Below are 72,089 nucleotides of genomic sequence, written 5' to 3' on the forward strand. Positions count from 1 at the left end.
GATTGCTGCTGTGTTTTTGGGATCCCGAGGATGAGATCACATAACAACTCACCGACTCTCCCAATCGAGGTGGTGCCACGTATCCCACTCCTCTAGACTTTGAGCAACCATAATGAGTATGCTAGCACTAGGCGAAAGGACTACGACCTAGGCCACTCAATCATAGTTCCCAAACGTCTAAAACAAAAAAGGCGGTTCTGCCCGCTGTAAACAAAGTAGGCTCAAGATAAATGCATAGCATAAATATAAGCAAAAGTCATATAACGAAACTCAATCAACCAACAAATACAAGTTCCACATGCTAGAACAAGTATTGATGCAATATGTGATTTTTAAAAGGAAAAACTCGAGAACCAACAGTCCCGAGTATGCTATCCCACGACGATGACTGATTTTACCTTTCAAGGCAAGTAGTTCCAATCTCCGGAAAGCTACAAAAAAAGATTGTATCAAAGTCTAACCAATCTAAACAATAACAAGGCTCAAGGTAAAACTCTTTACCGATCTTCGTCCAACTCTTGACGATCAAAACGCTATTAACTCTGGCTTGACAAACTCCAAACGAATCTATCCAGATGAAATACAAGATCAATAACCAAGATCAACTTACAAGCCAAGTTCAACAACTTCAAAAACGGTTCAAATCTCCAAAACTCAAACCGACGGCATAACGGCTATAAACTTAACAAACCGACAACACAGACAGCAGTTCAATAGCGATAAAAACTCATAACAATGCTAATACAACCTTAACAAGGCAATCCCAACAAATCTCAAAATCATTATTTTTGAAAATGGCTTCCAAAAATCACAACAAATTCGAACGTCGCTCTAATTCAAAACCGACAGATAATAAACGATTAGAATTTGCCAAGAACAACATACTAGAATCTAGATCGATTCTAACAACCTTCGAAAAACAAAACATATCCGATCGGAGAAATACTTACGGTATAACGGAGCTCTCACTGCAGTGATCACTAATCTGCCTTCAGAAATAATTTCCAACGGCTGGATCGAGCTCGGACTAAAATCCCAAAGCTTGGAAGCAAAAGGAATCGGCTACAATGGAGGAGGAAGGAATGGGGAAGGAGATGAAGACTTTTCTCAATCCAATCAAGCTGTAAATAATATATAAAAATCAATATTTGCGTTTTAGTCCCAGAAATTTCCAAAATTTACAAAAAGGACCCTGATCAAAATCAAGTCGGCTCGTGAACTCTGCAATCTCCGATTAACTCAAATAAACTCATTTAAGATAAAAACAGGGCATTACAATTCTCCCCCACTAAGAAAAGATTTCGTCCTCAAAATCAACAAGAACCACAACTCATAAGATAGAATAAAGAACTAAAGACAGTAAGAAGAACTCACGTCATCCGAATAACTCCGAAAATCGCTGTCTCATGTCAGATTCTGTCTCCCAAGTCGCTTCCTCGACTCCGTGATGGCTCCACTGCACTTTCACCAACGAAATCAACTTGGTTCTGAGTTGCTTTTCTTTCTGATCAAGGATCTGAATCGGTCGTTCAAAATAGCTCAGAGTCTCGTCTAACTCGGCTTCATCAGGCTGAAGGATATGAGAAGGATCTGGATGATACTTTCGCAGCATCGAGACGTGAAAAACGTCGTGAATACCAGATAAAGACGGAGGAAGTGCAAGTCTGTAGGCAAGATCGCCTATCTTCTCGAGAATCTTGTACGGACCGATGAATCTCGGAGATAACTTTCCTCTCTTCCCAAATCTAACAGTGCCTCTGAAAAGTGAAATCTTCAGAAAGACTCGGTCTCCCTGATTAAAACTCAGAGGTCTATGCCTGAAATTCGCATACTTTGCCTGTCTATCCTGAGCTGACTTCATTCTAGACTGAATGACCTTAACTTGCTCTGCCATATCTCTAAGCAAATCCGGTCCCAAATTTGGTGACTCGGACAAGTCGTCCCAAAAAAACGGAGATCGGCATTTCTTACCGTACAATGCCTAAAAAGGCGCCATACCGATACTCGCTTGAAAGCTGTTGTTGTAAGAAAACTCGACAAGAGGCAAAGAATTCTGCTAACTAGTGCCAAAGTCTAGCACTACCGCTCGTAGCATATCCTATAACGTCTGAATAGTCCGCTCTAACTGTCCATCCGTCTGAGGATGATAAGCTGTACTCAGATGCAATCGAGTACCAAGTGCCCCCTGAAGACTATGCCAGAAATGCGAAGTGAATCTAGGATCTCTGTCTGAAACGATCGACTTCGGCACACCATGCAATCTCACAACATTGCTAACATACAACTCAGCCATCTGATCATGACGATACGTCATCCTGTATGGAATAAAACAAGCAGACTTCGTCAATCGGTTGATCACTACCCAAATAGCATCGCATCCTCGAACGGATCGTGGTAGCTTCGTGACAAAATCCATAGAAATGTGATCCCATTTCCATTCAGGAACAGATAGACTGTGCAACAGACCTCCTGGTCGCTTTCGCTCTGCTTTCACCTGCTGACAATTCAAACACCGAGATACAAACCTCGCTACGTCGCTCTTCATTCTCTTCCACCAAAACTGAATCTTCAGGTCGTTGTACATCTTACGACCTCCGGGATGAATACTAAACCGACTGCAATGAGCCTCTCGGAGAATACGCTGTCTCAAATCCAAAATATCAGGCACAACAACACGGTTATTCACAAACAAAACATCATCTCTAACCTAGAATTCAGACTGATGTCCCGATCTGACTTTCTCTACTGAAACCTGAATGCTCGGCTCAGACTTCTGTGCTTCTCTGATTGCAACAAACAACTCCGGCTCGGCTTGAATAGCAAACACTCTGATAGTCTCCCTATCTGTTTCAAACTCTAAACCAGAAGTGCAACAATCATCGATCAACTGAGAAACACCAATAGTAGAAAGAGATAAAGAACATAGCTTTCGGCTCAAAGCATCTGCAACTGCATTTGACTTTCCCGGATAATACTTGATTTCACAGTCGAAATCCTTCAACAGATCTAACCATCTTCTCTGCCTCATATTCAGTTCTGCCTGTGAAAACAAGTACTTAAGGCTCTTATGGTCAGAGAAGATCTCGAAAGACTCACCATAAAGATAGTGACGCCAGATCTTCAGAGCAAAGACGATCGCAGCTAGTTCGAGATCATGAATCGGATAACGAGTCTCGTGCGGTTTCAGCTGCCTTGATGCATACGCTATCACATGCTTATGCTGCATAAGAACACAACCCAAGCCTCGGTTAGAAGCATCACAATAGACTGTGAAACCTCCAGTACCCTTCAGAATAGAAAGAATCGGAGCACTGGTCAGTCTCCTCTTCAGATCAACAAAGCTAGCCTCACAATCTGCAGTCCAGACAAAAGGCGCATTCTTCTGAGTCAGCTGGATAATTGGCTTGGAAATAGACGAGAAACCCTCGATGAAACGACGGTAATAACCAGCTAAACCCATGAAGCTTCGGATCTCCGGCACTGAAGTAGGTCTAGGCCAATTCATAACTGCTTCAATCTTGCTGGGATCGACAGAAATCCCATATTCAGAAATAATGTGACCAAGAAAGACAACTCGATCTAACCAGAATTCACACTTAGACAGCTTGGCAAACAACTGCTCAACTCGCAAAATCTGCAATACGGTCCTCAAGTGCTCTGCATGGTCAGTACGGTTCTTTGAATAAATAAGAATATCATCGATGAAGATAATGACGAACTCATCTAGATAACGCTGAAAGATACGGTTCATCAAACCCATAAAAACCGCTGGAGCGTTAGTCAAACCGAACGGCATGACTATAAACTCAAAATGACCATACCTCATCCTGAATGTGGTCTTAGGAACGTCTTCCTCTCACACTCTCAACTGGTGATAACCTGACCTCAGATCAATCTTAGAGTAGACAGAAGAACCCTGCAGTTGATCAAAAAGGTCATCTATTCGGGGTAAAGGATACCTGTTCTTAACTGTAGCCTGATTCAATTGGCGGTAGTCGATACAGAGCCGCATAGAACCATCCTTCTTCCGAACAAAAAGCACAGGAGCACCCCAAGGCGATACACTAGGTCTGATGTATCCCTTGGCAATCAAATCCTCAAGCTGCTCCTTCAACTCTCTTAATTCAATAAGTTTCATACGATAAGGAGCTTTTGAAATAGGTTGAGTACCTGGCACCAAATCGATGCTGAATTCGATCTCTCGAATAGGTGACAATCCAGGAACATCTTCCGAAAACACATCAGCAAAATCTCTAACCACTGGTAAGTCAACCAAAGCTGGGCTAGATTTCAGTACATCAACCGCATAAACCAAAAATCCTTCTGTACCTCTCTGTAACAAACGAGTCATAGATAACACTGAAATCAAAGAAATTATAGATCGAGAACCCTTACCAAAGAATTTCCACTCGTCTGCCATTTCAGGTCTGAACCTGACAACCTTCAGAAAACAATCAACTGTTGCCCTGTACTTGGTCAAAGCATCTATACCGACAATACAATCAAAATCTGACAACCCAAGCACAATACAGTCGAATTCTAACAAATTCCCCTCAAAACAAAGTTCACAGTTCCTGACTAGTCTGACAGAAACAATTCCTCCACCCAAAGGTGAAGTAACAGCTACTACTGTAGGCAACAATTCGGTTGGCAAAGCATGCAATAACACAAATTTCTCAGAGATAAAGGAATGGGAAGCACCTGTATCTATCAAAACATGAGCAGAATAACCGAAAATTGAACAGTTACCTGCTATAACATCATCAGGTGCTGCCTGAGCCTGATCCTATGTCAAAGCAAAGACTCGTGCCTGCTGTCTCGGAGGCTGGTTCGCACTAGAGTTACCTCCCTGTCTGTTCTGCTGCTGAGGCTGGAAAGAGTGCACTGCAGAAGACTGCCTCTCGGGTTGAGCTGCAGGTCGATATAAACTTCCACTCTGAGCTCTATCTCTGTTACGCTGAGGGCACACCTTAGAGAAGTGTCTCGGTTGCTGACAGGTGTTACAATTACCGAAGACTCCCACACACTGATCCGGTGAGTGTCTTCCTCCACACTTGCTGCAGTACATGGCTGAAGATCCAGAACTCTGTCCTGAACCGAATTGCTTCGAACCACTGAAACTAGAAGAACTGTTCCCCTACCTCTTGAACTGTTTACCTCTTGCTTTGTACTGATCCTTTTTGTTTCCCCCACTGCTACCACCTTCATACCTCTGCTGCTGGTACTGATGCTGAGATGGTTGATTCTGATACTGAGACGGTTGGTTCTGATACTGCCTCTGCTGCTGAGGTGCCACCTGATTACCTCTTTGCCTCCACAAGCCTACTTCTGCTCCCTTTGCGTGATTCATGGCATCCGCAAAGTTGTTAGGCCTGTTGGCGTTAACCAACGTGAAGACGTTGGGGTTCAACCCATTTATGAACTGATCTGCCTTAGCTTATTCATCTCCAGCAATTAGCGGCGCAAAATGCAACAGACTATCAAACTTAGCCACGTACTCTTCAATGTTCAGATTCCCTTGCCTCAGGTTGGAAAACTCTGCTCCCTTATCTTTGCGATACGAGATAGGGAAAAACCGCTTATAAAATTCAGATTTAAAAAGAGTCCAAGTAACTTCCGTACCTCTACTCTCAAATGCTTTTTTTGTCATGATCCACCAGCTCTTAGCACCACCACGCAGCTGATGAATTACTAACCTGATTCGGCGGTCATCAGTGTAGTCAATGGAATCAAACAACTGATCCATATCATCCAACCAACTTTCGCAGTCAACTGGATTTTCTGAACCCATCAACAACGGCGGATTGAACGACTGAAACCTCTTCGGCAAGGTTTCCATAGGAGTCGCTGAAGCATCCAACTGATCAACTTCAGTGCTAGCTTGCTCAGTCGTAGGAATAACTGGCGGTGTGTTTCTGTTTATCACTCGACGAGGACCCATCTGATAATCAAAGGTTAGGACACAAGATATCTCAATCGCTACTGTCAGTGCCCTTACAACTGCTTGGAATACCGGATACCAGTCGATAACAGAAACAGTTATATCTCAAGTAGATCATGCTTTATAAATTAAATCACATAACCATGTAATTCAATAATTCTCAATAATAAAGCATGCTCGCATGGAATTAAGTACACGGTTAAAATAATTCAAACACATGCGAGGAGCCAATACACGTAGACTCGATCTACCCCGCTCACTCTAGTTCAACCAAGAATCTTAACTCTCTGATACCACTTAATGTGAGACCTCGGTTCTAAACATCAATCTTGGGATTAAACAACACTAAGACAAACAATAACCAAAGTTTAAAGCAATTAAAAGAAATTTTTTTTTTTTAAAAATAGTGCCTCGCTCGATCCGCATGATCTTGCGGATCGAGCGAGCAACTTTTGCCAAAGCTACTGCCCGGAAAACCCAGCCCTCGCTCGATCCGCAAGATCTTGCAGATCGAGCGAGCCACAAAAATTTGAAACAGAGGACTGCACAGCTTGCCCTCGCTTGATCCGCAAGATCTTGCGGATCGAGCGGTGACAGAAACAGAGCAAAACAGCAGAAATCATGCTAGAGCTTGAGTCCAAAACCAACAACATTTTATCATGCATTCCAATCACAAGTTCTCCAACTAATACATGAAGTACTGGAGTCATACAACCGCTCCAAATATAGAATATGTGATGATAACATGTCGACAAAGCTCGCAAAATCAATACAACAACAAAACGAAGTTCGATATCTAAACATGTCCCAATACAACTAGGTAGACATGCTGACACGACTTCTAAACCGAGTCTCACTACTAGCTCTCCCTCTTGTTGCTAACCAGGCCTTCGCTGACTTGGTGCTGCCCCACCTGTTTCCAAGTACACATACAAAACAAAGCAACAGCCGGATAAACCGGTGAGAAAGATAATCCCAGTAAAAGCAACATAGCAAGTAATAAATTCAATAAACATGCTTTCAAGGTAACAAGTAATCAATGTTAACGTAATGAATGCATGTCTTAAAAACGGGTTATCAAATCTGATAAACGAGGGATTGCTGCTATGCTTTTGGGATCCCGAGGATGAGATCACGTAACAACTCACCGACTCTCCCAATCGAGGTGGTGCCACGTATCCCACTCCTCTAGACTTTGAGCAACCATAATGAGTATGCTAGCACTAGGCGAAAGGACTACGACCTAGGCCACTCAATCATAGTTCCCAAACGTCTAAAACAAAAAGGGCGGTTCTGCCCGCTGTAAACAAAGTAGGCTCAAGATGAATGCATAGCATAAATATAAGCAAAAGTCACATAACGAAACTCAATCAACCAACAAATACAAGTTCCACATGCTAGAACAAGTATTGATGCAATATGTGATTTTTAAAAGGGAAAACTCGAGAACCAACAGTCCCGAGTATGCTATCCCGCGACGATGACTGCTTTTACCTTTCAAGACAAGTAGTTCCAATCTCTGGAAATCTACAACAAAATATTGTATCAAAGTCTAACCAATCTAAACAACAACAACAAGGCTCAAGGTAAAACTCTTTACCGATCTTCGTCCAACTCTTGACGATCAAAACGCTGTTAACTCTGGCTTGACAAACTCCAAACGAATCTGTCCAGATGAAATACAAGATCAATAACCAAGATCAACTTACAAGCCAAGTTCAACAACTTCAAAAATGGTTCAAATCTCCAAAACTCAAACCGACGGCATAATAGCTATATACTGAACAAACCGACAACGCAGACAGCAGTTCAATAGCGATAACAACTCATAACAATGCTAATACAACCTTAACAAGGCAATCCCAACAAATCTCAAAATCATTATTTTCGAAAATGGCTTCCAAAAATCACAACAAATCCGAACGTCGCTCTAATTCAAAACCGACAGATAATAAACGATCAGAACTCTGCCAAGAACAACATACTAGAATCTAGATCGATTCTAACAACCTCCGAAAAACAAAACATATCCGATCGGAGAAATACTTACGGTATAACGGAGCTCTCACTGCAGTGATCACTAATCTGCCTTCAGAAATAATTTCCAACGGCTGGATCGAGCTCGGACTAAAATCCCAAAGCTTGGAAGCAAAAGGAATCGGCTACAATGGAGGAGGAAGGAATGGGGAAGGAGATGAAGACTTTTCTCAATCCAATCAAGTTGTAGATAATATATAAAAATCAATATTTGCGTTTTAGTCCCTGAAATTTCCAAAATTTGCAAAAAGGACCCTGATCAAAATCAAGTCAGCTCGTGAACTCTGCAATCTCCGATTAACTCAAATAAACTCATTTAAGATAAAAACAGGGCGTTACAAATGGATTCATGAGAAATACAAAAGATTCGGGGGAATTCAAAATTGGGTTTGGCATAAAGATGAATCTCCTTTGATCAAGAACCTAATTTACATCCGAGATGGTATGATAGAAAGATTAGGGTCTTGGGATGCAGCTGTATTGAGATTAAGGCATTGGTTTGATGGGCATGGAGGGTTGAAGGGGTCTTATGAATTCTTTCTTCAATCTTGTGGACTGTGGCCTTGGAAACCAATTGTTTGTAAAACGTGCACTTTACATAAGCACCAGATTATTTTATGGTTAGTTGATCATAGCCGACTACTAACCAGATATCGCCTTCCTTTTATTGAAGATAAAAGATGTGGTTTTTGTGAGGAGGTAGAGGAATCAGTTAACCACTTATTTTTCAAATGCGGGGTTACCGAACAAATCTGGGATCGAATTAAACGGTGGTTGGGCATGAGAAAGAACATGAAGACGGTGCAAACCATACTTCTGGCCTTTCGAAGGGTGTACAGGGGATCTAGCAGCTTGTCAAAAATGAGAAATTGTGCTCTTGCGGCCACAATATATCAGATTTGGACATCTAGGAATCGACTCCACTTTGATGGAGTCAAGCTTGACATAAACGATGTGGTTAGAAAAATCAAATTGGTAGTATTTATAAGTGTACCAAATACATGTAATCTTCTTTCTTAAGTGTAATGTGTTAGTAATTTGAGTTGGATTTGGTGGTTTGTATTGCTTGAGGATGCCCAGTGTAGTTGTCCTTTTACCCACTTTTAATGAAATTCATTTCATTAAAAAAAAATCGCATGCCCAAAACTAATTTATCCATGATCTCTCTGTAGTAACCCATATACCATTTTAAGATAATAATATGTTAAACATGATTAAGGGTTGGTATTTAACCAATTTCGGAGTGTTATTGGACTTCAGAAGTAAAATTTGGGCTTTTTCATTTTGGGCCGGATAGTAAGTTCCGATCCCGGATAGTAAGCTCCGATCCCGGATAGTAAGCTCCGATCCCGGATAGTAAGCTCCGATCGGAACGGAAGCTCCGATCCTGGAACGGAAGTTCCGATCCCCAGCTGTCAGAAATGATCGATGACTCAGTCGCGAGTTTTGACAAGTGTCGGTCATAGAGAAGATCGGAAGCTCCGATCGTAGATCGGAAGTTCCGATCCTGGCGTGGCAGAAATGCACGCAATGAGCTGGATCGGAAGCTCCGATCCCGAAATCGGAAGTTCCGATCCTGGCCGAGAAATTTGGCTATAAATAGGGCCGTTCAGAGTTCATTTTCAATTACGAATTCCCGAGTTTCCTTCTTCAGTTATATAGTGTGAGATATACACTTGAGGGCCCTATCGGTTATAATAGAGGTTCTGGAATAACCAAGGGGTGGCTATAGTCATCCGGGACTAGCGACTCCAAAGGGCTAACTACGGACGAAGGTATGGTCCGGGAATCTATTTAAGTTTTGGGAGTACTTATTAGCTTAGTTAAGGCTTATAGAATTTATGTAGTGATACGGTGAACTTTTGAATATAGGCTTGGAACCTAGGATCCTATTATACTTGAACTAGCCTAGAGGTACGTACACATTGACTGAGATTGCCAGCGAGTATACATGTTTATATGTTGCATTTATTTGGAATTATTATATGGCATGATGTATGATTTACCGTTTTCTATACTCATATGTCATGTGCATATACACGTTGAGCCTATACCTTGTTATACCTGATTATAGAGCCGCTCAGCTCTATACTCGATAGTCTGTCACTAAGAGTACCGCGACGGCGGGGGCATTTATGTCTGTCTACTCTGGTGTACTAGACGAGTGTGGTTGCACCCAGAGGTTGATCCGTGCGGTGGCAGCACTCATGTGGCACCGGTTCTGAGCATGACTTTTCAGATGACCCTGTACCAGTCATCATGTTGCATGCATTATATACATATGTTTACTCATGTCTATGTACTGGGCGTAGCGCTCACGTCCTAGTTGTTATCTTGGACACCCTATTCCATGGGGCAGGTCGCAGGATGGACGGAGCTGGTAGTTCAAGGCAGGACTAGGGAGCAGGAGCTTTGAAAGTTTTTATACAGCACGATTTATTAGCTGTATAATGTTTACTTTTAAGAATTTCGATATGATTGTATCACTACAGATTTAAGCCCAGATTATATTACTAAGATGATATGTAAATTATGGATTATGTTTCCGCACGTTTTTACTCTGTTAAGTATTTTGCTGTATTAAGTTTAATGCATGCTATTAGTTGCCAGTTAGTAGGTGATTCCATGCAGGGTCACTACACTCTCCCTTCGAAAAACTCTTTCTCCTTCGCCCCAATCTTGATAATCTTCGAGTTTTTGGGTGTCTCTGTTACCCTTGGTTGCGTCCGTGTACCAAACATAAGTTAGATCCTCGTTCCTCTCTGTGTATCTTTCTTGGTTACTCACTCACTCAAAGTGCATATCTCTGCCTTGATCTCACTTCCTCCAAAGTGTTTGTTTCCCACCATGGACGCTTATTTAAGTCTGTCTTCCCTTATGTTTTGTCCCCTAACCAGCACAGCAATTGAGCCTTCTTATTCACCTGATCTCTTCACAGTATCTATCTCCATTCCCTTCCGGTCAGTAGCTAAACTCCCTTGCATGGACCCTGCATCAAGCTCCCGTTAGGTTTCTTCCCCTGAACCACCGTCTTCCCCTATCCGTTGTCCGAAACCACCCTCCCCACCCTCATGCTCCAGAAACTGCCACCCCTTGACCACTTAGGACGAAAATCATATATCCAAACTCAATACCAAGTACTCCCTTATAAAAACCTCCGATGCCGATGATAAGGAACCCACATGTGTCGCTGCTGCTCTTCGTGTCCCACGGTGGCGTTCTGCCATGTCTTCTGAGTTTGATGTGCTCTTACGGAATGGTACCTGGGATCTTGTTCCACCTCATCATTCATATAACATGATCGGCTGTTAATGGGTTTTTCGCACCAAACGCCAGGCTGATGGGTCTGTTGCCGGCTCTCCTTGTTTCCAAGGGTTTTCATCAGCGTCCTAGCCTCGATTTCAATGATTCATTCAGCCCTGTGGTCAAACCAGTCACTGTGCGCACTGTTTTTAGTTTTTCTATGTAACGTGGCTTGCCTCTGCGCCATCTTGATGTGAATAATTTGTTCCTTCATGGCTTGTTTGATGAAGAGGTGTACATGTCCTAGCCTCCGGGTTCACCGACAGTAACTTTTCGTCATGTTTGTAACCTAAACAAGGCTATCTATGGCCTCAAGCAAGCTCCTTGTGCCTAGTTTCAGGAGCTTTGATGGTTTCTCCTTCATCTCAGCTTTCTGAACTTTCGCTCTGATAGATCGCTCTTTATTCTTCATAGTCAAAGTCAGTTAGTATATCTTATGGTGTATGTTTATGATTTGATTCTGACAGGCAGTCACGGCTCTCTTGTTTATACAATTGTTGGTCGTCTGGCCTCTCGCTCAAGGATTTAGTTCGTCTCTCCTAATTTTTGGGTGTTGAGGTTTCTACTCGACACGGTGGGCTGATTATGTCTCAAATGCGTTACAATCTTGATATACTTGAACTGTTTAACATGCAGCACTCAAAACCTGTCAGCACTCCACTTGCTGTCGGCAGCCTCTTGACTCTCCATGATGGTGCCTCTCGCACTGATGCTACACGTTATCGTCAAGTCGTTGGCAGCCTCCAATATCTACTCATGAATTGCCCTGACATAGCCTTTATTGTCAGTCGTCTGTCCTGGTTCATTCACTCTCCCTCTGAAACTCATTGGAGTGCACTCAAGAGACTGCTTCGCTATTTGCATGGGACACTTAATCTGGGCCTTCACCTTCGCTCGGACCCATCCACGTCACTTCATGGCTTCAGCGACGCCGATTGGGGTGGTAAACCAGATGATCGCCGCTCCACCGCGACCTACGTCATTTTTCTAGGCGCCAATCCTATCTCTTGGAGCTCCAAGAAGAAGAAATCCTACGGAGGCCATAATATCGAGCCATTCCTTCCGATGCTGCTGAACTTTCTGGTTTTGTTCTCTTCTTGACGAGCTTGGTGTCTCTTTGCCTTCAGCGCCTATTTTTTTACAGTTAATATTGGTGCTACATATCTTTATGTTAATCCCGTGTTTCACTCTGGCATGAAGTACATTGCCTTGGACTATCATTTCGTTCGTGAGCTTGTACAAGGTGGAAAGTTGTGTGTTTCCCATGTCTCATCTACTGATCAACTTGCCAATGCCCTCACCAAACCACTGTCTAGCCAACGCCTTCGGCATCTATTATTCAAGATTGGTGTTTCTTTGGAACCTCCATCTTGAGAGGGCCTATTGGATATGTGTTGATTTGCTAGGATTCTATTTTATTTTATACTTTTATTGTTATTATCTTTTTCTTGTGTGTAGTTGTTTATCTTAGGTTGTTATTTTGTACTTATCATGACTTATAGGCTTGCACATTCTTTTTTTATATATATACTTCATTGTGAGATCAATAAATTATTCAATGTTCTCTCAAATCTCTACATCAACGTGGTTGTCCAGTATCAATCAAGCATTAGAAATCCCTCTAATCCCCAACTAGCGATAGACCTAGAGGTGCGGAGTGCAATGCTTATAATGTTGTTTAATTTGGTGATGCAGTTTAAGCATCCTGCCATGTTGTTTAATTTGTTTGAAGTTTTGGCATTTGACATTGAAAAAATACAGAGCTTCACAAATGGACAATTATATGTTGCATACATACGTCCATGATCTTGGAAAAAGTTGCACCCCAATTATGTAATCTCTTATTTAAAAACAAAAAAAAAAAATGGAATCAAAAGGTTGGCACTGTACACATTTGATTTGTTCACAATAAGAAGGCGTGAATAATAAGTATACTGATGCAAAGGGAAAGCGTTATTTTGTCAAAACATCCCATGTAAACGTTTGGGAAGATCGATTTTGATCATCAAAGTAAACCACGACAAATTTTTTAATAAAAAAACCATGAAACTTGGTGCAATACGCACATATAAGCCATCCAGTTTGAGCATTGAACAAATCAAAACTAACGACCTTTCTATATATGTTTCGAGTACGTACTGTTTTCATTCCGAACACAATGGTAGTCACTCTTTGGGTCCAAATTTGAAAAATTAGTATGTGATTTTACTTAAGTAGTGTTTGTAACATTTGAAAATAAGTGATTATGAAATTTTGATTAAAATTATTTTTAGAAGTTGCAAACACTGTTTTAGTTGGTCAATGAGATTCTGAAGCCATGTCATAAGCTAGGATATGCCACTTGATTGTTTTGTTGATATTGAACAAATTCAAAAATTCATTTGGGTTCCCACTGAAATTGAGATCAACTTGGTTTTTTGACATATTGAAAAGATTAGGTAGATGAGGGGAAAAGATGCATGTTTGTAATGATTTTTATGGGGAATTTGGCATTCGCTCAATGAGAGATTGTGGAATAGCATCTCTTCCTCTCCAAATACATGGAAGAGTATGTCAAGTATAATGTGGATGCAGGCTTTGCAAGATATTTTGCTGTAGGCGTGATTATTAGAGACTCAAATGACTTCTTTATAAAATGTAGAACTCAACTTACTCACTCTCACCGAGGAGTTGCACTTGTAAAGGAAGCAGAAACAATTGCAATTTGCAATTTATGAAGGGCTAGGTTGGATCGAGGATTTGGGCTATGATAAAAGCCCAAATTGCATGCCTCTCTTCAACTTAGAGAATAATTTTGAATTAAACAAAAATATTGGAGGTAAACATTTCTAGAAGAGTTTCCATTTATTTATCCAAAATATCATAACCACTTTTCAAGAATTACAATTAGTATGAGACTAACTTTTTAGATTTTAATTAAATTAAACAAAAATAAAAGCAAAATCTAAAGTTAAGAAGCCTGTTCTTTTTTTTTAAGTGAAAAAAATGAAAAATCACTATTTTTACGATGACAAAACATTCCCTTCATATATTGCCGTGTGAGGCCAACAAAGGGAATCCTGGTAGAGTGGGACAATAAGTCTCTTCTATTTGGAAATTATTTTATAAATTCATTTTAATATATAATATTATCTGTAACACTAAAAATTTTGGTTTGGTCTAATTCCAAAAGGGGAAAAAAGAAAAGAAAATCACAATTGGGTAAGTGGAGGGTAATTAATTGCCCACTACAATAATAGAACCTTCACCCGATTCAAATCTAGTCTGGATATCATCTCCGATCGCCACGGAGCTATTTCAGATCCAACACTTGATCTATTCGTTTGCATGCCCTTTTATGTGGGTTCCACTATATATATGTATTTGAAACATGCCAAATTTTTAGGAATCAATTTTTTTATTATTATTATTTTTATGGTTACGATGAAATGTATGAACGTTATCTTGTGTGTGTATAACATTATATTTAGATTGACACTGTAGTAATATATAGGCAGCGTTTGGTTTGAGTGATAGGATAAGTAATCCATAGATAAGTAATATAATATAAATTAAAAATAAATAAGAAAAAATAGTTAATACATTATTTGATTTGATGGATAGATTATAATTTATTTGATGTAAAATTATTAATTAATAAATAGATAAATAATATGACGAAAATAAGGCGAAATTGATTGGGATAAGTTATATATAGATTAATAATACACCAAATCCAACAATGTCTATAGAGTCCATATAATCCCCACGATAAAATCAAAATAAACTTTACAAAAGAAGAAAATTGATACAGAAGTGAATTTGAAATAATATACATATTTATATTTCAACTTAAAGCCAAACAAATTAATTGTTTTATATATCACTTGACTACTATCGATGCAATAGTGTCCACGATAAATAATATTAAATTTATATTATATTGTTTCTCCAATTAATTAATGTATTAAAATATTGTTATAAAGTCCTTTCAAAAAAAATTTGAAAAAATAAAAATTCCATTCCATGCATGTCTTTCATGGCTTTTAATTTGTTTGTATTTGTATTTCTTCAGCTTTTGTCCTCAAATATATATGTGTGGAATTCCCCGTGTGAACTCGACCCATCCTGCCTCTCCAAATTTGGCATTTTCTCACTCGACCTCAATTAAAGCTACGCCGTGCCTCCAATTTCAGCTCACAACGCTCTTGAATCGTTGGAAGATTTCTGGGTTTTTTTTTTTTTGCTGTACCTGTAAGTCATATGGATTATATTGTTTTTGTTTTTTTTTTTTTTTAGCTTTGATTCTACGAGTGGACTGTTTATTATCAAAGAGTATTGTAATACATGAACTGGTTGGAGGATGATTTAGCAGTGTTTATGATCTCGTCAGTTTTGAACATTTTTCATGGTGGTTTACGAGATTGCTATCAGGGGAATTTGATTTAGTCTCGTTTTGCCCTTTTTTTTGGTGGTATGATTTCTTACAGAGAATAGAAATGGAATGTGATTTGCTTTCTCATTGTGTGTGTGGGGTAGTGTGAAATCTTCTAATAGTTGCTATATTATGTGTCTGGTGGTGTAGGAAATGCTGAGAAGTGATTAAAGAATATAGTAGAGTATACTGGTTGGTGGACTGACTATGGCGAGGTTCGCGCCGGTGATTTGCTTGCCCGTTGTGTTGTGTGTCTTGGTGGGGAGTCTTGAAGGGGTGAAACCAACTTCTAGTTATTTGATTGGGCTTGGAAGTTATGACATGACCGGACCAGCAGCTGACGTCAACATGATGGGATATGCTAACATAGACCAAACTGCATCTGGTGTTCACTTTAGGTTGCGAGCTCGTGCATTCATCGTGGCGCAGCCGCAGGGGAACAGACTTGTGTTCGTAAATCTTGATGCTGGGATGGCATCCCAGCTTGTGACCATAAAAGTTCTCGAGAGATTGAAGGCCAGGTAGTTTAAGTATTGCTGCAGTCCATGGAAGCCTAGTGTTATTTGTAACTTGCGGTTTCGTATTGTTACTTGTATTGTGATTATGAGGTTATTTTTGCTTCTCCAGGTACGGAGATCTCTATACTGAAAAGAATGTTGCTATTAGTGGCATTCACACCCATGCTGGTCCAGCAGGTTATCTTCAATATGTTGTGTATCTTGTAACTTCCCTTGGTTTTGTGCGGCAATCGTTTGATGCCATTGTTGATGGTATTGAGCAGACCATCGTTCAAGCTCACAACAATCTTCGACCTGGATCATTATTTGTGAACAAAGGTAATTGAGCTCGACTTAGCCCTCATAATTGTTAAGCAAAAAGTAAAACACAATAAGGTTCTGTATCTCTTCCTTGAGTCTCCACGATTTACTTTTTTAGTTCATGGTCTGCTGTTGCTTTGAGAGAATAGGCATATCTTATTCACCATATTTGGCACTAAATTACAGGGGAGCTTTTAGATGCTTCAATTAATCGCAGTCCAAGTGCTTATCTCAACAATCCAGCAGCAGAACGCAGTAAATATGTGTACGATGTTGATAAAGATATGACCCTTTTAAAGTTTGTTGATGATGAATGGGGCACGGTCGGGAGCTTCAATTGGTTTGCAACTCATGGAACTTCTATGAGTCGTACAAATGGTTTGATAAGTGGTGACAATAAAGGAGCTGCGGCACGTTTTATGGAAGACTGGTTTGATCACGATAGCAAGACAAGTTTGTCTTCTGACAATGCAGAGGCAAACAAGGTTCCTCAAAGAGTCTCAAACATTATACCAGCAGAGGAATATAGCTGTGAGTACTTGGCTTATTATTTTGCAGCGCTATTAAAAAAAACATAAATTTCTTTTGGATGCCCGTTCTGCTAGTAGAAGAATTATAGTTGTGGGTCTTTGTTCCTGGTTTTCGTTAACTTCTTCAATACCGTCATCGCAAGGCTGTTATCCTAACTTATCATGAACTTGGAAGTTTGTGCTTTATTGTGCTCTCTTGTGAGCCTGAAGTCATTTCCTCAGTACGTTAGGAGAGATTAATGAGAGACTTCTCTCCTACGTAAACTCATTCTGGGTCTACAGCCCCGCAAACTAGTTCTGTGGTAACTAAAAAAGCTCTGCATATTCTCCCTGTGTTTAACCTTTTGTTTTCTTGATCCAATGCAGACCATGATTTACGAGAACTTGCTGCTTCTCATGAGGGTTCAATGGGTGAATCAACCACCAGGTCTATGAGCAATGCAAGACGTGTGAGAGGCGCTCTTGGTCAGAGTGATAGGCCTAGATTTGTATCTGCATTTTGCCAAACCAACTGCGGTGATGTCAGTCCAAATGTTCTCGGAGCCTTCTGCATAGATACAGGCTTACCTTGTGATTTCAATCACAGTACCTGTGGTGGAAAGAATGAGTTATGCTATGGACGAGGACCAGGGTATGTATAATTCCCCATTTGGCACTTGCTACTTTGTGAGTACTTTTGTCATGATTCTGGTTTAGGCTACAATATGATCTTTCAACTTATCGGCAGGTATCCAGACGAATTTGAAAGCACTCGCATTATTGGAGAAAGACAATTCAGAAAAGCGGTGGAACTTTTGAATTCAGATTCAGAACAATTGAATGGGATGATTGACTATCGCCACACTTACGTGAATTTTTCCAATCTTGAGGTGGCAATTCCTGAACAAGGAGGAGGCACCACCGTTGTAAAAACGTGCCCTGCAGCATTGGGGTTCGGATTTGCTGCTGGTACAACAGATGGACCTGGCGCTTTCGATTTTAAACAAGGGGACAACAAGGTATTGCAATGGAGTTCGTTTTCAATAGTTTATGTTCTCATTTATTGCATGCTAATGTTCTGTGTTTAGGGGAATCCATTCTGGAGATTGGTGCGCAACTTACTTAAAACACCATCAAAGCAACAAGTTGATTGTCATGAACCAAAGCCTGTTCTGCTTGATACTGGTGAAATGAAGGAGCCTTATGATTGGGCGGTAAGTGATAAATCCTCTGCTGTGTGTGTTTCTACGATAATGACCTCGAAATATTTTCTTGGTTTTCAATTAGTTATATGAAGAAAACGTTATAGATTGATCAAACATCTCTATTCTGCATTTTCAAGAAATAGTGAGCTGTGACTCTCATTCATACAAAAAATGTTGTCACTTAACAACGGAGCAATGGAATGGGAGCCATTTTTGTTTTGATCTGAGTAGAGATGAGTCAGGTTCTTCGGGACACGATTCCCTAAAAACTATTGTTCTATTATCACGTAAATGAGCTAGGCGTTGGAGATTCGAATGTCCTATTCTAATTCTAAAGATTTCAAAGAAATCGGTTTCGTGTTCCAACCCGATTTAAATTCGCTCATCCTCACGAACCATGCATGTGTATATTTTGGTGATAAGGCAGTTTATAGTGAACTGAACAATGGTAATCTTGTGTCTCCATATTGACAGCCTTCAATACTTCCAGTCCAGATTCTGAGAATAGGGCAGCTGGTCATATTAAGTGTACCTGGAGGTAACTCTGCTTCTTTTCTCTTCTCAAGATAATTGTATTCTCACTTATAAATCTTTTTAAACCGAGGTTTTGAAAATGCCATGATGATGATGAAATTTCAATCATCTTCAAGTTCATTTTTATTCGGACAGTTAACTTTTTGTAATTGACATCTTTTTATCCCATGTGTTAATATGTTTTTATCTGTATTTGGTGAATTTATGGGAAAAATTTTCCAACCAAATCGTTTCCCCTTTTCTTTTCATTTTTTTTTTTTTACCTTCGAGGTCGGAGGGGTGCTTGAATCTTTGTGAATTTATTTGGAGAAAATTAAGAGCAACAGATATCCGTGCTCTCTTGTGCCAGAATTCACCACGATGGCAGGAAGACGGCTCCGAGATGCGGTGAAAACAATTCTGCTGAGTAGCAAAGAGTTTGGTGGCAATGTCCATGTAGTGATAGCTGGGTTGACAAATACATATTCACAATATGTGACAACCTTTGAGGAGTATGAGGTACAGAGATACGAGGTCAGTCACTTCACCTTGGCGTTTAGTCTTATGTTTATTTATTTAACCCTTGGTTTTTGGCTCACAGTTCTCTCTTTAGAGGCATATAGCCTACAAATGATTCTGCGGTCCTTCTAATGTGTATCCACGTCTTGTTTCATCGATCTCAGGGTGCATCGACGCTGTACGGCCCACACACCCTGAGCGGCTACATTCAAGAGTTGGGTAAGCTTGCAGAAGCCCTTGTTCAAGGGACGTCAGTGAAACCAGGTCCACCACCCCCAGACATGCTAAAAAAACAGATAAGCTTATTACCACCCGTCGTACTCGATACAACTCCTATAGGTGTAAACTTCGGGGATGTCAGCTTAGACATACCAAAGAACTCCACCTTCAAGAAAGGCGACAAGGTGACAGCAGTTTTCTGGTCAGCGTGTCCAAGAAACGACCTTATGACCGAAGGTACATTTGCTCTCGTGGAGATTCTCAGAGGGAACAATACTTGGGAACCAGCTTATGACGATGATGATTTCTGCCTCCGGTTTATATGGTCTCGACCAGCTAAACTTAGCCCTCAAAGTCATGCAACCTTGGAATGGAGAATACCGAAAAGAGCTGCTTCCGGAGTTTACAGAATCACACATTTTGGTGCTGCGAAGGGAGTTATAGGATCAATTGAACATTTTACAGGTTCTTCTCGTGCTTTTGCCGTAGCATGAGAATATTTAATAGGACGTGATATTTCGTATTTGTGCACCAATGACCAAACAACATTAAAGATGTTCCAGCTTATCACGTACTCCATTAATTATATAAATTAATGTTTACATAATTTTCTTGGATTCTTCTATCCTATTTTGGGTAAATACTCCATGTATAAGATAATCATTGTATTCGGATGGGTTCACAAAGCATCGGGAGAACAGAACTTGCAATTTTTTATAAAGGCGAAACGCTTGTTAATTGTTGTCATTATTTAAAATTAATTATAACACCCCATCCCTACCGAAATCTAGACTGGTAGAGGTGCGTGTGCGCCATGATTATCAATCTGTTGATCACTAGTATCTTTACTTGGTATGACAAAAACATTTAATATAACTTGATAACAATATATTATCAATCAAAACCCAAACTTAAACCCAACGTTAATTCAAATCCAAATTTCAAGTCAATACAATCGCATTCAAGTGTAAAAAGTTAATAGACTTTACTTTTGCTCACCTTTGCACCAAATGCAACAAATATAAGGTGCTACATAGAGAGCAACATGGCCTCATAGCCTCGAAATCAATCCTTGATCTATTATTCTTACTACACTGAATCACTGGTGTATTCAACAGTAAAATTTTGAAATAAAGAACATACTTGTATCAAATGTGTGCACATTTCTATCCTCTCAAAATCACCATTTGACGAAACAACATCGTTACAATTTGAATTAAAGAACATGCAAGAATATTATGTGAAGTCAAGAAGATAAGAGCTCGTACTTAAAATGATGTGCATACATGGATCTGAAACAAAGATGCAATGAGAAAGGAGAAGAAAATTAACATAATTGCAGTCATTAACAAGAAAAGAGGTTAAGGAGAGAAATCTAGACCTGTGGCTTGGAAAGCAACTAGTAGCCTAATAATAAAATCATAAAAGTTCATGACTGATAAAACTAGGCATTGTTCTCTTCATCCTCCTCTATTTTGGGAGCCAAGTAGAACCGTATATAGCCCATCTCTGCAATCTTGTACTCCACGACAACAGGAAGCTCTGAAGACAAGCTTATAGTGACAGTGCTGGACAATGGAGTTGCCTTGGTAAAGGAATTCAAATACCTAAGAGCAAAAGTTAATGATACTGGCTCGTTCATCTCAATAACCGTTGCATCTTCAGGCTGCATGATACAGGAGAAAAAACAAAGAAAATCAATCCATTTTCTGAAGATGGCTGAAAGGGTGTTAAGATAGTTATTTTAGTCTCAGGGGTGGCAAGGATAGAATTTAAAACTAACCTTATCAACAGTGGTGTTCTGCCTGCAAACAACATTTGCAGTTCCAATGTCACCTCTTGTTGAGAATTTTACACCTTCCTTTGTTACAGAGATCACAACTGTATTCAGCAGTCAAACCAAAGGTCATATTTAATTACCAGCAGATTACAATCTAACATTTGTTATTGCATTGGAGAACATAACCAACAAACCTGTATCACCAATGCTACTAAGATCTTTGCAAATCCTCGCAAACTCGGAGGATGGCATTCGAACTATAGCATGGTACTCAGCTTCAGGGATTCCAAGATGCTCACTGTCGATGTCCATAAGCTTCATCTCAAAATCTGCAATTTTATCTTGTGCTGCGATTGGAAAAACAAAACAACAAAAGTTCAACATACTAAAAGCCATTAATATATAAATCTGCACAAGGAAATCAGAAAGGAGAGAAGAGAACAGTGTTAAACATAATTTAAAGTTTGACAAGACCTATTATTTAAGAGCTTCTGCTATAAAGGCTACTCACCGGACTCAACCTGGACAAATCCAGATCCCATAGACTCAAACCCAACAATAATAGCTCAGAATTACACCATAAACCGTGGACCTTATTATCTGTCACTCATCTGCCTTACTTGTACACCCTTTCATTGCATCCTCACACGATTCAAAAATTTAAAGATTTGGGGTTGCAACAGCAGATAAATTTTTTCTAATATTCTTATATTCGCCTTTATGCCCTTTGTATAAATAGGTCGTGGGGACTTTTCCTTCAATTTTATTGGATTCTGACCTCTAATCACTGAAATGTCAAGAAAACCAGGACCCATATTCAGAGCTCGACCATATTTTGAGCTTCAAATATTATAAAATCTCTAAAAAGTGAAGATTTCACCATTTGACTGCAAAAACTTAGTCTCGTTTTCACATAAAAATTATATTTAAAAAAAAAAAGAAAAGAAAAGAAAAAAAAGGATGCAACCACAGACGTCCACAGTCACCAAAAATATACCAGAAGTAAACTAATTTCCTCATCTGTTCAACGACTAAATCTTAGATCAAAACTGCAGCGCATTAAAGATCGCGCCAAAAAAAAAATTAAAAAAAAAACTGAGAAAGAAAAGAAGAAAGGGAAACATACTGGGGCTCTCAAACATGAAGGTGACGGTATCGCTACCGTCATCAGCTTTTATGGTTATGATGTCATCATTCCCGGCGCATTTCAACATCTTTCCCATGTTATTGAGGTTCATCCCCATGGACAGGTTGCGGTCGCAGCGGTAGTGCTCGAAGCCCTCGGATCTGAGCAGAAGCGCCACCAGCGCCACGTGACTCGAATCCATGGCCTGCAAAGAGAAGCCAGTTGCGGAACAGTCGAAATTCGCTTCCGTAACCAGATCCTTAATCGCCTCCATCACCTTCTTCAGCAAGCTCCCCTGAACCAGTCTGAGCTCCAACATCTTGAGGAAATTGATATGCAAAATCCCTTCCGGGTCCTTACACTTGGGAGTAGGAAATGGGTCTCCGAGCGAATACGTGCGGGAAATTGAAATTGAAGTTTAATTGAAAATTTGATAATTAGGGTTTATATATTCCGTATATATAGAAGTGGAGATGGTGTGAATGGATTAAAGTGTGCTGGAGAAACTAGGGCTTGTAATTGGCGGGAAGACTGCAATTAAAATAAAATTTCTTTCATATTCCCGCCTATATTTTTTAGGGGAAGAAATATATATGTATACTAGTGATCCGACTTTTACAGTATTTTATTAATATTTTTTTTTTTTTTTTTTTGGTTTGGGAGAAAATAATGTTTTTTGAGAGACATGTGAGAGAGACGTGAGATGAAATTAAAATTATAAAAATTGTCAAAATGTTATTTTGCTTTTTGCCTTAAAAAAAAAAAGGAAGAACTCTCAATGAATAGGGGTAAAATGGAGAAAAAAATTGGTGTCATCTTGACACACCAAAAATAGTTATTAAAGAATGTCCAAGTTTTATATAATAGTATAGATAGTATAGATAATATATATGAATCCAATTTCAATAAATAAATATATATAAATATGGTAAAAGTTAATATGGTGGGGAAAATACTACTTAATATTGAAAACTCTTTTATTTTGTTGACTCTTTGTGTGTACTGTCACCAATTAATCATGTTAATTTTGTGAGATAGATCGTCGATCCAATTCATGAAAATGTATTATTTTTTATATCAAAAATTTTAATTTTAATTAAATATATATATATATCGAATCGGCTTGTCCCACAAATATAGATTTGTGAAATCGTTTCACAAAACCTTATTCTTTCATTTTTATTATTTGGTTAAAAATCACTTCATACTAAAAAATATATATTGTTTCAAAATTTCAGAAATTTTATATTGTTAAAGAAAATTTTAAATGTGTCATCTCAATTTCATATAGTATTTTTATAAAAAAAAAATTATATAATATGTAGACAAAGGGGAAAAAAAAGTTCAGAAAACCACGTATAACCTAAAATGTCTTGTAAGTGCTTGAAAGTTGAAAGCATTCGGGTTGCTAAAAATGAATGATTTCGATTTTTTTTTTTTTTTTGTATCATCTCCGTGAAAATTATTTAGATATTGTTATCTAAAAAAAAACTAAAAATATTATAGATCTTACCTACACAGAGTATTTGTGCAAAAATATTATTAAAAATCTAGAGCAATCAATTTGTTTGTTTTTAAGAAATAATTTTATTAAATTAATACTTCCTATATCTCACTCATTTAGATTATATTTCGTTTTTCATTTGTCTCAAATATATATTCCAGTTTTTATGTTTAATGTTATATTTCACACTCTTTTACCAATTTTTTCATATTAAATTCATATCATTAACTATTTGTACAAGTATTTTGTTCTATTAAAATTTCCATTAAATCAGTGTAAAATGAGAAATTGCTTTATAAAATTTATTTTTCCAATCGAGGAAGTATATATCAGTGTTCTTACAATCGAACGACAATCGAACTGATATATCTTTTAAAAAAAATTATTTGATCGGTCCAACTGATTCAATCAAATGGTCGGATCGAAATACTATTATATTATATAAAATAATAATATAATATATTAGTTGATATATTTTAAATTTAACAATTAAATATTTATATATATAAATATATACATTTAAAAAAAATTTAAAAACTAAATAATAACATATATATAATCAAAACATAAAATATATATAATTTAAACAAAAAATAATCAAAAAAAGCTTAAATATTACTAAAATAATTTTTTTAACAAATTTCAAATCCAAATAATCATGTATATAATTTTAAATAGAGGAAATAAATTTTTTTGGAAGAAATTTATAAAAATATAAAATATTAAAAAATTTAAATATTTTTTTTGAAAAAAAATAGGGAACCAGTCGGACCGATTCACCGGTTCAAATTCAGTCTTACCGGTCCTTGACCGTGTTTGATCGGTCAAATAAAGGAAATAATCATTCTTTGAAGAAATTTATGAAAAAATCAAATTATAAAAAAATTAATATTTTTACAAAAAAATAAAACATAGGCAAACTGGTCGGACCTGTTCTTGACCTGTTCACTGGTTCAAAGCTAGTCTAACCGATTTTTGACTGAGTTTAACTGATTTGACCAATTAAACGGTTTTTGGGCATGTCCGAACCAGACATGTGACTTTGATCCTAGTGTTATCAAACATGCGTTATAACATGGGAACTCGCAATAGTTTTTCGGTGCGCATTGGGTAAAATAACGGACTAAGCAATGATTTACAAACTACGTTAGTCAGGTAAACCGCACTAAACAAACTATGTGCGACAAGCTAGTTTAAGAAGGTGTTAGCAGTGAGAATCAAACTTCTGACATCTTGATATGTAGTGACCCGAACCGTGATCACCTACTAATCAGAACTTATAAATTAAATTTATATATATATATTTAAATTTAAATTTATATATATATATATATACTAATGTACAAAAATTAAAACATTATACGGTTTTGTAAATTTAATTTTTTTTTTAAAAAATACGATAACTTATAAATTATTTTATCAATTATATCATAAAAATTTATCTGTTAATTTTTATTTTTTATCATGTTTGTTAGATTTATTAACTTTTTTAAATGACAGATTTTTGTGGAGTTAATAGATTTTTGTTAACTTATGTAGAATTTTAAAGAGTTGTAAAAAAAAAATTTGCACTTTAGTATATTTACTTTGAAAGATTTTTACAGATTTTATAAAAAAAAAATTTCACAAATTTCAATGAAATTTATTATTAAAACTAAACTAGTTATACCTAAACGGAAAAAATTAGTATATTAAAATATATCAAATTAATATTATGTAATAATATTTTATATGTTTATTCGATATAATTGTCCTTATATATATGTGTGTATATGTTTGTGTGTGTCAGTGTGTGTTGGTTTATGTATGTATTTTTATAAATTTTTAAATGTATAATTAAATTAATGCACATAATTAATTAATGCTCAATAAGTGAATAAATAAATTAAAATATTAAAAATAATTTATTATTACTTTCAATTCAAGTGAAATAAAATCTTATTAAAACTTTATGATCCTACTAAAAAAAAATTTATGATTTTTATATGTATAGCATGATAATTTTATTAAGAACTTTCATAACTATAATATGACGTAACAAAATTTCCAGTTTAGAAGTTTTAAAATAAATATAATTATATTTATTATTATTTTAAAAAAAATTTCTTTCAATTATATAATAAAGTATTAATTTTTATTTACTAAAAAAATATATAGCAATATTTTTGTTTTTTTTTTTCATCATTTTTGTGGCGTAAAAGTTCGACTATTTAAAATTTAAATAACTTTGTATAATTTTATAATTTATTACAATTAATGGTATACTTTATGTATTAAACATAAAAAAAATCATCTCCAAAATTTCAACGGCCAAAATTAAAGAAAAAATGTATGGATTTTTAAATAATTTATTTTTTGATTTCGTATTGTAAAAAGTTTCATAAAAATGTAAGAGGGGAGAAGGAAAAAAAATAGGGAAAAAAAATTTAAAAATCCATTCGAAATTTGGGTTTAAGCAAAAATAATTCTAGACATTTTATTATTGTACCTTGAACTTTCAATTTTTGAATGAATTAAATTAAATAAAAATAAAATAGTGTGTCATATTTTTCTAAGTATGTGTTAATTAACAAGCAAGTACTTTATACTTACTAGCAAAAAATGCACATGCGTTGCGTCAGTAATAATATATATATATATATATATATATATATATATATATATATATATATATGAGGACTTTTCAGCTGCCCAACAATATTTTCTCACCTCGTCCCGGACCACTAAAATTCGGTACCGGGTTTTAGTTGTTTTTTTATTTTTCGCATCACTAAAACACGGTACCGGATTTTAGTGGTCGGGGACGAGTTGGACATCATTGGTTGGGCAGCTGAAAATTTTTCTCTATATATATAGGTATTATATGTTGTTGTCGTGTATATATGCTTATTTTTTGGTAAATTACTTCATTTAGTCACGATTATGTATAAAATGAATCATATATAAATGATAATTTTTTGTGGTATGCAATAATTTTTCCTAACCATGAAACAACGTAAAAGACGATTTATTCTTGAAAAACACATAAAATATAAATATGATTTTCCTGTTAACACATTATATCGAACAATTAGTTTGCAAATGAAAAACATAATAAACAACAATTTGATGCAACATGTATGGTATACTTTTGTATTTTATACGATTCACAACAATACAACTTATATTAACAATATAATTTTAACAAATGTATAACTAAATAAAGCATATAATTTCTCTTCCGTTGAAAAAGAACATGGTGATTTTTGTGTAACTCACCAAAGAGAAACGATCGTGAATCAAATACAACAAAAACGTCTGCTTCAACCTTTGAACCATTGTAAGGTCCAACTGTATTAAGACGAGTCTTTTCAACGTATTTATATTCCCACTCACAATGAGAAATTTCCCATGGGTCACTCATCCTAAAATTGACCCAAGTCAAGCATGCTTAACTTTGGAGTTATTATGTGATGAGCTCTCGAAAAGAAGATGCACCTTCTTGATATGAGTAAAGGCGTGATTTTATCAACATACAACACCTCAAATAGAAAAGATAGAAAAAAAGATAGAAAAGATATTTGAGGTTTTCTGTGGAAATTGAAATACAGAAACAAATATACAATCTCAATAAATCCACGTTCACCGTTAAAATATTGTTCAAACTTCAAACGACAGCACTACAACTTAACGTGACAAAATTCTAAGTACTCAATAAACCAAGAACGGTTTGATTTCATCTTTGGGTTTACACCAAACAATACCAACTTGAATGTCAAAACATGGGACTAAAAACACAATCATAACAAGCTGTCTGTTCTTGCAGGCAACCTCCTCAAGAAATTCATGGGATACGAGGGGATGCGATCTCGGAACCGGGGATGTCTCATCGTGTAAAATCCGATGATGGTAACCATGGTTTTGGGAGGAGTTACAAATAGTACCACAGAAGCAAGAAGACAGAAGATGAGAAATAATGCAGTTGCTCTTGGATCTCTCCAGCTGAGTAGATTGTAAAATCTCTCCACTTGGGTGGCTAGGTCACCGAAAACAGTTTGTACCCGTGAGGCGATAGCCCTTAGCCTATCGTATCTCAGTTTCAGCACGTCGATCTGCTTTTGGGACGTCGGGAACGTGTCGAACTCCTCATCTAGTTCATCTATGTGAGCTGTATCAGCTTGAGACAGCCTGACATCCATGTGAGGAGGATTCCTCGGCCTCCGGCGATACTTCATCGTACCGAGGAAGAAAAGGTAGATGAATATGATGCTCATGATATACCGTGGGAAGCAAACCAAGATAAGGAATAAGAAGTGAACGACAACAGTGAGGAAAGGTCTTTTCCAAGAGCATATATGATCAAAACATTTGCTAAGTTTAAGTATTGCAGAAAAGATCCCTGCTATCCTGTAATGGTTGGCTTTGCTCCTTCTCACACTCCACATGTTTGATCCCACATCAAGCATGTACTCCACCACTTCTTTTCTCAATGGTGGCTCGGCCCGGCTCAGCCTCGTGGAGACTATTTGTGTAGCTTGGTGCCTAAGAATGTCGATCTGATGGCAACTTAGAGGGTGAAGGTAGTGAAGATTTGGTAGCAAAGGCTGGGAATACATTAGCAGCATGTTGAACAAAGATGCACAAGAGAACCTCACAGCTAACTGAATTTCACCCATCTTCTTCACGCCTGAAGGCGACAGGACTATAAGAGGGTATGAATGCGTGTACACCCGATCAGTCTCAAGAGTAGACAGCCGAATCCTCACCTTCCCAATCCTTGAATCCTTGGTATTCCCATTTACTCCTTGCAACTGGCAATTATCAAACACACCAATTGTGATAACAGTACACGGATCGAAAACCTCCCATGTGTATTGCTCGTTCCATTTTGGATTGAAGCTGCTGAGAATCGTTCTGGTTCTAATCCATTTTGGTCCATACTTGGCCACACAGTAAGCATCTGTCACACCCCGGCCATCCTTCGCCTTCATTGGCATAAGGTTTTGAGCATTCAAGATCCCGAGTTCGAGCACCCCTATTGCTGGCTTCCAAAGCTGCCTAGCAGTTGGCCTGAGATCGCTACTGTAATGGGTTAATTCATCAAGAACATGGTAACCACCATCCAAACTGATCCTTAAGTGCACCTTGCTATTTGTTCTGCTCACATTCCTCTGTCCATTTTCTGAAGCTGCATGCTTCTCAAGATTATACCACCGGCTAACCGGAGGCTTGAAATCCAACCTCTTCTCCAATCCCTGTATCGAGATCGTACACTTTCCAAGAACCTCATCCTTGTTCGGTCCGACTTTATCCTCCACACTTATAACCAACTGTTCGTTGAACGGCTCTGCAACAGCAAACAGCAAATCCTCGTTCCACAAGGGGTTTACATTCTTGCTTTGAGAAATCTTAGTCCTCAGGATCATATTACTGTGCATCACTTTCACAAAAATCTCCGGCTGCTGCCTATTCCTATCCCCTAGCTGCAACTCTTGTGCCTCGATCACATTAACTCGAACATACCAAAGCCTAGGCGACAGATAAACCTTAGACCGGATACTCGCGACACCATCTCCACTAACAGCAGAGACATCTAAGTGCCAAGCTTCCGGGAACGCCTCGTCCGCCTGTGAGCCGACCCAGAAAGCAAGCATCACCTCTCCTGCCACCCTTTCACGCCTCCTGTTCTCCAATCTATACCATTCGGGCGCCAACGGACTATCAGGAGGCACCCTTCTAGGAACATCAGCAACATCAAACACAACCATTCCGATCAAATCATCACCGTTTCTGGCCTTATCTTTCACCGAAATCTCAATAATGGGAGCCTGGACTCGATCTTTTAAGATGGTAAACACCTGATTCCACATGGGATTCGACACATTCTCGAAATGCCTTGTCACAGACTTGAACCCTCCAAGCTTCACCTCCACAAACGGGTCGGGGCCGCTGTTTCCGTCCTTTGCAGGCAACCCCATTGCCTTAACCACTCTCACGAACAAATACTCCATTTGCTCGACCAAGTCGTACGTATCATTCCCAGATACCCTGCCCCCGCCGAGGCTCGGCCTCGTCTCCCTCAAATCAAAATCTCCTTCATGGGCTGTGTTTACGCTGCCATTTCGGTCCTGATTCCTGTTCTGGTTCGCCATCCCGTCAACAAGATTGAAAGCTGAAAGACGAGCAACCTGCAAATCCTCAGTACACAAACAAACAATTCAAAAAACGCAGATTTGAAAAAGTGTTGGTTCCTTTTTCTAAAAACATGGGATATGGGATATCAAGAGTTGAACCAAACGGTTACATAATAATGAGACATCAATTTCTTGGTTTTTAAAAGGCATTTAATTACCGTTCGAGAAGAAAATATTTGAAAAATGGAAGCAAATATGATCTGGGGAATGCCTAATTTGAGTGAACAAGAAGAATTTCGTTGCTGTTTATTTTGGAGAACATGCAAAAACAAGAAGAAATCTGAAGTCCTTTTCGTTCGTATCAAGGGATGTAGCGTAGAGTGACAGGGCTACTAATAATGGCCCATGGGACTGAGACTGCAGACAGTGTAGTGTAGTACCACCTCTTGCCACTCTCATCTAACGGCGCGTAGGTTATCCTGATTATATGTTACTTTTGTGCATAGATAAGAAACCACCGTGGTACCATGTCACATCACCTTATTTACGGGGGGATTCTTAGCCGGCAGATGGGCAGTCGGATCCGATGGCCCCGGGCCATTTACACTTCACATCATAGTGATGTGTCAAGCTCCGAGCTGTTGGATTGCCCTTCGGACACTACCCCGAAGGGCAGCATAAAATCACCCCTTATTTATGTTGTCTTTCTTGATTTTTTATTAATAAAATTTTGCTAAAAAAATGTTGAGAAATATTTTTTAAACCTCTCTCAAACACTACCTTAATACATAAAAGCCAAGAAATAACATAATTTTTCTCTTTGCGTAGCAGGCAGGCACCGAGACGCCCCAGCGCTGCCAAGATTGAAGCCTTGGCGCCTAGGTGCTGCCTATGTGCAACCCTAGCGCCTAGGCACCCTCCAGAGCACCTACACAATATTGGTGCCCCGAGATGAGATCTAGGAAATCTAGGAAGGGCATTTTCAAATAATGAAAAGTTATGTGCATATTGGTGACAGTCTATATAGGACGAAACACATATTGACTTCAGCTAGTATGAACTGTATCAAATGTTATATGATGTTGCACAATTATTTACATGATCATGAACCCAATGAATGTGCTCTAATGATTACCACAATTGCATTAATCTCATCACCCAAAGGAAAAGAATGTCATGTTTTTATGCTTTAGTCAAGCCAATGCATGTTATAATAGTTTATTATGTATACGCATTTACTTATGTAAAATTGTTGAGTTTTTAGACTCACTATGCTTGAATGGTGCATGTGAGAAAAATGCAGTAAATGATGTCGATGTTGGACAAGACGCGGAGTAACCGAGGATTGCAAGCCAAGACTGTTTATGAACCGTGTTTTAGCAAAGATTTTATGTTTTCCAAACAGTTTTCTTATTACTAATGTTTCGAGGCTGGTTTTATTCATTACAAGACTTACGATTTTTAGCACGATGTTATGTGTTCATAAGTTTGTTGCATACTTCCTTCACAATTTATGAAAAGTGTTTTCTTCAAATTTTTTTTTTTTGCATTTTTATTTTATTTATGAGCATGCATGTTGATGACGTTGTGAGGACATCACAGTATAATATTATGAAATTAATGTAAATAGAGATATATATATATATAAATAGTTTTAGAATTTTATCATAAATGTTAAACATTAAAAAATAAAAAAATTTATATTCTATTTTAGACAAAAATTGATAAATTATTTAACAAAAAAAGGTGGAAGGCATGTTGTGTATTTAATAAATTATATAAATACAATATAGGGAAGTAATATATTCACATAAGATATTTTAAAAAAAAATTAGATGCGACCAAACTTTTTAAAAACAACCTATAAGCTATAAACCATATTATTTTGACAGCTTATAAGTTGTTTTGAAATTTTTTGACAAGTAATTTACAAGAGCTTATAAACTCTAAAACAACTTAATAAATTATTTTCAAAAATTTATAACTTCAACTAAACAATAAAAACAACCTATAAGCTATAATCCGATTTCTTACAAAATTTTGGTGAATTGGTGTCGGTAATTTGAGATCAAAGCGATTCAAGGAAGCGCTCCAAATAATTTTTACAAGGGCCGTAACGTGTCTTGAAGGAATTGAGAAGCATGTAATCAAGTTGAAAGACATTTCAACATGATTCAAGTGCAAAACGATCGAAAAGACAAGACGAGCTAAAAACATGGATCAAGCCCAGACCCATTCCAGTGTTCGTGCCCCATCCGTGCATATGCACGGACCTTGCACGGGGTCCGTGCCCCTTACCATTTTCGAAGAAATAAAAATACATAATGGCACAGACCCCCTTCCAGACCCTAATCGAGGTCCGTGCATATTCACACACAATTTGGCGTGTTAGTGTGTGTCACGTGAATATTTGATATCTTGATATTTTTGTAATATTTTACCTATTTTGAGCGTTTTGAAACCATTAGGAAACTAGGATTTGCGTATTTTTGTTAACTTTTACTTATTTAAGTTGTAACGCAAGCCATCAGATACAATTCATTATTTATATTCAGATTATTGATTGCTTTCAAAATTCTCCCTAGAATTTTATTGAAGATTTTTCTTTGTTCAAAATCTAACATATTAAAGTTCTTACTTTGTGACGTTTGTCGATTGATTTTCATCGTGGATTGTCAAATACGAGTTATTTGAAGGTTTCTTTGAATTCGATTGTTTCTATCGTAATTATTTGTTACTAGTTTTTATAAGCTATGGGTGAATTTCACACACTTGTTACTTGTTTCAAAGATCGAAAAAAACACTTGGATCTTTTGTTCGTTGAATTGAGGACGACGTGATTTCATCAAGTTTCGTGTTTGTTTTTTCATGTCCGACAAGATTCATATCACCTACACTTGATCAAATATAATCTGAGGTGTGTGCTAAATCAGTTGTTTTAATGGTTCTTTGAAGCTCTTAGCTTGACTTATTGAATGCTTTTTGAATGTGCGTATGCGTCTCTTGTTATGGCTCTCTTTCTCTGTCTATATCTCAACTGATCTTCATATGCTATTTATAGCTTTGGAAATGTGTAGTCGTTAATTTGTCTTGTAGCTTCTAACAATCGTACTCCATAGCGTGGCATATGCGCTCCTACTCTTGTGTACGGGAAGATCTTGGTGGCTCTTGGCTGCATCAGTTTCAATTGAGCTTTATTCAGTCTCGCTCCGCTCGACTGAATAGTTTGACTAGCCCAGTTGTCGTTTCATCTAGTTTAGCTTGTGGACTAGTTATCTGATTTCAATTGACTTATCCAGTTGAGTAGCTTCTGTTCAATCGTGGACAATTTTAGTCTTCAAAATGATTTTGCTTATATAATTTGTCAACACTGAAACTATGAAAGTTCCATTAATTTTAAAAACATTTTATACAAGTGTTTTTTTTAAAAAAATTAATAAAATATTTTAAGAATAATATGTGTTTGAACAACTATATTATAAAAATAATTTTAATATTTCAAGAGTAATGCTTGTTGATTTTCATAATTGTCATTGATTCTAAAATAATCCAAAATTATCTTTTAATTGCTCTTTAAAAACTATTCTTGAAGAACAATTTTTTTTAAAAAAATATTTTTCATATACATTTTACAAAAATCTTATCTAAATACATACGGTTAACTTTCTTTCACTTATAAAACACTAAAAACTTTTTTACATTACTTGTTTACGTACATCTCTGACATTTGCCAATAAAGAAGTGCAATTGCACGTCTTCGCTATTGAACACATAATTTTAAACTTTAGGGTGTTCAAATATATATTTTGGCATTTTTACATAGACACGTTCATGCTCTTAAATTTGATGAATCATTAAATCCATCCTGTATTGGATATTTGTATTTTTGAGTAGTTTTGGCATAATTTCTATCTTGTTCTTTTTTCATCCAATAAAAATGTAAATATCCGTCCGTATTCATTGGCAAACGAGTGTAAAATATTTACAAGGTATCTTAAAAACCATAAGATAATAAAATAGCCTTCCAAAAACCCATAGTAACCTTTTTGCCTGAGAAACTTTTTATTTAAAACTTTTGAAACACCAAAAATTGCTCCATCTATATGAAATCCGGCAATTTCTTTAATCACTTTCAATTTGGCATTTTTTTTGGCTTCGATTGTAAACTGTATACCGGATCTGAAATTATGACGAAGTATCCGTCGAATCTTTCCTCAAGTTCAAATCATAACCGCAACCAAAGCACAATTTTGTCGAATAGTACGAATGAATTTTGGGATATAATCATCAATTATATTATGGTCGTTCTCACATAAGTTTATAGATGAGTTACTAGTGTCAAAAAGAACTTTTAAAGAAGGCTTGAAGGCTTAAAAATAATTTTTTTTTTAAAAAAGGTATGAAATTGAAGCATTTGGTCCTTTGCTCCTTCAGAGAAATAAAACAAATTTCACTTATAGCATCTACATGTAAATAACTTCGATGAATTTATCAACAGGTGAAAAAAGTATTCCAAAAGTAATTTTCGAAATAACTAGATTTGAAAATTTTGGACACAAGAATTGCCCCACCGAGGGTCCCATGTTCTGCAAGACCAGCAAGACACGAACTCAATGGGATGAAGTGATTAACAGTGAATCAGTTTTCCTCCGATTTATAAATGGAAGAAAGCGGCAAAATAGCAAAATACAGAAAAAAGAACTTGGAGTTAGAACACCTTCACAGTTCCAGTACCAGCAAAAGATAGTTTGGCCTGTGTCTGACTAAGGCGAAGCCGCGCTTTCCATTGAGGCGATTTTGTTTAAAAACCCTTTGATCTCATTCTCCAACTTGGCTCTCATCTCCGGCGAAAGATTGCCACCTGCCTTTTCCAGGGTCATTTTCATCATCTCCACATTCTTCTTGATGAAAGTAAGATTTGGTGCATCGCCTTTTTGGGGTGAAGGAACCTTGATTTTATCTGCAGGTGGAAAGGGCTGTGGCAAATGTGGTTTCTTGTGATTTTTGCCAGCGGATGAAGTGGCCTTTTCTGTAGTTGTTTCCTTCGTCTCCATGGTCGAAGCAGAAGGGGCCTTTTCCGTAGTTGTTTCCTTCATCTCCATGGTCGAAGCAAATACCACCGGATTGAATTTGAAACTGATCAGGGATTCTCCGAAAGGGTTGTTTTTTTCCAATCTTCTGATTGCAAACTGAGCATCAGTAGTCCTTTCATAGAAAATCTGGGCACTTGAATCATCCAGAAATTGAGTTTCTGACTCCTTCAACAACCCAAATCTTGAAAAAGTCATAACCAACGTCTCTCTGGAAGGAAGGGGGTGTTCCAGAGCAAAGCTCAAGAGAAGCATGGCACCAAGATCTTCATTTGGACGTGATATTCTCCTCTTCTTTCGAGGATGGTCACCTTCTGGAGATATATGATCTTCCACAGGTGGAATCTTTTCCAATGATGGGGAATCCGTAATTGTTCCATTCAAGTCCGGTATGACCGAAGCAACTTGACTAGTCTCCTTCTTTTTTTTCCATTTCTTGCGCTCTGGTTTTCCACTAGAAGGTAGAAGTATCTTCTGAAGCGAGTTGTGAAAAGACAAGTCTATTGCATTATGAATCACATTTGGCGTCGATTCTGTAGCTGTATATCCTGAACTCAAAGATCGCTCTGTCCCATTTACATTGTGTGCATCTTGGTGCATAGCAGATATTCCAAACGGCATATTTCCAACTGAGATGCTTACGCTGTTTCCATTCAAGTCAGGTAATCTAGCAGTTGTTTCAAGCTGAAAATGCGCTGGACTTGCTTCCCCTTTCTTTTTCTTCTCCGGAGTTATATTTTTCTGGATATCAGAGTCCTGTGTTTCAAACTGAAGATGTGTTGGACTTGCTTCCCCTTTCTTCTCCTTCTCAGGAGTTATATTTTTCTGTGTTTCTAACTGAAGATGCATTGGACCTGCTTCTCCTTTCTTTCTCTTCTCCAGAGTTTTATTTTTTGGAATGTCAGCACCCTGCGTTTCTATCTGAAGATGTGTTGAACTTGCTTCCCCTTTATTCTCATTCTTGGGAGTTTCATTATTCGGGATGTCAGAGCCCTGCGTTTCTAGCTGAAGATGCATTGGACTTGCTTCCTCTTTCTCTCTCTTCTCGGCAGTTTTATTTTTTGGGATATCACCCTGAGTTTCTAAGCAAAGATGTGTTGGACTTGCTTCTCCTTTCCTTGTCTTATCAGGAGATTTATTTTTCGGGATATCAGAGCCCTCAGTTTCCAACTGAAGTAGCGTTAGACTTGCTTCCAACTGAAGTAGCGTTAGACTTGCTTCCCCTTTCTTTCTCTTCTTGGTAGTTTTATTTTTCAAGATATCTTTGCCCTCAGTTTCTAACTGAAGATCCGTTGGACTTGCTTCCCCTTTCTTTCTCTTCTTCGCAGTCCTATTTTTGGGGAAATCAGAGCCCTGCGGCTGGAAGGTAATCACACACGAACCATTTACAGTGGTGGTGTCACTTGTGTTCAATAAATTATCAGCAGGCTCCATGCCTGCTGACAATAATACTTCCTTCTTCTTTTTAACGTTCACAAGTTTACTGCTTCCTTTTTCTTGTTGATTATCCTTTGAGGGTTCTTCGCTACTTGCATTATCCATGACAGAATCACTATTGATTCCCTGATTTTTACCAGATTCCTTCACCGATACCTTTCCCTTTCCTTTCTTCTGCACTTTGGCTATAGCACCCGTAGACACTTTCCGACTCTTAAGAATCCCACGTGCCATCTCAAAATCTAAAAAGGCAAATTTTCTAAAACTAAAATAAAATTGCTTCAGTGAATCAGAATATTTCCTTCTGCCGGGGTAAAAACAACCACGAGCAAATGAATTAAGCTCGGACAGCAATTGAGCAGAACTTGCATCGATATTGGCAGCTTTACTCCCCTTGAACGAGTTTCTTGACCCTTTTTCTCGCGAATTCTTTCCCATCAATTTACTCGACGGAGTGGATTGTTCAGATCCACAGGACAGGTTCTTTGGATCATCCCTTATATTTTGTCCCGCAGTTGATGAAACTTCCCTGTTCTGATCACCTTCTACATAAGGATAAGATAAATACTTGCTCTTCTTCCTTTCCCTTAACTCAGATTCTTTACCAGATGAAATTAATTTACCATCACTGCGATTCTTCCTCCTCTTCCTCCCAGTTGACATCAAATCATCATCACATCCACTTTTCTCAAATCCTTTGACACTTTCAGAAGTATTTTGGCCTTCATTAATCGCCTTCGACTTTAAGTTATCCTGGGTATTCAGGGGAGTATCACAACTCGGCCTGAGTAACTGCAAAGGCAACTGGCAATGCCCGATAGAACAATAAAATGCTGACAGACGATTCTTGGCCACTATTAACTCAACTTTATTTGGTACAGAAGAACCACTAGCAAGATTTCTGATGTATGAGCAAAAACTTGCAGGTTTGAACTGAGACAGGTAAAGATCGTCAAATTTACTTGCGTTGTCCATTGGTGTTAGACTTTTTTCAGTGTCTTGTGAAGAAAAATGGGCAGGAAGTGTGTGGCTTTCTTTCGGAAAACAACAGCAGGTCATCTCTGACTTTACCTGCCGACCAATCTCACCTACAGCCTTATCCACTGAGCCAAGAAAGTTTCTTGAGTCATTTTGCCGAGACAACCGTTCAAAGTACTCCACAAACGGCAGCAAGTCCGAATTGGAGCACCAAGTAAAATGCGGATTCCCAAAATATTTGACAAGAAGAGGACCCCTTTTTTCTGCCTTTGTTGCATCCTTAGCAGCATCAGAAGAAGGATCGCATATCATTCCTGGCCACCATGTCTGTGTTCTAGCTTTAACCCAAACCAAATCACTCACGTTAAACACCCATTCACCTTCATTTTTTAAGCTTGCCATTTTAAGCTCATTTGACACACTTTCATTTTCTTCCAGCGCATATTCTTGGTCAAATTCATGCGACACTGGGATTAAATGTTCCCTTCGGCTGTTCAAATCATCAATTTCATCCAAGGGACCAAAAACTTCCACAAATAAATTGATGCAATTCCCGGAAACCTCTATCTTTGCTGGTGAATCTGACATGTGAGGGTGCAACTCAGCCTTCCTATCAACACGCTCCTCCTCGGCCTTGTCAACCCGAAGACCATCATTACCACAAAACTTCAAATCCCCTTCTACGGAAGTCGTGTTGCTCAAATCACCCATCAAAACAGACCAATGCTTCTACAGGGTTTCAGGACAAGGGTTCTCAGGTCCGTACATTTTGAGCCAAAAACACTCTTTCCTGGAGTTTTTGGGTCGCTCATATTCTCATTTGCAAGAATGTACCTAAAAGATCCGACTTTTTCCCCATTTAATTAACCCACATTCAATTCCAACGCTGTTAAAAAATACATAACACAAGTCAAACTATTTCTTTTGTCAGCTAATTCTTTTGGTCAAATTATATAACAAAAATCAAACTTTAACACAACCCAAGATCGATCTAGAGATTAGAATTCGTATTTATACCTCAAAGCTCGAGAATGATTTTCCCCGCGTCAATGTACTCTACAATCCCAAGTATGTAATTTGAGGCTTTGATTTCAAGGCACCGGCCGAGAAGGAAGTAGAGTTTAATTCCATGAGTAAAAGATCTTACTACTATCGGCGAGTGAATGAATGAGAGCAAGAATAATTTAGGGTATTTCAAAATAAATTGATTCCACGAAATTAGGGGTTTGGTAATCGCATCTAATTCTGAAGCTCAAGCGCAACCAAACAAAATCTTGTAAAATTAAATTATTATTATTACTAAAATAAATTATATGGGTGCTACATGTTAATGAGATCCTATCTTTATCTTATGTAAAATTTACGGATAAACTCATTTATTTTAGTATTTGAGAAAAGTTGTAAAAGATGTGTGATATTTTGTTAAAATATATTAACCATAAACCCGAAATGGTTATTTCAGTTTTAGCGGAAAACTGTAAAATAAGTGTGGAGCGTAGTAGTTTAATTTGTTGTTTGTACCATGCTTTTTTTGGGGTTGATATGAATGGACCATAAATTTTTCATGTGATTTAATACATTGAAATACGTGAAAAAACACATGTGATTCATTCATGATCATTGTTAGTCGGATATGAAAAAAGGAACAAATATATTAAAAATAATATATTTAATTTCAATAATTAAATGAAATTATATATTTAACTGCATAAATATAAAATAATCAGAAGAACAAGAAATGTGGTAGACTTCACTGAATTGAACACGTAGGTGACCAAGGCCTGTGAAAAATACACTTTTCTTAAAACAGTTTCGCCTCCTCGCCGATGGTGTTTTGAAGATCGTATAGGCATCTGTCTTCCAGGATACAACGGTAGTACCAGTAGCAAATAAACACAAATTTGCAACTCCGGCGAACAGAAAGTATACCTGATCATAATTACTCTTAAAATAAACAAGAAGAAACCAAAATATGAGACCAAAAAGCTTTTAGATGATATCCTAATAATATATTTGAGATAATTAGATGAATATAAATAGACTTGAGACCATTCAAGTCTACTACGTTTCATCTAATTCACTGTTTCAACACAATTAAATAAATTTGGTTTAACTCATGAAGTATGTTACATGTTACATGAATTAACACCATTAATTCATTTACAATTAAAGCATCCAATTCAAACCGTAAATGCATTCTAATAATCCCCCACATGAATTAAAATTGATCAAGGAAAAAAACTGGGTGATAACATTCAACAGTTGAATCTTGCATATGATAGGTAGGTGTTATCTTTTGAACCTTTCCTTGTGAAAGTATATTATTTTACTGGTTGATCAGTATACACGATGTCCTTGAACTGTTCTGCTGTTTGTGTAAACTTCAATATACTTCACACATGATTCTTCTTGATACATTATTGTTCTCATGATTGTGTTCATTTTATCCATGAACACTCACCTGGTTTCGCGAGAGGGTCTAGAATTGAGCCGTGCAATTCCTTCGAAGCAGCCCCACTTCTCTCTCACATAGGTGATTCTTTGTAAGAAACAATTTGTATTGTTTTGTTCATTTTTTGTCACATAAGAATCATTAAAAGCCATATGCTAATCCTCCATTTTCACTGTTTCATCATAGGAATGGACAAGGGATAACCCCCACAGTGATTCACCAAGTCAGTGCAAGTAGGTTGTCCCATTGAACCTAGTTCTTGGGATCTCCAGTCAACATAGGTTGGGTTTTCCTTTGCACCAACTTATTCAGTTGACTTAAGTCTCATTCCCCTCGATGATTTTGCAACTAGCTCTCTATTTAACCCTTTGGTTAGCGGATCCGCTAGATTATCTTTTGATTTCACTTAATCAATAAAGATAACTCCAGTTGAGAGTAGTTGTCTAATAGTATTATGTCTACGACATATATATCTCGACTTACCATTATACATATTACTATTTGATCTTCCAATCGCAGATTGGCTATCACAATGAATACAAATATCTGGCACAGTTTTCGGCCATATTGGAATATCTTCTAAAAATAAACGCATCCACTCAGCCTCTTCACCACATTTGTCAAGGGCTATAAATTCAGATTCTATCGTAGATTTGGCTATTACTGTCTGCTTAGAAGATTTCCATGCAATTGCTGCACCTCCTAGCATGAATATATATACACTAGTAGATTTTGAATCTTTCATATCAGATATGCAGTTCGCATCACTATATCCTTAAATAATAGCAAGATATCTGGTATAGTGCAGTCCATAATCACGAGTATATCTCAAATATCTAATGTAGTAGCCCGTACCCTAATTGAGTAATTAAAGGATTAATGCTAATTAAATAAATTGGGTATCGGACGGATCGGAAGCTCCGATGAGCGATCGGAGGCACCGATAATATTACGTCAGGCATGAAGTGTGGTTGGATCGGAAGCTCCGATCACCCCTATCCGGAGTCAACAAGTGATATTTTGACACGTGGCAGATTAGGATTTTCGGAAGCTCCGATGGCAGGATCGGACGTTTCGATCGAGGTTTGGACGTTCCGATCAAGGATCGGAAGTTCCGACCGTTGTCTATAAATAGAGGGCCGATGCTTCATTTCCAATTGCCAATTCCGAGTATTTCCCTCTCTTTTCTAGTCTATTCGAGTTGTTCTAGACTTCCTAGGCTTGACCCGGCGGTCGGTGAGGCGTTCGGTAGTCGTAGCGGAGTTGTGCCCAAGTTCTGGAGGCATCGACATCAAAGAGCTAACGACGGACGAAGGTATAACTTTTGCTTCCTATAAATATTTAGGAGTATGCAATAGCTTAGTTAAGGCTTTTAGAGCGCTTTAATGATAGTAGTATCATTTGACAGTGTAGAGCAGACTATAAGCGTGGACCTAGAGTTGGTAGAGCTTGCACTGATTTGAGGTACGGAAGTACTGTTCGAGATATCCTGACTGAGTATGCATGTATTATGTGACTGCATGGTTTATATTTCATTGATTTATGCTGCATTCATTTGCATACTGAGCTATCTCCTTCGAGATGTCTGTTAGTAGGGTTTTTTCCTATCCTGTTAGTGGTTGGACTTCCATCGATTTGGGTCCGGCATATCCACTTGTATTATGGTATAAGAGCCACCTCCTGAAGCGACGGCACAACGTGCTACATACCAGGGCCCGGTCTGTCTCTGTTATCTGATCCTTGACCTCGAGTTTATAGGGAGTTCACTTTGCATGCATGTATACTCATACTCTCGTACTGAGCGTTTTATGATCACGTCTCGTACTCTGTGTTTCTGGACACCCTATTCCATGGGGAAGGTTTGCGATTGGACGAGGAGAGTGGATCCAGGAGAGGCTAGTCAGTGGTTGACCAGCTGGAGCTTCGTCTAGGTTTTATTTCTGTTGTTTTGAGGTTGATACAACTATTCGATTTGGTTGTATATTATTTGGATAAATTACAGATTCTTTTTCTTGGGATTGTATTATTTTTATGGTTTCCGCAGTTTTATTCTGATATCTGTTTAATTAAGTTAATTGCATGCCTAAGTTCTGTTTAGTAGGTGATCCGGGTAAGGGTCACTACATTTATGGTATCAGAGCATGCATAGTATTCTTGGGATTTAGACTCTGCATAAGGTAACCGTGAGGTATTTTTGTAGATGGCAAATCATGACGACCGGAGTTCTCATGGCAGTATTGGTGGGCATTGGGGTGATGCCGACCGGGAGCCTCATCGAGAACGGCGTCATCGTCATCATGACGACGAGCGTTTCACTGTGCGTCGATTCTTAGCTATGGGTCCTAAGCCCTTAGTTGGAGGTGAGTCTCCGGAGGATGGAAAATTGGTTAGACCGCATGGAGATGACTTTTCAGACTTTCCACTGCACCGAGGAGCAGAAGATGGAGACCCTTGGCTATCTTCTGGATGGACGTGCGCGCAGGTGGTGGAGGTTTACTTCTGCACCTTTTGTTGCGGCGAGAGGAGTGGCCACCTAGGCCAAGTTCCGCACAGGTTTCCAAAAGTGGTATTTTCCTCCTGCACTCCGTCAGTCGAAGGCAGGCGAGCTACTGAGTCTGCGACAGGGAGCCATGTCTATTGATGAGTATCAGCAGAGGTTCTTTGATCTGCTATCCTATTGCCCCGAGATTGCTGATAACTCAGAGATGAAGTATAATCTGTTCCTTCAGGGCCTTAACCCTGAGATCCATGACCGTGTGGCGGTTGGTGACGATATGTCCTACGAGGGTTTGGTGAGCCGTTGTCACCAGGCGGAGGACAGCATTCGGCGGAACAGGTCTTTCCCTCAGTCGAGGACTGCTAGGTCTTTGGGTCCCCGTGCCCAAACTTTCAAGAAGTCTGGATCTACTTCTTCTTCCTCTGGCTCTACTGGTGTTGTCCGTTATGGTAAGAAGGACAAGTGTGATCACTGTGGGAAGAACCATCCATCCGACAAGTGCCGTAGAGCTTCTGGAGCTTGTTTCCGTTGTGGAGAGACTGGTCATATCCGGAGGGATTGTCCACTGTCTGGGGGAGGCGGTTCTGGTTCTGGTTCAGGATCGGGTTCTCAGGCCACCGTTCAGCAGAGGTCGCAGGGACAGCCTGTTGGGAGTTCTCATTCGAGGCCACGAGCTTCTGGCCAGGTGTTTGCCTTGAGGCATGATCAGGCAGTGGAGGAGAATGAGAAAGTCATCGCAGGTACATTTATGCTTTATGGTATACCTGCTCTTGTACTTATTGACACTGGTGCATCTCATTCTTTCATTTCTGCAGCGTTCTGAGGTTCAGGTGAACAAGGATTTGACCTATGTTGAGAAACCTATTCGTATCCTGGATTATAAGGATAAGGTTTTACGGAACAAAGTCATTCCTTTGGTTTTAGTTCAGTGGCAGCGCCGAGGCACTGAGGAAGCTACTTGGGAGCTTGAGGACAGGATGCGTGAAGACCATCCTGAGTTGTTTTGATTTCATTCTTTAAGTTGTATTCAGTTGCAAACTCTGTAAACGTTTGATTTGAATAAAGAATGTTTCTGATTTCTGTATTGCATTCGGTACTTAAGATCTGATTTCGAGGACGAAATATCTTAAGTGGGGGAGAATGTAGTAGCCCGTACCCTAATTGAGTAATTAAAGGATTAATGCTAATTAAATAAATTGGGTATCGGACGGATCGGAAGCTCCAAAGGCACGATCGGAAGCTCCGAACAGGATCGGAAGCTCCGATGAGCGATCGGAGGCACCGATAATATTACGTCAGACATGACGTGTGTTTGGATCGGAAGCTCCGAACAGGATCGGAAGCTCAGATCACCCCTATCCGGAGTCAACAAGTGATATTTTGACACGTGGCATATCAGGATCTTCGGAAGCTCCGATGGCAGGATCGGACGTTCCGATCGAGGTTCGGACGTTCCGATCAAGGATCGGAAGTTCCGATCGTTGTCTATAAATAGAGGGTCGAGGCTTCATTTCCAATTGCCAATTCTGAGTATTTCCCTCTCCTTTCTAGTCTATTCGAGTTGTTCTAGCCTTCCTAGGCTTGACCCGGCGGTCGGCGAGGCATTCGGTAGTCGTAGCGGAGTTGTGCCCAAGTTCTGGAGGCATCGACATCAAAGGGCTAACGACGGACGAAGGTATAGGTTTTGCTTCCTATAAATATTTAGGAGTATGCAATAGCTTAGTTAAGGCTTTTAGAGCGCTTTAATGATAGTAGTATCATTTGGCAGTGTAGAGCAGACTATAGGCGTGGACCTAGAGTTGGTAGAGCTTGCACTGATTTGAGGTACGGAAGTACTGTTCGAGATATCCTGACTGAGTATGCATGTATTATATGACTGCATGGTTTATAAGTCATTGATTTATGCTGCATTCATTTGCATACTGAGCTATCTCCTTCGAGATGTCTGTTAGTAGGGTTTTTCCCTATCCTGTTAGTGGTTGGACTTCCATCGATTTGGGTCCGGCATATCCACTAGTATTATGGTATGGGAGCCACCTCCTGAAGCGACGGCACAACGTGCTACATACCAGGGCCCGGTCTGTCTCTGTTATCTGATCCTTGACCTCGAGTTTATAGGGAGTTCACTTTGCATGCATGTATACTCATACTCTCGTACTGAGCGTTTTATGCTCACGTCTTGTACTCTGTGTTTCTGGATACCCTATTCCATGGGGCAGGTTTGCGATTGGACGAGGAGGGTGGATCCAGGAGGGGCTAGTCAGTGGTCGACCAGCTGGAGCTTCGTCTAGGTTTTATTTCTGTTGTTTTGAGGTTGATACAGCTATTCGATTTGGTTGTATATTATTTGGATAAATTACAGATTCCTTTTCTTGGGATTGTATTATGTTTATGGTTTCCGCAGTTTTATTCTGATATCTGTTTAATTAAGTTAATTGCATGCCTAAGTTCTGTTTAGTAGGTGATCCGGTAAGGGTCACTACATCTAAGCAATCTCACAATTGCTTTTCAGTGTTCAGCTCCTAGATTACTCGTGAATCTACTCAATTTGATTACTACATAGGCTATGTCTAGTCTTGTACAACTCATTAATTACATTAGACTCAATGATTCGAGAGTATTCTAATTGAGATACACTCTTATTTCGATTCTTCGATAAATGTTGACTCATATCTATCGGAGTTTTAGCCAATCCAAAATCATCCTTGTTGAATTTTTCAAGAATTTTGTCAACATAATGTGTTTGCCTCAGAACAAGACCTTCTGATATTCTTTGGATCTTAATTCCAAGAATTACATCAGCTAAGCCCATGTCTTTCATGTCAAATCTTGAGTTCAACAATTTTTTAGTGGATTTAACCATCTTATCATTTCTCCCAATGATAATCATGTCATCTACGTAAAGACATAAAATAACAGTGTCTTTAAGATATACACATTTGTCATACTCATTGACTTTGAATCCACTTTCTATCATGGTTTTATCAAACTTTTCATGCCATTGTTTTGGTTCTTGCTTTAAGCCATACAAAGACTTCACCAATTTACAAACTTTGTTTTCCTGCTGAAACGACTCGATCTAATAAAATACTAGAAATGTTTTTAAAATAATAATAATAATAATAATAATAATAATAATAATAATAATAATAATAATAATAATAATAATAATAATACATATATGCCCATACATATATGTATAAACACTTAAAATAAAGATTAATTAAAACTTGATATAAATGATGTTCAAAATATTTAATAAAATTTTCGAATCATGCAGTAATAAATTAATATCTCAACTAAAAATCCATAAACCATGCATCCATAAAAAAATAATATTTTCAACCACAAAAAACGTGTAAATGCGAAAAAATTGTTTTAAAGTACTGATAAAAATATCATGACATAAAACACGAATAGCACCGGTCACGGGTGCCGTCTGCGTGTGAACTCATAGGCCCTCACTGTCGGTCGGAGCAACCGTGTCATCAACTATATCATCATAATCACCTGCACCATATAAGCGTAGTGAGCCTAGAGGCTCAACATGTCTAATCTTATACATAACAAGGGTTAAAATCATGCAATCACATAATCATACTAATACATATACTTACATGAACATGCATGCATGATCTTAAAATAAAGTATCATGAATATCTGACTGTGCATACATCATAAATAACATACTTAACATAGTTGAGCATATCATCATTATAAACGGTCAATGGTTATATCCATGAATGTGATTGAATCTGTGCCGACTCATCAGTTTATAAAACCAACGTACGTGGCGGTGAATAATCACCTCTATGCTGGTAATAAACTACCTCTGAACTGTGCTGGTGGTAAACCACCTCTAAATTGTGCTGTCACATCACTTCAATTCCCATCATAAAAATTATTTTCTTGCTCAACTCTTAATCATGATCTCATAAATAAATTATTTCATGTATGCATGCATTTCAAATATGTCCGTAATATACATTTAATTAATTTTCATAATATATACTTATACTTAAAATTAACTTTCATGCATAAAATAAATTAAATATATATTCCGGACTTAGTAAATTTTTCATGGGATGGTCCAGACTGCTGATCACTCACACTAAGCCCAATAAATTCTTAAAGTAGCCCAATAACTTGAAATAAAGCCCAAATTCCAATTTATTACTTAAATAATACCCTTAACCATAATTGAGCCTAAATAAAATATTTAAACCCAATAACTTAATTTAAGCCCAAAAATCATATTTTAACCCAAATAAAATAATTAAACAGAATTGGGCCTAAATATAATATTTAAGCCCAATAACTTAATTAAACCCAATAAAATCCCCGACTGGCCCAAAAATTCATAGACTGACCCAATAATTCTCATGGGCTCCCAAGCCCATAAAAAAAATTATTGGGCTAACTTAAATAAATAATACGAGGCCCAAATAAAAATATTTAAAGACCCAAATAATTTTTTAAATAATTAACTTGGCCCGAAAAAAACACTTAAACTAATAAATACTTTAAAAATAAAATACCCTAGCCCGACTCACCTAATCCGGACCCGAACCCCACTAACATGACCCACGACCCCTCGGACCAGACCGGGACCACCAAGCCCAAGCCCAGCCCGAAATAAAACACAAAAGCCCGATCCCATTCCCAGCTGCTACATGGCTGCGAGCAGTCATAAAGATGGACGTCGGTTGGCCAGATCCGGCCACCACCGGCCGGAGTACCACCTTCTATACCTAGCCCACATCCAGAAATTTCTATCAAGCCAAAAACCAGCCCAAACCGTGACCTGAGCAGCTCACACGAAGGCCTGCACTTAACCCCTTCCCAGCTCGCGCGCAAGAATGAGAAACTGCTGTAATTTCTCTCGTACGACCTGCTCAGACCACCAAATGCTGTGAACAAACCTCTAGGGGTTTCTAATGCATCCAACCTCACCTCAAACCACGGCCCGAGGAAGGAGAACGAACCTCTTTTACGCAGAACTCTTGCACTGCGCGATCTGGTGCAACAGAAGGAAAAAGCCACGGTTCCAGCCTATTCAACCTTAAAACTCCGACCCAGATCAATCTTAAGGACCCTTAGACACCCACTTATCCATGCACCAGCAGCCATAACCGATCCAGATGAAGAAAATGTGAGACGCAACACCAAAAAGACAAGAACATGTGAGCGTTAGCATAAAAATTCCAAGATCTTGCATGGATTCGTGCATACCTCTTAAAATCACAATAAATCTGACAAAACAACTTGTATATAGCTTATATGGTGAGAAAAGAAGAGATTAAACATGCCTTTTGATTTATTTGAAGCTAAACTCGCGTGTACGGGTTTCCGGATGACGGATAGACGAAGAATTGATAAAACTCTTGAAGCTGCTGCTATGGGGATCTGCTAAGCTGCTGTGGAACGTGTGAATGGAGGTGGAAGGGAGTGGAGGTGGCTTGGAGGGGAAAGAAACTTAGGTTTAGGTGTGATTAGGAGTAATTTAGGATAATTAGGTTAATAATTAATTAGGATAGAAATTATACCATATAATAAAAAAAAATTAACTTTAAAACACATGCTAATATAATATAAAACTTGCTAATCTCGAAATACCAAATTATGGTATTTTTAAAAGTTAATAAAAGTCATAAAAATGGCTTAATTTGGATAAAAATGAGCTCACTAATATATATATATATATATATATATATATATATAATATCATAAATTTTGTGAATTAAAACCTTAAAATAATATTTTAATGCTCCTAAAAACCTCATAAAATAATGTGGATGAAAAATCAATATCTCGTCCGTTCACGGTCTCGTCTACGCGATCAAATTAATCAATTACTCAAAAATCTGCAAATTTCATAATTATGGGTTGAATGCTAAAATAATTTTAAATCATGCACATAATATACATAATAACACATAAATAACATTTAACCCACATTTCTAAATTTTAAATAATTAAATTCTCCTAATTATGCATGCGAATTTACGTATTAAAATTCCGGGTGTTACAATTCTCCCCCCTTAAAATAAATTTCGTCCTCGAAATTGAAGTACTTACCCGAACAACTCCGGGTAGCGAGTCCTCATATCAGCCTCGGTCTCCAAAGTAGCTTCCTCCTCAGAGTGATTCAGCCACTGGACTTTGACCATTGGTATGACTCGCGTCCTGAGCCTCCGCTCCTCCCTAGCCAAAATCCGCACTGGCCTTTCCTCGAAAGCTAGCTCTGGCTTCAACTGTAGAGGCTCGTAATCAAGGATATGCGACGGATTCGAGATGTATCTCCGAAGCATGGACACATGGAACACGTTGTGCACTACCATAAGATTTGGTGGTAGCACCAAACGGTAGGCCAACGTGTCAACCCCCTCCAAAATCTCTAATGGTCCAATATATCTCGGATTGAGCTTGCCTCTTCGACCAAAGAGCATCACACCCTTCATAGGTGACACCTTCAGAAATACATGGTCAGAGCTCAAGATCTCGTCGTCGTGTGTCAGCATAACTATTCTGACGACTCTGAGCAGTCCTCATACGATCATGTATCTGAGTCACAATATCCGCAATTTGCTGCACTATCTCGGGTCCTAGTAGAACTTTCTCTCCAACCTCGTCCCAGTGCACGCGAGATCTGCATATCCTCCCATAGAGAGCAGCATAAGGAGTCATACCTATAGACACCTGATAAATTTTGTTATAGGTGAACTCCACTAATGGTAGTCTCGATTCCCAAGAGCCCTGGAAATCGATGACACAAGCCCTCAATAAATTTTCAAGGACCTGAATCACCCTCTCAGACTGACCATCTTTCTGGGATGAAAAACGGTGCTGAATAGTAACTTAGTCCCCAAAGTTGTGTGCAGACTTTTCCAAAATGCAGATGTGAATCTTGGATCTCTGTCTGACACAATAGACACAGGTATGCCATGCAGTCTAATAATCTCTCTGATATAAAGCTCTGCATACTGAGTCAAAGTGAAAGCAGTTCTCATCGGTAGAAAATGAGCTGATTTGGTGAGTCGATATATAGTCACCCAAATCGTTGTACAACCTCTGGCACTCCTCGGAAGACCTACCACAAAATCTATCGCGATGTTCTCCCAATTCCATTCTGGAATGGGGAGAGGCCTAAGCAAGCCTGCTAAACGCTGATGCTCTGCTTTGACTTGATGACAAGTCGAACACTCTGATACAAATTGTCCAATGTCTCTCTTTATTCCAGGCCACCAATACAAAGACTTCAAATCTGGGTACATCTTTGTACTTACTAGATGAATGGAGTGCGGAGATGTGTGAGCCTCTGTCAGGATCTCTGTCCTCTACTGATCGATGTTTGGTACCCACATCCGACCTCGTTACTGAACAATATCATCTACGACAGTATAAAGAAGATTGCTCTTAGCCTCATCCTTCTGCCTCATCCACTGCAACTGCTCATCATTATCGAAGAGTTGGCTGCACTTTCATTACTTCTAAACTCGGCGCATGCCCGCCCAAGTAGACCTCCATCTCAAACCCCCTAAATCTCCCTTTGAAGTGGCAACTGCACTGATAAACATGATACCACTGATGTCTTCTGACTCAAAGCATCGGCCACTACATTAGCCTTACCCGGATGGTAGCTAATGTCACAGTCATAATCCTTCACGAGCTTTAGCCATCGGCATTGCCTTATGTTCAACTCCTTCTGGGTGAAGAAGTACTTGAGGCTCTTGTGATCGGTGAAAATCTTACACTTCTCGCCATACAGATAGTGCCTGTAGATTTTCAACGCAAACACAACTGCTGCAAGCTCCAGATCATGTGTCGGATAATTCTGCTCATGAATCTTCAGCTGCTCGACGCATAAGCAATCACTCTGTCACACTGCATAAGTACGACGCCTAACCCAGCTTAGACGCATCTGTGTACACCACTAACTCCTCGTGTGCGACTGACATCACTAACACTGGTGCAGAAGTGAGTGCCTCCTTCAAGTGATCGAAGCTCCTCTGACAATCAGGACTCCACAAAAACTTCGCATTCTTCTTGGTCACGGATGTCAAGGACACTGCAATAGAGGAAAATCCCTTGATAAACTTCCTGTAGTATCTGGACAAACCCAAGAAACTGCGAATCTCTGATGCGTTCTTCGGAGTCCCCCAGTTTTGCACTGCCTCAACCTTAGACTGATCCACTGCTATACCATCTCTGGAAACAACGTGGCCAAGAAATGCCACCTGCTCAAGCCAAAACTCATACTTGCTGAACTTTGCATACAATCGATGCTCCCTCAGAGTCTGCAAAGCTGTCTGCAAGTGCTGTCTATGCTCCTTCATGCTCCTGGAGTAGATCAATATGTCATCAATAAATACTATGATGAACTGATCAAGATACAGTTGAAATACACGGTTCATGAGATCCATGAAGATCGCTGGAGCATTAGTCAATCCGAATGGCATCACTAAGAACTCGTAATGCCCATATCGTATCCGGAAAGCAGTCTTGGACACATTAGAATCTCTGATCCGCAACTGATGGTATCTAGATTGCAGATCGATCTTGGAGAATACCAAAGCTCCCTGCAACTGATCAAATAAGTCCTCTATCCTTGGCAGTGGGTACTTATTCTTCACTATAACCCTGTTGAGCTCTCGGTAGTCAATACACAGCCTCATGTTGCCATCCTTCTTCTTCACAAATAACACTGGCGCTCCCCAAGCAGAAACACTAGGGCAAATAAAGCCTTTTTTTTCCAATAACTCCTGAATCTGCTCCTTCAGCTCTTTCATCTCAGTAGGAGAAAGTCGGTACGGTGCCTTAGAGATAGACAAAATATCTGGCATCAACCCAATACTGAACTCCACTTCTCTAGCTGGTGGAATTCCTGCAACGTCATCCGAAAAGACATCCAGGAAGTCACGAACAACTTCTATCTCTGACAAAGATCTGGTAGGCGGTTCATACACTGCCACAACAATGTCAAGAAACCCCTGGCAACCCCTCCGTAATAATTTCCTCGCACGCACAAAGGAGATAACATGCGAAACACTGCTGCTCTGAGATACAAAGAAGATAAACGGGTAGCCCTTAGAAGGTTTCACTGATACTGTCCTCCGATAGAAGTCAATCGAAGCTCCATTAACTGTCAGCCAGTCCATACCCAAAATCAAATCAAACTCGGTCATCGGCAAAACCACTAGGTCAGCTCTGATGGAGTGTCCCTGCAGCTCTAACTCCAAACCTCTGATGATACTAGTGGTAGTAAAAATCTCTCCAGATGACATGGTGACATTATAACCTGTGGTAGCAACCTCGGGTGTGATACCTACCCGCCTGATAAACTCTTTTGAGATAAACGACTGCAGAGCTCCAGATTCTAGCAACGCAAACGTAGAGTTACCTCTAACCAGAATCCTCTCTTCATGCAAAATATTTCCAAGCAGATGCACCCAAATCTTAATTTACCCAATTTCACACCTATGGACTACTCGTCTCCGAGGCATATTGTATCACCACATATTCCTCACGTAAATCGTAATGCATAACTAAGTATTTAAAACATTCATAACATAAAACCTTAAACTATGAACACATGCTTCTAGTAAAACATATTAAAACATTTAAAACTTACAGACCGATAGTGTGGCTTCTGAGCTTCACGTAGCATACTAGTCACCCTCAAAGGACCGTGCTCTGATACCAAATGAAACGACTCGATCTACTAAAATACTAGAATTTTTTTTAAATAATAATAATAATAATAATAATAATAATAATAATAATAATGATAATAATAATAATAATAATAATAATAATAATAATAATAATAATAATAATAATACATATATGCCCATACATATATGTATAAACACTTAAAATAAAGATCAATTAAAACTTGATATAAATGATGTTCAAAATATTTAATAAAATTTTCGAATCATGCAGTAATAAATTAATATCTCAACTAAAAATCCATAAACCATGCATCCATAAAAAAATAATATTTTCAACCACAAAAAACGTGTAAATGCGGAAAACTTGTTTTAAAGTACTGATAAAAATATCATGACATAAAACACGAATAGCATCGGTCACGGGTGCCGTCTGTGTGTGAACTCATAGGCCCTCACCGCCGGTCGGAGCAACCGTGTCATCAACTATATCATCATAATCACCTGCACCATATAAGCGTAGTGAGCCTAGAGGCTCAACATGTCTAATCTTATACATAACAAGGGTTAAAATCATGCAATCACATAATCATACTAATACATATACTTACATGAACATGCATGCATGATCTTAAAATAAAGTATCATGAATATCTGACTGTGCATACATCATAAATAACATACTTAACATAGTTGAGCATATCATCATTATAAACGGTCTATGGTTATATCCATGAATTTGACTGAATCTATGCCGACTGATCAGTCTATAAAACCAACGTACATGGCGGTGAATAATCACCTCTATGTTGATAGTAAACTACCTCTGAACTGTGCTGGTGGTAAACCACCTCTAAATTGTGCTGTCACATCACTTCAATTCCCATCATAAAAAATATTTTCTTGCTCAACTCTTAATCATGATCTCATAAATAAATTATTTTATGTATGCATGCATTTCAAATATGTCCGTAATATAAATTTTATTAATTTTCATAATATATATACTTATACTTAAAATTAACTTTCATGCATAAAATAAATTAAATATATATTCCGGACTTAGTAAATTTTTCATGGGATGGTCCAGACTGCTGATCATTCACACTAAGCCCAATAAATTCTTAAAGTAGCCCAATAACTTGAAATAAAGTCCAAATTCCAATTTATTACTTAAATAATACCCTTAACCATAATTGGGCCTAAATAAAACATTTAAGCCCAATAACTTAATTTAAGCCCAAAAATCATATTTTAACCCAAATAAAATAATTAAACATAATTGGGCCTAAATAAAATATTTAAGCCCAATAACTTAATTAAACCCAATAAAATCCCCGACTGGCCTAATAATTCCCATGGGCTCCCAAGCCCATAAAACAATTATTGGGCTAACTTAAATAAATAATATGAGGCCCAAATAAAAATAATTAAAGACCCAAATAATTTTTTAAATAATTAACTTGGCCCGAAAAAAACACTTAAACTAATAAATACTTTAAAAATAAAATACCCTAGCCTGACTCACCTAACCCGGACCCTGCTCGCAAACGTACGAGTGTCAAGTTTTAATATAGTGATAAAATTAGATATCGATCCCACAGGGAGTAAAATAAAAATATTCAGTACTTGTAATTAAAATAGTCCAAACATTATCTAGAAAATCAAACTTTCAGAACTTTTGCAAAAAAATAAAAATAGCAATGAATTTTTGATAAGCACGCACACAACTTTCAGATAAATATCAATCAAAGAAAGATGGTCTAGAGGTATAGATTTCACCTGGTTTCAACAACAGTCAATCCTAATTAATTAATCTTCATGAATTCCAATCAATTAATAGCCAAGAACACTTAAGTTTATTATTTCCCTCTCCCGAGCAACAAATAATTTTTATCAACTACAATTAAATTCCAATATCCATATTAAGAATTTATCGCAGTGATCTATCACAAAAAAATGTTCTCTTTTAAAAGCTCTGTTTAAATTATACACTCTCCCGAGCTGTATAAATAATTAATAGTGTATTTTCTAATGATCCTATTCAAAATCTCCTCTCCCGAGTGCCAGATTTCAAATAAATATTACAAATCCATTATTGATCAAATAATTAAAAGGACAATCAATTCTAAAAAAAAAACAATTAATCTAGAAGAAACTCAATTCAATAAAATCAAAAATTCATGAAAGTGTCTACACCAGGTTCCATCCGACCTCTAGACTATAAAAATTAGTTCATAATAAAATTCTGAATAAAACAAAACATGTTCAAAAATCCAAACATATTCAGAATAAAATAAATAAAAGATAAAGAAAACAAATCCGTCGTCGACGCCGTGTCCGGTCGTTCGATCTCCGTCTTCGTTCTTCAGATAAGCTCCAGAAATTCTTCTTCAAAAGTTCACGATCAAATATTTCTCTGATATGCGTGTGGTGTGTGGCTCTCTTGTTTGGGTGCCGCTTCTTCTCCTCTCAAATCTCTCAAATTTTTGCGTGTTGTTGTGTGGCGGCTTCCCTCTCTTGATTGTGTCCTTTAAGTTCCTTTTATATGCCCTCGAAGCCTGCCGAATAAAGCTCGAAAAAGTCTCAAAATTTCCTTCCCGAAAAATTACAAAATCTGACTTTTGGATGACGCGGACGCGCAGTAGAGTGGCAAGGGCGTGCATGAGCCTCGAATTTGGCTTCCATTTTTCACGTCCATGAGGCGCGGGCGCGCCCTCCTCTCGCATGTGCTGTTCTGCAGCACGCGATAATTTTCAAAAAATCATATCTCCAAAACTAACCGTCGGATTGAGCTGAAATTTGACAGAAACTTCATAAAATCCTAAACTTTAATATGAATGGTGGAGATTGGATTTTGATTCTTCAATAATTCTCAGTAATTTTCTGAAGTTGCTTCTCACAATTCATCCTTCCGCTTCTTCTTGCTACTTTTGCACCAATCCTTGCAACTCACAAAAACAACAACAAATATTCATAATACCCACTCAATACATCACAAAAGCCAAGTCAAATCATATATAAATTAAGTGCATAAATTGCACTTATCAAATTCCTCCAAACTTAGACTTTTGCTAGTCCCGAGCAAAACAATAATGAGTAATATAATCGGCCTCCAAATTTTTACATTTCAAGATTCAGCACACATGTCCGCTGATTTTCTTAAGAGTTCTCGTGTATGTATGATTCACCAATCTTGTCTATCCTTCTCGCTTTCGATAAGCTAGTGCAACAAGTTTGTTTTATAGAATCATCAACTCCGCTCTCTAGTTTCAAAACAGTCTCCACCATGTTCAACTTCTACTCACTAAGATAAAAAGGACTTTACAAGTTATATCAAAGATTTTTCATAACATCGCTGGATTTTGCACCCAATTTTATTTTAGCCCCATAAATTACCCGCAAACTTAGCTATAACTAAAAATAAGATTCGAATTTCAATCCCCTCGTCTATAGCCCGGATGGAGCATAAACCCCATTTTGTCTGCAAACTTAGCCATGGATTGGTGATCAGAATTTCAATCCCTTTCCAAGCCCGGATGGAGTTTGTTTTAACAAAAATTTTCTATGTTGCTTTGGCAACTTTTTATCATTCAATAAAAATTTTGCCTAAATCATTTTTAAGCTTGTAGAAATCTACCTCGGTTTCAAGTATAAATCACCAAAGTTAAGAATCAAATCATCCAATTCACTCACAATATCACAAAGTTTCTCTAATCACTAGGGTCTAGACAATCAAGGCATAGTGCATATGAGTGAGAACTCAAGATAAAATATAGCTAACATTGACATTTTTAACACCAAAAATTATTTTCATCATAGGCCAACACAAGTACCCATCATGTATTCAACTCAAACTAACTCATCAAAAAAAAAAAATTCAAAAATTTCAAAAATTTTAAACACCCTCCAAACTTAAAATATGCATTGTCCTCAATGTAAAATAAACAAATTAAATAGCAGATTAATACACGTACCTGTGACAACGACCATTAGTAGTCGTCATCCTTTTCATTGTCATTTTCAGTGCATTGGGATATAGTAGGGGTAACACCACCAAACTTCATCTCCACACATCCTATAAAAAAAATGACAAGACACAAAAATTTAAGAAATAAACACATAAAAATAAATAAACAAATAAATAAATAATACTAAAAACTCTTGGGTTGCCTCCCAAGCAGCGCTTAGTTTATAGTTCTCAGCCCGACTGCGTCTGCACTTTCAAAACTTTAAGATCTGTGAGTAACTGCAGACGTAGACAAAAGAAAATAAATTAATCCAAAAAACAATGACAAAAATAAATAGACAAAAAAAATAAAATTCTAAATCAAAATCAAGATCACTTGGTAACAGTATTAGTGCACAATAAATTGAATCAATCCCCGGCAACGGCGCCAAAAACATGTTGTGAAAATTTCTCTCAAGCGTACAAGTGTCAAGTTTTAATATAGTGATAAAATCAGATATCGATTCCACATGGAGTAAAATGAAAATATTTAGTACTTGTAATTAAAATAGTCCAAACATTATCCAGAAAATCAACTTTCAGAACTTTTGCAGAAAAATAAAAATAGCAATGAAGTTTTGATAAGCACGCACACAACTTTCAGATAAATATCAATCAGAAAAGATGGTCTAGAGGTATAGATTTCACCTGGTTTCAACAACATTCAATCCTAATTAATTAATCTTCATGAATTCCAATCAATTAATAGCCAAGAACACTTAAGTTTATTATTTCTCTCTCCCGAGCAACAAATAATTTTTATCAATTACAATTAAATTCCAATATCCCTATTAAGAATTTATCGCAGTGATCTATCACAAAACAATGTTCTCTTTTAAAAGCTCTGTTAAAATTATACACTCTCCCGAGCTGTATAAATAATTAACAGTGTATTTTCTAATGGTCCTATTCAAAATCTCCTCTCCCGAGTGCCAGATTTCAAATAAATATTACAAATCCATTATTGATCAGATAATTGAAAAGACAATCAATTTTAGAAAAAAACAATTAATCTAAAAGAAACTCAATTCAATAAAATCAAAAATTCATGAAAGTGTCTATACCAGGTTCCATCCGACCTCTAGACTATAAAAATTAGTTCATAATAAAATTCTGAATAAAACAAAACATGTTCAAAAATCCAAACATATTCAGAATAAAATAAATAAAAGATAAAGAAAACAAATCCGTCGTCGACACCGTGTCCGGTCGTTCGATCTCCGCCTTTGTTCTTCAGATAAGCTCCAGAAATTCTTCTTCAAAAGTTCACGATCAAATATTTCTCTGATATGCGTGTGGTGTGTGGCTCTCTTGTTTGGGTGCCGCTTCTTCTCCTCTCAAATCTCTCAAATTTGTGCGTGTTGTTGTGCGGCGGCTCTCCTCTCTTGATTGTGTCCTTGAAGTCCCTTTTATATGTCCTCGAAGCCCGCCAAATAAAGCCCGAAAAAGTTTCAAAATTTCCTTCCCGAAAAATTACAAAATCTGACTTTTGGACGGCGCGGGCGCGCAGTATAATGGCAAGGACGCGCCTGAGCCTCGAATTTGGCTTCCATTTTTCATGTCCAGGAGGCGCGGGCGCGCCTAAAAGCGGCGCGGGTGCGCCCTCCTCTCGCATGAGCTATTTTACAGCGTGCGACAATTTTCAAAAAATCATATCTCCCAAACTAACCGTCGGATTGAGCTGAAATTTTGAGTGAAACTTCATAACATCCTAAACTTTAATATGAACGGTGGAGATTGGATTTTGTTTCTTTAATAATTCCCAATAAGTTTCTGAAGTTGCTGCTCACAATTCATCATTCCGCTTCTTCTTGCTACTTTTGCACCAATCCTTGCAACTCACAAAAACAACAACGAATATTCATAATACCCACTCAATACATCACAAAATCCAAGTCAAATCATATATAAATTAAGTACATAAATTGCACTTATCAGATCCAAACCCCACTAACATGACCCACGACCCCTCGGACCAGACCCGGACCACCAAGCCCGAGCCCAGCCCGAAATCAAACACAAAAGCCCGATCCCATTCCCAGCTGCTACATGGCTGCAAACAGTCATAAAGATGGACGTCGGCCGGCCAGATCTGGCCACCACCAGCCGGAGTACCACCCCCTATACCTAGCCCATATCCAGACTTTTCCATCAAGCCAAAAACAAGCCCAAACCGTGACCTGAGCAGCTCACACCCAGCTCGCACGCAAGAATGAGCAGCTGCTGTATTTTCGCTCGTACGACCTGCTCAGACCACCAAATTCCATGAAACCACTTCCAAAACTTTGCCAACATCTAGGGGTTTCTAATGCATCCAAACTTACCTCAAACCACAGCCCGAGGAAGGAGAACGAACCTCTTTTCCGCAAAACCCTTGCACTGCACGATCTGGTGCAACAGAAGGAAAAAGCCACGGTTCCAGCCTATTCAACCTTAAACCTCCGACCCAAATCAATCCTAAGGACCCTTAGACACCCATTTAGCCATGCACCAGCAGCCATAACCGATCCAGATGAAGAAACATGAGACGCAACACCAAAAAGGCAAGAACATGTGAGATTTAGCATAAAAATTCCAAGATCTTGCATGGATTCGTGCATACCTCTTCAAATCACAATAAATCTGACAAAAAAACTTGTATATAGCTTATATGGTGAGAAAATAAGAGATTAAACATGCCTTTTGATTTATTTGAAGCTAAACTCGCATGTACGGGTTCCGGGACGACGGATCGACGGATAATTGATAAAACTCTTGAAGCTGCTGCTATGGGGATCTGCTAAGCTGCTGTGGAACGTGTGAATGGAGGTGGAAGGGAGTGGAGGTGGCTTGGAGGGGAAAGAAACGTAGGTTTAGGTGTGATTAGGAGTAATTTAGGATAATTAGGTTAATAATTAATTAGGATAGAAATTATACCATATAATAAAAAAATTTTAAACTTTAAAACACATGCTAATATAATATAAAACTTTCTAATCTCGAAATACCAAATTATGGTATTTTTAAAAGTTAATAAAAGTCATAAAAATGGCTTAATTTTGATAAAAATGAGCTCACTAAAATATATATATATATATATATATATATATATATATATAATACCATAAATTTTTTGAATTAAAACCTTAAAATAATATTTTAAGGCTCCTAAAAACCTCATAAAATAATGAAGATGAAAATCAATATCTCGTCCGTCCACGGTCCCGTCTACGCGATCAAATTAATCAATTACTCAAAAATCTACAAATTTCATAATTATGGGTTAAATGCTAAAATAACTTTAAATCATGCATATAATTCACATAATAACACATAAATAACATTTAACCCATATTTCTAAATTTTAAATAATTAAATTCTCTTAATTATGCATGCGAATGTACGTATTAAAATTCCGGGTGTTACACCTGCCCAGGTGCAGAAAATCTTTCAGGTTGTTCCATGTAAATTTTCTCTTCTAAATCCCCATTTAGAAAAGCTGTTTTTACATCCATTTGATATACTTCAAGATTCCGCAAAGCGGCAATTGCAAGTAGCACTCGAATTGAAGTTATTCTCGTTACTGGAGAATAAGTGTCAAAGTATTCAAGCCATTCCTTTTGACGGTATCTTTTAATTAACAATCGAGCTTTATACTTATCTATCGTTACATCTGATTTCACCTTCCGCTTGAAAATCCATTTATAACCTAGTGGTTTGCTTTCCGGTGAAAAATCCACTAATTCTAATGTATGATTTTGCAAAATAGATTCAATTTTGGAATTAATCGTTTCTTTCCATTGAGGTCCCTCAGATGAATTCACAGCTTCTTTAAAGATTTTAGGTTCACTTTCTAACATAAAAGTAATAAAATCGGGACTAAGGGATTTTTCTACCCTAGCAAAAGAGCTACGTCTGGGTTCACCCTCATAGTCAACATCATTTTCTTGTTCCATCTTCTCATATGATCCTTTAGAAGAACTTGATTCTTCTTTAGAATTACATGGAAACACAAGTTAAAAGAATGAGGCAATCCTTGATTCCATTATCGTATTCTTGTGGATATCAGGCATTTGAGATTCATACACAAGAAAGCGATAAGCACTGTTGTTTTGTGCATATCCAATGAAAATGGATTCAACAGTTTGTAACATCCCAAATTCGACGACTATCCTCACTGTATCAAGAATATTCTTTCCACCGTGCTTCTGTCCTAACTCACACACACCCTGAGAAATTTCCCAAGGGGTCACGCATCCTATAATTGCCCCAAGTCAACCACGCTTAACTTTGAAGTTCTTATGTGATGAGCCCCTGAAAAGAAGATACATTTTCTTGATATGAGTAGTACCTATCAAATCTTTTAAGCCCTCCTCAACTATGCAGTCTCATACCTACACAGTCTCAAAATCCCTCTCATTCTGGCATAGCCTCGGTTCATTCATGTCTCCCTTCACCTAGAATCTTGCCAAGAGCCTCTCATTGTTCGTGCAACCTCTTGGCACCAGCGATCACTCCCCGTCCTCTTCAGCCCCGGGCGTCACATGCCCACCAGCTTCCGCCTGGTTCGTCCCCGAACCACACCGTACTAAGAGAGGTTGGCTCTGATACCAACTGTAACGTCCTAGATTCAACGACTATCCTCACTGTATCAAGACCAGTCTTTCCAGCGTGCTTATGTCATCACTCACACGTACCCTGAGAAACTTTCCAGAGGGTCACCCATCCTATAATTTCACCAAGTTAGGCACGCTTAACTTTGGAGTTCTTATGTGATAAGCTTTCTAAAAGAAGATGCATCTTCTTGATATGAGTAGTAACTATCAAATATTTTAAGCCCTCCTCAACTATGCAGTCCCATACCTACACACTCTCAGAATCCCTCTCATTTCGGTATGGGCTCGGTTCATTCATGTATCCCTTCGCCTAGAAGCCTGTTAGGAGCCGCTCATTGTCCGTGCAACCTCTTGGCACCGGCGATCACTCCCCGCTCTCTTTAGCCCTGGGCGTCACACAGTTTTTGGTCCTACTTTTACTCTCTTTGGAGTAGGTACTGCTACTTTGGCAAGAAATCCCCACAATCGCAAGTATTGGTAAGAAGGTGCTATTCCTTTCCATAACTCATATGGACTTTTATTTAGCTTCTTTCGAGGCACCTTATTTAAAAGGTATTTTTCTTTTAAAATAGCTTCACCCCACATGTTTTGTGATAAACCGAAACCCAACAACACTGCATCATCATTTCTTTTAAAGAACGATTGTTTCTTTCTGCAATGTCATTTTGTTGAGGAGAATAAGGTACAGTTGTTTCATGTCTAATTCCATGTTGAGCACAAAACTCAGCAAATGGTGATTCATATTCACCTCCACGATCACTTCTTAGCACCTTAATTTTCTCGTTAAGTTGGTTTTCAACTTTGTTTTTATAGATGACAAATTTATCTATGGCTTCATCCTTACTTTTGAGAAGATACACATAACAAAATCTTATGCTATCGTCAACAAAAGTAATAAAATATTTATTTCCACCACGTGTTTGCACTGATTTTAAATCACATACATAAGTGTGAATTAAATCAAGAGATTCACTATTTCTTTCAATAGTTTAAAAAGATGATCTTGTTAGTTTTGCGTCAACACAAGTCTGGCATTTGTGTTTTTTTTTATCAATTCAGGAATGTTTTTCAAGTTAATTTTTAAGGCCCCGGATTAATTAATATTAATCCGAATTTATTAAATTTTAATCCGAGTATATTTAATTTGGGAATATTTAGAGTTTCGATTTAAATTCTAATATTCTTAAATTATTTAGGATTGAAATTGAATTAAAATAAGGGCCGAGGACCAAATTGCAATTATTGAAGAGTTTAGAGACTAAAGTGCAATTTTGATTGAAAGTTATCAGATTTGAAATATATGATTCAGCATGTGCATGTGTAACTTTAGGCTCTATTCAGTAAAATAAGAACAGAAAAGCTGAGATCCTTTCGTTTCTTTTGGATTTGCAATCTTCAAATCCTTATAACTTTTGAACCGGTTGTCCGATTTCGATTCCGTAAATTGTTCTGGAATCCTTACGACGAGAGCTTCGATTAAGTGTAAGTGTTCATATCTTTTAGTATGGTTTGAAGCTTGAAAGTTGATAGATATCAGATGTTGAGTTTTTGATTATGTTTATCGACGTTTATGCGATTCTATATCGAAACCGGATTGATGAGTTTGTGTTATTTGTATCCAATCTTGATTACAGCATGTTAATCGATTTTTATAGCTATTGAGATGAAGTTTTGAATGATATATCAGCTGGTTTTCTTGATTGAGAGCACGTACATATGGTTTGAATAAAAGAAATGGTTTCGGGATTACGTCGGTTACCGATTTTGAAACGCTACGTTGTTTAATCGAGTTTTGGAACGGTTTTGATAGCTGATATTTGAGTTGAAGTTGTTGTTGAGATGTTTTGAATTTTATAGTATGTTTCTTATTCAGTTTCAGTTGAGTTTGAAGGCTAAACGACACAAGACGCCGACTTGAACTAACGAAGAAAGAGTTGAGGTTTGAAATGCGATTGATTGATGAATTCTTGATGGTTTGACTCGTTTCTGAAATGATAGATTGATATGAAGTTTGATATATGTATTTTGGTTGTATCTTTCAGATTTTAAGAGTTCAGAACCGAGATAAACAAAGGTATAATGACAACATCGGGAAGTAGGGACTTTGAAACTCAAGAACGACTAATCTTGAGTTGGCCCGCAAAAACCACATACTTATTTATGTTTTTGATTTGATTGTGATGTTGTCGATCCATCACAGGTAGTGGATCTTTATTTTTGAGTTGATATGATGCTATATTGAATTGATTCTATGCCAAGGTTGCTGTTAACCTTATTTGCGAGTCGGTTACGAACTCGTTAGATGGATATTCATGTCAAGATCATTTATGAATCTTGATGGCCTCGAAGTTATGTGAATCAATTCGTATTTAAAGCGTTTACGTACTCTATTTGTTGAGTCGAGTTTAAATAGAGTCAAGATGATTTATTTAACGCTTTCTATATGTTGGTTATACTGAGAATATTTTCTCACCGGAGTTTATCCGGCTGTTGTCTTGTTTTGTATGTGTGCATGAAAACAGAAGGGGCAGGAGCTAGTCATCGATGTCATTGACAGCTGGGAGAGAGTCTAGCATGTGAGGACTTGTGTTGTAGATGATGCCTTGAACTTTAGAAGCAAGAAACCTTGGTCTAGTTTGTTTTAGACTACATGTATGAAGTATGAAATAATTGATGTCATTTATCGTTCTTTAGTGATTTGTTTGATGTAATAAATGCATGTATAGATGCTTGAGACCTTGGTTATGCTTATATATCATGTTTTGGATCGAGTTTGAAATTTGTATGAGATTTCTTAGACTTGGTACAGATGATTGAGAATGTTTTCTAAGCTGAGAAAAAGTTGAGAATTTCTGAATATTTTTCTGCTCAGGACCGCGCCCGAGCTGTAGAAAAGAGAAGCTCGCGCGCAGCCCCGAGCTGCACCTCTGTTTTGAGTAAAACAGGGTGCGCTCGCGCGACACTTTTTAGCCGTGCGAGCGCAGCTCATTTTATAATTAATCTACAAATATTATCATAATTAACACGTCTTATTCTACCATACCATAAATTGGAAGATTCGAGAAATTAAGCGGAAGCATTCACTTTATTTATTTTAGGCTTAATAGCCAATACATTGAGCTTAAAAATCCCACCACTTACATATCCATTTCCAACAAACATTTCATTTTTAGACAAAAAAACGTTATCTGATTAAAAAATAATACGAAATCCATGCTTGTTCAAAAGAGAACCAAAACCTAAATTCTTTCGAATTTTCGGAACATAAAGCACATTATTAAGAGTCAGCTCTTTACTAGAAGTAATTTTCAAGATCACTTTCCCCTGACCTTTGACATCAGAGGTAGCTGAATTCCCCATGAACAGTTTTTCTCCGTTCTCAAATTCCTCAAGAATCGCAAACATCTCCTTATCGGAGCACCCGTGGTGAGTGGTACCGGTATCAATCCACCACTCCTGTGGGTTGGAACCCACCAAGTTAACTTCAGAAATAACAACACATAGATTCATATTAGAAACCTCTTTAGATATGGACTCCACCATATTTGTCTCTCAAGTTTTCTTGGGTTTCTTGCATTCTGAAGCCTTGTGACCTAGACCGCCACAATTGTAACATTTTCCAAAGAATTTTCTCTTGAAAGTATCTTTCTTAGGTCCTAACTTGGAACCTCTTCCAAATGGTCCAGTATTTTTCTTTGCCTTAGAGCTCTGACCATGCTCGATCACATTTGCTTTAGCCACATCAAGATTAAATTTTTTTTTCTCAGAACCCTTTTTGTCTTCTTCAATACGAAGCCTAACAAAAAGTTCCTCCACATTCATTTCCTTTAGTTTGTGTTTCAAATAATTTTTAAAATCTTTCCAATCCGGAGGCAGTTTTTCATTAATAGCTGCAACTTGAAAAGATTCACTTAGCACCATTCCTTTGGCATGAATCTCGTGCAAGATGACTTGAAGCTCCTGAACTTGACTGATCACAGTCTTGGAGTCCACCATCTTATAATCCAAGAATTAGCCAACAATAAATTTCTTGGATCCGGCATCCTCAGATTTATATTTTCGGTCCAACGACTCCCATAACTCCTTAGCTATTTTTTTTAATCAATATAGACATTATACAGTGAGTCAGCCAAGCCATTCATTATGTAATTTCTACACAATAAATCAGAATGGTTCCATGCATCAACCGAACTAACTAACTGCATATCTTCCTTACCCTCAACGGATTTGGGAGCACCCTCAGTCAAAAACCGTGTCAAACTCAAGGTGGTGAGATAAAAGAACATCTTTTGCTGCCACATCTTAAAATTCGATCTATCGATTTTTTACGTTTTATCATCATGGTTAACCGGCACTTTAGCAGCATGAACATTAATTTGTGGTACTGACACCTTGGTAACAGGGGAAGTCACCTTTGGTAATTGTAATGCCCGTGATTATTTAATTTTAATTCGAAAATATTTAATTTTGAAATATTTAGATTTTAGAATTAAATTTTTTAATATTCTTAAATTATTTAGGATTGAAATTGAATTAAATTTATTTTTCGGGGACTATTTTGCAATTATGCCAAAGTTCAGGGACTAAACTGCAATTTGGTTTAAATATATCTAAATGACCACTTGTTCTCCTTATTTCAAACGTGATCAGCAGCTTAAGAAAAGGGAAGAAACCAGAACCCCCTCCAAGACGCCATTTTCATTTTATTCAAGCTCTGATTTCTTGAGATCCGACCGTCAGATTTTGGAATCGAATATATATCTGCAATCACCGCTCCGAGAGCTACGTTCTGGTATATATTTTCTTGAATTATATCAAAGTTGAATTTTTATGATATGATGGAATTTTATTCTTATTGATTATATATGTTCATGAGCTAGTACCGAATATGTATTCGAAGACGAATCGGTAAAATAATATCGTTTGGATTTCTTATGAATTTATGAAGCAAATTTGAACACCTCCATTTATAAATTTTCATGGAACGTGTATGTATGTGCTGATATGTTGGGGATTATGGTGTGAAATTATAGATATATTGATATTGATATTTTTTCGGTTGTCGGTTTTTAGCCGTTACGCCGCCGATTCGAGAATTTTTCAGAGGTTGATATTGATGTTGAGATGAGAAATTCTTGAGTATAAGCTGATTATCTTTGTTCCAACTACTTCATTTTCAGCTTTTGTTGAAGATTGTTCGAGCTCGAGAATTCACCCTTCGAACCGAGAAAGATTTGAAGAAGGTTTGAAGTTAGTTTGCCTTGAATGATTTTAATGCCTTGAGCAGATTCTGATGAGAGTTCTTTGATATAGATTATCCAGACTTGAAGCATTTCCAGAATCGATATTGAAAGGTATAAATGACAGCTAATCCAGATGAGATAGAACACTCGAAATAGATATGGTTTTCGAGTATTTCCTTTCAAATCACATACTTGTTTTGCTTATATGTTTTTATGTGATTTCGATGATTTTTATTGTTTGGATTGATTAAATTGTTCAATATATTTTACAGTATTTAATCCATACATATTAAGTTGCATTCATCTTGAACTTTACCTTGATAAGCACAGAGGGCTGAATGGCCTAGAGTGCAGATGACGTTTGGGGGCTATAGTTGAGTGGCATGGAATGTAGTTTACTTTCAGAGCTAGATGACTCATTATAGTTTCTCAAAGTCAGGGGAAATAAGATACCTGACGCCACCTCGATTGGGAGAGTCGGTGGTTGGATTGAGATTTTATTTCCCGGGATCCCAAGAACTGATATTTATTGATATCAGATTTGATAGCCTTCTTTTGAAACATGCATTGCATTCATATTTATATTATGCATGTTATGTTATTTATATTGGGATGATATTCTCACTGGAGTTATCCGGCTATTGCTGTGTTTTGTATGTGTGCATGACAATAGGTGGGGCAGGAGCTGGTCAGACTCAACGTGGATAGCTCGAGATAGAGTCTTAGCATGTGGTACTCGGGTTTTAGCAAGATGATATGTTTTATGAGTTGATAAACATGTTAGAAAACCAGAAATTTTGTATATGTTTGAAATGGTCAAATACTCGTATTATGTAGAATGATGTAATAAAATCTTGTTTTTATTGTTTAGAATTATTTTGAGATGTATGTTATAACCATGTTTCAAGATTTTTGAGTTTTCATCTTCTTGAGTAAAATAGCAGATGTTGAGAGATTTTTGATAGAACAACATTTCTGGTTTCTAGCGCAGAAGTTCTTGATGAAGCGCAGATGCGTGTAAAAGCAAAGATTTTAAAATTGTGGAAGAGCAGAAGCGCTTAGGAAGAGAGCAGATGCGTGAAATTCCAGAGATTTTTAAATAGGAGCAGAGCAGCAGCTCTTGATAAGTGGAGAAGCTGCGCCCCTCTATGGGATTGAGGAGAGCAGCTTCTCTACCCATGAAGAGCAGCTGCGCCTCCTTCAAGAAATGATAAAGAGCAGCTGCTCTTCATGAGAGGAGTAGCTGCGCCCCTCATCCTTTCCTTCTCTAGCATAGCCGCGCTAGAACACTTCTTTTATAATTTTTTTTCATTGCTTGTATTCTTTTGTACTTAGTTGAATTAAATTAGGTTTAATTATTATTTTGCCCTAAGATAAGATTAGCAACCAGAGGTCCCCACAACAGGTGGTATCAAAGCATAGGTTCTGGACAGAGATATAAGTTAATGAGCGGGGTAGATTAAGTCTATCTGATTGCTTTATATTGTATGAGATTGTATGTTGTATATGAATACGTGCATTATATGTGAGCATGCTTTATTATTGAAAGAGTTATATGATTGCATGATTATGTGCTTTCAATGTAAATGCATGCTTTGCATGAGATATTATTCTAGATTATACTCGATCAGAACCTGAATTCTCATGAGAACGCATGAGAATGCTAATCAAAAAAGGATGAAATAAATTGCAGAATATGATATTGATTATGCACTAATCTGTTTGAAAATCAGATATATATGCCTACCCGTAAAGCACTGGTGACTAGACAGACAATGACTATTCCTCAGCCAGAACAACCGAATGTACCACAGACAGTGGCAAAACCTCAGAATGCACAGGGTAGTACATCTGTTGATCTGATGGATGTGACTGCTACACCGATGGAGACACTGTTGAAAAAATTTCAGTCATTCAAACCGCCAACGCTGAAAGGAACAGAGAATTAAATTGATTTTGAGAATTGTCTAGAAGATATAGAACAGATGTTTGAATCACTTGACTATTCAGATGATAGTCGTATCAGACTGGTAGTACATCAACTACATGAAGTTGCTTAGAGTTGGTGGATTACTACAAAGAAAGCCCTAGAACTTCGAGGTACGACTATCACCTGGTCTATATTTAAAACTGAATTATATCAACGTTCTTTCCAGTTTCCTACAAAAAAGACAAAGGAGCAAAATTTGCGAGTTTGAAACAAGGTCAACTGAATATAGAAGACTATGTGGCCAAATTTTCTAGCCTTTTGAAATTTGCCCCACATATAGCAACAAGTGATGAAGCCATGGCGGATCAGTTTATCAATGGCTTAAATCCAGATGTTTTCTGTGGGGCCTCGGGTTGCTAATATCAAATCTTAAGGGCAATTAATGAATAAGCAATCACCAAGCATCCGAAGCTGTAACAAACAAATTTTTTTTTTTATTTATTTTTTTAAATAGGCTGCGCTCGAGCGGCTGAAAAGCGCCGCTCGGGCGCGCCCTGCCCATTTCGAGGCAGAACTTTCTGCCCCGGGCTGCGCTCGGGCTGCTGTTTTCTGCAGCTCGAGCACGGCCCTGGGCAGATTCTTGCCCACATTTGACAGCTCCAAAACTTGGCAATTGACAGCTCCAAAACTTGTTTCCTTTAATGTAAACACAAATTTATACATCTAACAAAGTCTCAAGCAAGTATACATGCATTTTATTACATCAACCAAGTCGCTAAAGAAACGATAACGATAACGAAACAAACTATCTCAAGTTTTATACATGTATTCCAAAACCAACAAGTTCTAAAGTTCCTTGCTTCTAACATTTAAAACATCATCTACAACCCGAGTCCTCACGTGCTAGACTCTCTCCCAGCTGTCAATGACGTCGATGATCAGCTCCTGCCCTCTCTGTTGTCATGCACACATACAAAACAAGACAACAGCCGGATAAACTCCGGTGAGATACAAATCTCAGTATAACCAACATATCGAAAGTGTTAATTAAATCATATTAACTCTATTTAAAACTCAACTCAACAAATAGAGTACTCAAACGCTTTAAATACAAATTGATTCATATAACTTCGAAGCCATCAAGATTCATAAATGATCTTGACATGGATATCCATCTAATGAATTCGTAAACGCTCGCAAATAAGGTTAACCGCAACCTTGGCTTAGAATCAATTCGATATAACATCATATCAACTCAAATTTAAAGATCCACTACCTGAGATGGATCGACAATACCACAATCAAATCAAAACATAAACAAGTATGTGATTTTTGCGGGCCAACTCAAAGATAATCGTTCTTGAGTTTCAAAGTCCCTACTTCGCGATGTCGTCATTATACCTTCGTTTATTGAGGTTCTGAACTCTTCAAATCTGTAAGATATAATCAAAACACATATATCAAACTTCATATCAACCTATCATTTCAGAAACGAGTCAAAACCATCAAGATTTCATCAATCAAAACCACTTCAAACCTCAATCAACTTTCTTCGGTTCAAAGTCGGCGTCTCGTGTTGTTAAGCCTTCAAACTCAACTGAAATTGAACAAGACACATACTTTAACATTTACAATATCTTAATAACAACTTCAACTCAGAATTCGGCTATCAAAACAGTTCCAAAACTCGATTAAACGACGTAGCGATTCAAAATCGGTAACCGACATAATCCCGACTTCGAAACTTGTAACTCCAATTCATATATCAGCATATATATTATAAAACTCAGCCATACAACAACTTATCAGCTGTTATAATCATCTATATACATGCTACAAAACATAATCAATCCCTTCAATCATCTAACTTTGATCCGGTTCGAAAATAGAAACGATACCAACGTAAGAACACAATCAACAACCAAAATTCTGATGTCTGCTCCATAATGATTTCGAAATCCATAAAACACAGCATAAAACTTACACGAGATCGAAGCCCTCGTTGTAAGGATTCCAGAACACTTTACGGAATCGAAATCGGACAACCGGTTCAAAAGTTATGGCAATTCGAAAATCAAACTTTCAAAGGGGAAAAAGAAAAAGATCGGCTCTGTTCTTGCTTCAATGTTTTCTGAACAAAAATATCATGCTTACACGTTGCACAAGCTGAGTCAACAAGCCAAAATCTGATAACTTTCACCAAAATTGCACTTTAGTCCCTAGAGTCTTCACTAATTGCAATTTGGTCCTCGGCCCTTATTTTAATTCAATTTCAATCCTAAATAATTTAAGAATATTAGAATTTAAATCAAAACTCCAAATATTCCCAAATTAAATATACTCGGATTAAAATTAAATAAATTTGGATTAATCTCTAATTAATCCCGGGCCTTACATTTCTCCCCCACTAAGACATGAGTTCGTCCTCGAATTCATACACAGTATAGATATTCAATCTGCATGCTCATAAGAATAAAAATAACTGAAAACTGAATAAGAACTCACATCAATGAAATAAATAAGGAAATCATTGCTTCATATCTTCTTCGACTTCCCAAGTCGCTTCTTCAACTCCGTGTCGACTCCATTGAATCTTTACCAATGGAATGGTCTTCATTCGGAGTTGCTTCGTCTTTCTATCAAGAATCTGAATAGGTTGCTCGAAATAGCTAAGAGTGTCATCCAATTCAGCTTCATCGGAGTGAATCACATGAGATGCATCAGATATGTACTTCCTCAACATCGATACATGAAAGACATCATGTATTCCAGATAAAGACATAGGAAGAGCGAGTCGATAAGCTAGATTTCCTATCTTTTCGAGAATCTCATACGGCCCAATATACCTCGGAGATAATTTCCCTCGTTTACCAAATCGAACGGTGCCTCTGAACGGTGAAATCTTCAGAAACACTCTATCCCCCTGATCAAAAGATAACGGCCGTCGTCGTACATTTGCATATCTGGTCTGTCTGTGCTGTGCTGTTCTCATTCTCTGCTGTATCAGTTTTACCTTCTCAGTCATCTGTCTGATCATATCAGGTCCTAACTCAGGTACCTCAGAAATATCATCCCAATACAGCGGCGATCGACATTTCTTCCCATATAATGCTTCGAATGGTGCCATCTCTATACTCGTCTGATAACTGTTGTTATAAGAAAATTCCACGAGTGGTATAGAATTTTGCCATGTAACACCAAAATCAAGTACTACAGCTCTAAGCATATCCTCAAGCGTCTGAATTGTTCGTTCAGATTGACCGTCGGTTTGAGGATGGTAAGCAGTACTCAAATGTAAACGCGTACCTAGAGCTTCCTGTAGGCTATGCCAAAAGTGCGAAGTAAACCTCGGATCTCGGTCAGATACAATCGACTTTGGTACACCATGAAGTCTTACCACTTCTCGAATATAAAGATCCGCCATTTGATCATGAAGATAAGTCATTCGATAAGGAATAAAGCACGCAGATTTCGTCAACCTGTCGATGATCACCCAAACAGCATCGCACCCTCGAGATGATCGCGGTAACTTTGTTACAAAGTCCATGGAAATGTGATCCCATTTCCATTCAGGAATTGATAAACTCTGTAATAAGCCACCCGGTTTCTTTCTTTCAGCTTTCACCTGTTGGCAATTCAAACATTTAGATACAAATTCAGTCACATCAGACTTCATTTGCTTCCACCAGTACTGACTCTTCAAGTCGTTGTACATCTTTCTGCCTCCAGGGTGAACACTAAAGCGACTACAATGGGCTTCTTTCAGAATATTCTGTCTCAAATCTGTAATATTAGGAACAACTATCCGGTTATTCACATACAAGATATCGTCATCACTAACCTTGTACTCAGACTGATGTCCTGATTTGATCATTTCAATCGATTTCTGTACACTCTGATCAGCTTTCTGTGCTTCTTTGATATGAATTAATAACTCTGGCTCAGCACTGATTGCATACATTCTCATCGGCCTTCTATCTGTCTCAAATACATACCCAGAAACACAACAATTCTCAATCAAACTAGATACACCTATAGTAGATAAAGATAGAGCACATACTTTTCTACTCAGGGCATCTGCTGCTGCGTTAGATTTTCCCGGATAGTATTTGATTTCACAATCAAAATCCTTCAATAAATCAAGCCATCGTCGTTGTCTCATGTTCAATTCAGATTGTGAGAATAG

At 37.7% G+C, this 72,089-nt stretch overlaps 4 protein-coding genes across 6 annotated transcripts; 1 reads left to right on the forward strand and 3 right to left on the reverse strand.

Moving 5' to 3' along the window:
* The first annotated feature begins 15,376 nt into the window (after positions 1–15,376).
* Positions 15,377–20,165, forward strand: LOC140886895 (neutral ceramidase 2-like). 2 transcript variants are annotated; one of them, XM_073293805.1, is made up of 10 exons: positions 15,377–15,514; positions 15,846–16,216; positions 16,323–16,531; positions 16,700–17,044; positions 17,410–17,674; positions 17,771–18,041; positions 18,111–18,236; positions 18,702–18,765; positions 19,111–19,274; positions 19,424–20,165. In XM_073293805.1, the coding sequence occupies exons 2-10, from the start codon at positions 15,903–15,905 to the stop codon at positions 19,970–19,972; spliced, it is 2,307 nt and encodes a 768-aa protein (XP_073149906.1). In that variant the 5' UTR covers positions 15,377–15,514; positions 15,846–15,902; the 3' UTR covers positions 19,973–20,165. The 2 variants fall into 2 exon arrangements, with proteins under 2 accessions (XP_073149906.1, XP_073149913.1); XM_073293812.1 differs by lacking the exon at positions 15,377–15,514 and having other exon boundaries at positions 16,078–16,216; positions 16,323–16,390; positions 16,477–16,531.
* A 451-nt stretch (positions 20,166–20,616) lies between these two features.
* On the reverse strand, positions 20,617–22,857 carry LOC140874919 (proliferating cell nuclear antigen). The gene is made up of 4 exons (XM_073278406.1): positions 22,385–22,857; positions 21,453–21,605; positions 21,262–21,359; positions 20,617–21,144 (listed from the first exon to the last, which is right to left on the reverse strand). The coding sequence occupies exons 1-4, from the start codon at positions 22,701–22,703 to the stop codon at positions 20,923–20,925; spliced, it is 792 nt and encodes a 263-aa protein (XP_073134507.1). The 5' UTR covers positions 22,704–22,857; the 3' UTR covers positions 20,617–20,922.
* Positions 22,858–27,667: 4,810 nt separating this feature from the next.
* On the reverse strand, positions 27,668–30,019 carry LOC140874163 (FT-interacting protein 4-like). The gene has a single exon (XM_073277443.1). The coding sequence runs from the start codon at positions 30,017–30,019 to the stop codon at positions 27,668–27,670; it is 2,352 nt and encodes a 783-aa protein (XP_073133544.1).
* A 4,492-nt stretch (positions 30,020–34,511) lies between these two features.
* On the reverse strand, positions 34,512–38,755 carry LOC140881079 (uncharacterized). Of its 2 annotated transcripts, none has more exons than XM_073286103.1 (2): positions 38,524–38,755; positions 34,512–38,340 (listed from the first exon to the last, which is right to left on the reverse strand). In XM_073286103.1, the coding sequence occupies exon 2, from the start codon at positions 38,215–38,217 to the stop codon at positions 34,765–34,767; it is 3,453 nt and encodes a 1,150-aa protein (XP_073142204.1). In that variant the 5' UTR covers positions 38,218–38,340; positions 38,524–38,755; the 3' UTR covers positions 34,512–34,764. The 2 variants fall into 2 exon arrangements, with proteins under 2 accessions (XP_073142204.1, XP_073142195.1); XM_073286094.1 differs by having other exon boundaries at positions 34,512–38,392.
* Between the last annotated feature and the right edge of the window lie 33,334 nt (positions 38,756–72,089).

Source organism: Henckelia pumila, chromosome 1 (genome assembly GCF_033568475.1).
Source record: "Henckelia pumila isolate YLH828 chromosome 1, ASM3356847v2, whole genome shotgun sequence".
NCBI lineage: Eukaryota > Viridiplantae > Streptophyta > Magnoliopsida > Lamiales > Gesneriaceae > Henckelia > Henckelia pumila.

Excerpts from the sequence above, each read along its gene's own strand:
- LOC140886895 (XM_073293805.1), top strand. The coding sequence starts at position 15,903 with ATGGCGAGGTTCGCGCCGGTGATTTGCTTGCCCGTTGTGTTGTGTGTC. Across the intron at positions 16,217-16,322 it reads CTCGAGAGATTGAAGGCCAG|GTACGGAGATCTCTATACTG; the intron begins GTAGTTTAAGTA and ends TTGCTTCTCCAG. Across the intron at positions 18,237-18,701 it reads AGGAGCCTTATGATTGGGCG|CCTTCAATACTTCCAGTCCA; the intron begins GTAAGTGATAAA and ends CCATATTGACAG.
- LOC140874919 (XM_073278406.1), bottom strand. The coding sequence starts at position 22,703 with ATGTTGGAGCTCAGACTGGTTCAGGGGAGCTTGCTGAAGAAGGTGATG. Across the intron at positions 21,360-21,452 it reads TAGTAGCATTGGTGATACAG|TTGTGATCTCTGTAACAAAG; the intron begins GTTTGTTGGTTA and ends TGCTGAATACAG. Across the intron at positions 21,145-21,261 it reads AGAACACCACTGTTGATAAG|CCTGAAGATGCAACGGTTAT; the intron begins GTTAGTTTTAAA and ends TGTATCATGCAG.
- LOC140874163 (XM_073277443.1), bottom strand. The coding sequence starts at position 30,019 with ATGGCGAACCAGAACAGGAATCAGGACCGAAATGGCAGCGTAAACACA.
- LOC140881079 (XM_073286103.1), bottom strand. The coding sequence starts at position 38,217 with ATGGGTGATTTGAGCAACACGACTTCCGTAGAAGGGGATTTGAAGTTT.